Raw genomic sequence first — 72,089 nt, forward strand, 5'->3', positions numbered from 1 at the left:
GGGCTGCTTGTAAGTTTTAAGTTGATTTTCCAGAAGCAGTCTCTGAGATGATGACGTACAAGAAAGTGAATCAGAGACATGGGAAGTAAGATGAGAAAGGAGAGACCAAGGAAGTAGATTTTATCATGTATAAGATACACTCACTTTGGAGGGTGGCTTTGACTCAATCCCATGGGGAGACTGGGACACAGTGAAAGGATTATGCCAGAGTACCTGAATCAGCAGCAAGGGATCTGGAGCATTTCTACTCCTACACTCATCATTAGCTAAGCCCTGGGGATGATCTACATTCTCAGATACTTCTGGGTCTTTGTGCTTTGTGTTTGGCTGGGCAGTAAAGGCTCTAGCAGTCTGAAGGCAGCCCTCCAGTTGCTGCTGTTGGTAGCAGAAGCAAACATAAGCTGGTGGACACAAACAAGGATCTGAAGGACTATAGGAGAAACCCTGACATCATCCGCTAAGCTTTGTCTGCAGTGACATCCTGTTTCTGAGGAGATCCAAGCTGAGGCTGACCAGGAAAAATGAAGTTTCTCAACACCTATGTTAACTCTGAGAGTCATTTAACAGAGGCTTTCTTTAGAAAAAATTTTACCATTGCTTGGTTTCATTTGAATACTTTTAAAGGACAAGTGGAGAAAACTTTCCCCTAAATACATAACCTGGTATCCAGTTGACTTCTGTGGTTACTCAATAGACTCTGAGTTCTGCCAGACTTGGTTTCTCTTCTCTGCTCTACTTCTTTTGATTGGAGAAGCTTAGACAAATCACCTAATGTCCTTATTCCTCAGTTCCTTTGTAAAGTGCAGCCAGTAAAACTTACCTCTTAGATCTAAATAACACCTCTATATCCGGTTCACTATAGGAGTGTGTGTGTTTGTGTGTGTGTGTGTGTGTATTGACATGTATTCATCTACATATATTCCTTCATTCTCCATTTGAGACAGTAGAAGTTCAGGCAGAAAGATTAAGTTGCATCTCAAGTTTCTTGGAGAGAGTAGGGATTATTCCTATACTACTGACTCTTTCTCCAGCACAATTTCTAATTTATCATTTTATGTGGGAAATGAAATAAGGTCAGATAAAGTGCAGAAAAACAATAGATCAAACCCACTATCACTGCTGATGTTGTGGTGGTTTTTAATCATCCGTGTCTTCTATTTCCTAGCTATTGGGCCTTAAGAAATGACTTATGTTCTCTGTGCCTCAGTTATCTCTGCTCCAAAACATGAGGATTGTGTTATATGGATGTAAAGTCCCTTTTGGTTATAACTGTCTGTGATTCTAAGAGGCAAAGAGGGGATAAAAGCATGTAGGGATGAAAAGTCTCAGTTCAGTTCAGTCCCTCAGTCATGTCTGAATCTTTGCAGCTCCATGGATTGCAGCATGCCAGGCTTCCCTGTCTATTATCGGCTCCCAGAGCTTGCTCAAACTCATGTGCATTGAGTTGGTGATGCCATCCAAACCATCTCATCCTCTGTCGTCCCCTTCTCCTCCTGCCTTCAATCTTTTCCAGCATCAGGGTCTTTCCCAATGAATCAGTTTTTCACATCAAGTGGCCAAACTATTAGAGCTTCAGCTTCAGCATTAGTTCTTCCAAAGAACATTCAGGACTAATTTCCTTTAGGATGGACTGGTTTGATCTCCTTGCAGTCCAAGTGACTCTCAAGTGTCTTCTCTAACACCACAGTTCAAAAGCATCGATTCTTTGGTGGTCAGCTTTCTTTATAGACCAACCCTCACATTCATACATGACTACTGGAAAAACCATAGTTTTGACTAGATGGATCTTTGCTGGCAAAATAAGGTCTCTGCTTTTTAATATGCTGTACAGGTGTAAGTGTCCACTATACTTAGATTAGGTGTAAGTCTAAGTGTAGTGAAATAAGTGGAGTTCTTTTTTCCTCAAGAGGTATAAAGCTCTTTTGCCAATGGGGGAAATGATAAAACATAACGCACCTACTGCTGGAATTTGTATTATCTGATTGCTGGTTGGATTTAGACTTTGCTTTTTTTTTTTTTAAGGTTATTTCCCATTGAGGTTAATGATTAACAAAATCATAATTCTAACGAATTGTCTGTGAAGCACTGAGTACATGTATCAAAGAGATGAAAATCATCTACAAATCAAACAAAATATTTGTGCAGTGAGCCTCTCTTCCCATGATTTGGGGAGTTTACAATGCCACATACTGAATAGCTCTTTGAGATACTTCACTAAATTGCTCTGTTGGGCACCTCTTATTAAGCAATCTGCTTTGGAAAGTTCTTTTTCTTCTTTCTTTCTTTCTTTCCACTTTTTCTAGGACTGGTGAAGTCTTACAGTTTCATTAAGCTGAGGGGGTCTTGGTGCTGTCTCTTTTGAGAGATTTGTCTGCCTGGCAACTGGCCCGAATTACCTTCATTGCTGGGCCTTGATAAGTGTCTCTAAACGAAGGGAAAACAATTTGTACAACTCTTCCAGTCAATTGGAGGCTGAACTGTGGGACTGAACAAAGCTCTGCTCCATCCCACAGTGCCAATTTGCCCTTATCAAGTGCAACAGAGAAAATGTGATGGCGTGTTACTGTGAGAATAGGCAAGCACGCCCAACAAAATGAGAAAACAGCTATTGGATCAGTTTTATCAACCCAGAGCTAGCATTGCAGCAATTTTCACACAATTATGGCGTGTTAGTATTGCCTCACCATATGGCTAGTCATTGATCATTTTGCCATGATGTTAATTTAATATGTGGTGTAGATTTTTGCTTGTTTTGTTAATAAAATTTTCATTTTGGTGCTCTGTTTCTCTCATAGAATGTATGAGCATTGACAGGTTTTTAAATAAAATTTGTTGATATTTGTACAATAAAATCCACTTTTATAAATCCCACACTGTTTGAACTTTCATAAGAAAGTTATTGAGTCCTGCATATAGAAAGACTGACTGAGGCTGAGAAGTTACTAACTTGTCCCAAGGTCAAGCCAATGATAACTGGAAGGGGAGGGTTCTGTCCAAATTGTTTCAGTGAGATACTTTTTCCAGCCAAGGACACTGGCTTTCCTTTAATAGAGTTCCTTTATAGGGTTCCTGTTGTGACATATTCATGTCCTCTCCCAACCTACTGGGGAAACATATGTGATTCAATGAGTGAATGCCCCCCTGCCCATGCTGTAAGATCTAGGGGTTGTATTATATACCCTGGAAAACAGAGCCCAGCTCAGGCAGACATGAGAAAGCCACCAATGAGACATCAAGGTTCATATAAAAGGCTAAAAAGGATATCTGTGATGCTCTGGTTTTTTCAATCCTGTTTCCCACAACTTCTAAGATTCTGTACAGGTATCTCAGAGCCCACTGCAGGGACCAAGAAAAGAGTTTAAAGCTTTCTACCCACTGCCTCAGACAAAAATGTTTAAATATAGGACTTTCATGAAAACTTTCTTTTAGTAAGAAGGTACACAATGTTTGAAATAACTGGTCTAATCCAATGCACTCTGTTTCTGAAGGTGTAGGAAGCCAGCCTTAGAGAGGCCATGCATCCAGGAGGTATCTTCATCTTTCAGAAACCCAAGCTATATCCCATCATCTGTCTCCAGTTCTGTGGACCATTGCTGGCAGGGTCAATCAACAGGAAGACCCCATATCTCAATACTGTTATTTAATAATATTTAGGCTCATATTTAACCCACATCGCAGACCATATTTGGAGGCTAGGGATGTAGGGTTGCTGCAAAATTTATGAATTATGAAGAACTTAGAATTTTGGAGTAGTATGGAGGAATGTCAGAGATGGCAATGGCACCCCACTCCAGTACTCTTGCCTGGAGAATCCCAGGGATGGAGATGCCTAGTGGGCTGCCATCTATGGGGTTGCACAGAGTCAGACACGACTGAAGTGACTTAGCAGCAGCAGCAGCATGGAGAAATGTCTGAGTATCTGTTAAATCTCAAAGGTCTTTTTTCTTCACTAACATTTTATTATTAATTCACTTTAGATGATTCAGTTCAGCCCCTCAGTCAAGTCCAAATCTTTGCAACCCCATAGATTGCAGCGCACCAGGCTTTCCTGTCCATCACCAACTCCCAGAGCTTGCTCCAACTCATGTTCATTGAGTCAGTAATGCCATCTAACCATCTCATCCTCTGTTGTCTCCTTCTCCTCCTGCCTTCAATCTTTCCTAGCAGCAGGGTGTTTTCCAATGAGTCAGTTCTTTGTAACAGGTGGCCAAAGTATTGGACCTTCAGCTTCAGCATCAGTCCTTCCAATGAATATTCAGGACTGATTTCCTTTAAGATTGACTGGTTTGATCTCCTTGCAATCTAAGAGATTCTCAAAAGTCTTCTCCCACACCACAGTTCATTCTATGATTAATGTCCATGCCTTCCTTTTACTCCCACTATGTAGAGTCATATTCCAACAAGTGTCTCTGCCTCCTCGTCTGCCTACATCAAGTCTGTCTTATGCACAATCACTAAAACATATCTTTGCAACATGCCTACTTGATCATGCTACTTTCCTATTTGGAACCTGCTTCTTTGACCTGATGACATTCTAACAACTGTACTGTAGAATGGTTGGTTCTACCTCTCTTATTCCCATTGATTATTTCTCTGGCTTCATCTTCCACAGCTAGTATCCTTGTTCTACAAGTTCCAACCATAACTCTTTAATTTTTCTTCACACACTCATCACCACTTCTCACATGGACCCCTAGGTACGCTCAGTCTCTTCTATCTGGAATACCCTTGTGGTACTTCTGTACCTGGAAAGCTGAAACTTCAAGATTTACTCTAAGAATTGCTTATGGTATGTATGTATAGTTGCTCAGATATGTCTGACTCTTGTGACCCCATGGACTGTAGCCTGCCGGGCTCCTCTGTCCATGGGATTTCCCAGGTGAGAATATGGAATGAGTTGCCATTTCCGCCTCTAAGAATTGCTTATATTTGGAATCTTCTATTTTTTTTTTTGTCTATCCCCATCATTTATTAAATAAATACATTTCTATAACACACCTTTATCTAGCAATTGCCTGATTCCAGTGAAATCTACACATGTGACTACATCTCTCATTAGTGAAGCTTCCTAAGGCAGAATCTGCATTATACTTTCTGAATTCCCATAGCACCTCACACAAAAAGTGCTCAATAAACACCTCTTGAATGTAAATGTCTCTATTTCTGATTCCATGTACCACTTAATGCTCTTTGGTTGATAGAAATAAAACCACCATCTACAAATTTAAACTAAAAGGGAGATTAAGTAGACATAAGCAGGGTTAATTAATAACATCCTAGGGTGTGAAATTCAGTGGGGCTTTATTAAGGTTGGAAGGCTAGGGGAATAAAGTCTGTTCTTCCACCTCTCTGGGGCCTCAAGCTTTGTCATCACTGCTTCTTTCTGAGGATCTGATGAATTCTTCTTTCTCTCTGTGGATCACTTTTCTCTGCTTCTGAGCACGTATGGAGGAAAATAATCACTAGGGCCCTGGCTCAATGTCCCATCTGAGCTAGACCGAAAACTTGTGAGTTCTGATTTGAACAAGGAAGGATATGACTCTTTCTACTTTTCCAAGCAAGCCTCGTCAGAGGGGCAGGCAGGACTGTGAAGACTAACATAGAGATTATAATTACCCATCTGGTTGAGTCTGCTTAAAGAAAAGAGGCTGTGGGTTGCACAAGCATCTCAGAAGTACCCACCTTGAACATGATATGTATATCAAGACTAGGTAGTCTAGAGTGACGCTAGTATTTCCCATCATGTTTTTCACCAAAAGTTAGTTCCGTTGGGTGTTGAAAGTTGATATAAGAAAAACAAAAGCCTCTAGTTCCATGAGTTTAAAAAAAAAAAAAATGATCACCTAAGTACACTTATCCAGGTTTCTTTAGCTGTAAGACTCCTTACAGCTTTTACATGCAAATGTGATTTGTGGACCAGAAAAGAAACTTATTTGTCCACAGAAACATGTCCCTCCCCCGCTTTTAGCCTTAAGGTTCTGTAGAGTATACTTGGGAGAACACTGTCCAGTGCTAATTATCTCACCCTCTTGGTGGAAATACATACTAACCAATATGTTCTCCTCCACCAATTACGCTAATGGCATTTCCTGGACTGCATTTAGGAGTCTTTGAAAGGCTATAAATTCCTTTTCCTCTTTTCTCTCTTCCCAAAAGGAGTGAGCTGTAATTTCCCTAGTGACCATCCCTCAGGTAGAATTCTTCTTTTTCCCATTCAGCTTTTAGACCTAATTAAATGCCTGCTCCAGCTTCTCTAATGGCTCAGCAGTAAAGAATCCACCTGCCAATGCAGGAGACATGAGTTCGATCCCTGGGTTGGAAAGATCCCCTGGAGGAGGATATACCAACTCACTCCAATATTCTGGCCTGGGAAATCTCTTGGCCAGAGAAGTCTGGTGGGCTACAGTCCAGGGGGTCTCAAAAGAGTTTGAAATGATTTAGTGATTAAATGACAAAAATAATAATAGTTTTAACAGAGTCCACTTAGGATATAAGTACTAGTTCTTCTTGAGAAGTTGTCTCAGCCAGGAGAGATGAGCTGGGAAAACAAAAGCTGTAGCTATTTTAAGGGCACAGTAGAGTGCCTGGACTGGATGTTTCTGTGTTAATGATTGGTTCAGGTCCATTCATCTTGTGTTTATTGAGTGCTTGCTTGATTTTTGGCTCCAGGCTAAGCATTGTTGATTCCAAGATAAATAAGACCAGGACCTAGCCTGAAATAGCTGAAATTTTAATAGAAGAGACAGGCAGAGCAGCAGATAACTTCTGAATGTGATAAACACCTTGCTAGGAGAAAGTCAATGATAAAAAGCTAGCACAAAGCCTCAGACCCTTTACTCTGGAGGAGGCTGTAAGAAAATGCTCTCCAGAGGAAGTGTATTGTCTATTTAGATGATGTTCTCAATGAAGATTCAAAAAAGAAACCTTTTGGGCTTGACTGGGAAGAGAAAGGGGTCAAGGACAGAACCCTGAATTATACAAGTGAATCCAGGCCAGGGGACTGAGAATTAGGGAGAAGTGTAGACAAGAAACGGAGAAGGTAATGGCACCCCACTCCAGCACTCTTGCCTGGAAAATCCCATGGACAGAGGAGCCTGGTAGGCTGTAGTCCACAGGGTAGCTAAGAGTGGGACACGACTGAGAGACTTCACTTTCACTTTTCACTTTCCTGCATTGGAGAAGGAAATGGCAACCCCCTCCAGTGTTCTTGCCTGGATAATCCCAGGGATGGGGGAGGCTGGTGGGCTGCCGTTTATGGGGTCACATAGAGTCAGACACGACTGAAGTGACTTAGCAGCAGCAGTAGACAAGAAAGAAGAAAAAAACAAACCACCACAACAAAAAAGAATCAGAGCATCAAATGCTGAAGTAGAAAATCCAACAGGATGCCAAAGCTATTAGTTTTAAGGCAAATATTCTCAACCTTGAGCTAGAGTACATTGCAGCCCCCAAAGATAGCAATTTGGACTCTCGTCAACTTTTTACACTCACCCAGTAGAAGCCCTAAGTGGACCCATGATAAGATAGTACAGACCGTTATTGCTGAATCGATGTAAACTTGAGTTGACAAAGATAATTTAATAAAACCTGAGAATAAAGGGGAAGGGAAGACTGGAGATCAAACGGGTCTTTGGTGTTTGTAAATATTTGTATTTGGTCAAAAAATGCATAAGAATAAGGAATGAGGGCACTTGATATGGACACAGAATTCCACAAAGTTCGACCTTGTCGGCTGAATCTAACAACGACTGACCTCTAGTGAAGAGACCAGGCTGCCATTTGTGAGCTGAATGGAGAAACCAAATGCGAAACCAAAGTCTCAGCCAGTCAGCAGTGAAAATCTGAGCTCTGAAGACAGTTATGTGAAGAACAGTAGAGTGGAGCTTGCCCGGGGAGCCTCCAAGGGATGGTGGTCTCTCCTAGTGGCCACCTTGATTCCATCCCTGGGAGAGACTCTGAATAGAAGCATTAACTAAGCCACATCTAGACTCCTGACCCAGGGAAACTGTGCAATAACAAATGTGTGTTATCTGAAGCTGCTACATTTGGGGATAAGTTGTTCCACAGCAACAGATAGTGAATACATGCATTACCCATACAAGGATCTGTTTAACACATATGTTTTGAAATCAACTTACTCTTTTTACATGACTAGCTTTATTTAAATGGAAAACTTTATAAGTATAAGATAGTGATATTAATTTTCATAGAGTTTGAAAGCATCCCATTTTTATACACTTTGAGGGAAAACTAGCTAATTGAGAGAATAGAGCTTTGTGAGAGAAGCCCTGACTTGAAATCCGTGTTCACTTCTTTTCAGTTGTGTGATACCAGGAAGGATTTTTAATGCTCCATGATTTAGTCTTTTTGTGCTGTGCTTAGTCACTCAGTCGTGTCTGTCTCTTTGCGACCCCATGGTCACGCACCAGGCTCCTCTGTCCATGGGATTCTCTAGGCAAGAATACTGGAGTGGGTTGTCATAGCTTCCTCCAGGGGATTTTCCCAATCCAGGGATCCATCCCAGGTCTCCCACATTGCAGGCAGATTCTTTACCAGCTGAACCACCAGGGGAGCCCATGAATACTAGAGTGGGTAGCATATCCCTTCTCCGGTGGATCTTCCTCTTGCAGGAATCCAACCGGGGTCTCCAGCATTGCAGGTGGATTCTTTACCAAATGACTCTCAAGGAAGCCCAAATACAACATAAGATCCTGTTTCTCCAGCAAAGTCAAGTTCTTTTTTAGGCAGGGAAATGATCATATCAATCCATCAGACTAGTTAGTTCAGCTCAGTTGCTCAGTCATGTCCAACTCTTTGTGACCTCATGAACCACAGCACGCCAGGCCTCCCTGTCCACCACTAACTCCTGGAGCCCACCCAAACCCATGTCCGTTGAGTGGGTGATGCCATATAACCATCTCATTCTCTGTCATCCCCTTCACCTCCTGCCCTCAATCTTTCCCAACATCAGGGTCTTTTCCAATGAGTCAGCTCTTCCTATCAGGTGGTCAAAGTATTGGAGTTTCAGCTTCAACATCAGTCCCTCCAATGAACACCCAGGACTGATCTCCTTTAGGATGGACTGGTTGCATCTCCTTGTAGTCCAAGGGACTCAAGAGTCTTCTCTGACACCACAGTTCAAAAGCATCAATTTTTTCGGTGCTCAGCTTTCTTTATAATCCAAATCTCACATCCATACATGACCACTGGAAAAACAATAGCCTTTACTAGACGGACCTTTTTTGGCAAAGTAATGTCTTTGCTTTTTAATATGCTGTCTAGGTTGGTCATAACTTTCCTTCCAAGGAGTAAGCATCTTTTAATTTCATGGCTGCAATCATCATCTGCAGTGATTTTGGAGCCCAGAAAAATAAAGTCAGCCACTGTTTCCACTGTTTCTGTTTCCCCATCTATTCGCCATGAAGTGATGGGAACAGATTCCATGATCCTAGTTTTCTGAATGTTGAGCTTTAAGCCAACTATTTCACTCTTCTCTTTCACTTTCATCTTATTGCCAAATTCAGACTAAAATTGAAGAAAGTGGAAAAAACCACTAGACCATTCAAGTATGACCTAAATCAAATCCCTTATGACTATACAGTGGAAGTGAGAAATAGATTTAAGGGACTAGATCTGATAGACAGAGTGCCTGATGAACTATGGATGGAGGTTTATGACATTGTACAGGAGACAGGAATCAAGACCATCCCCAAGAAAAAGAAATGAAAAAAAAAAGCAAAATGGCTGTCTGACGAGGCCTTAGAAACAGCTGTGAAAACAAGGGAAGTGAAAAGCAAAGGGGAAAAGGAAAGATATACCCATTTGAATGCAGAGTTCCAAAGAATAGCAAGGAGAGATAAGAAAGCCTTCCTCAGCGATCAATGCAAAGAAATAGAGGGAAACAGAATGGGAAAGACTAGAGATCTCTTCAAGAAAATAAGAGATACCAATGGAACATTTCATGCAAAGATGGGCTCAAGAAAGGACAGAAATGGTAGAAGCAAAAGATATTAAGAAGAGGTAGCAAGAATACAGAGAAGAACTGTACAAAAATGATCTTCATGACCAAGATAATCACGATGGTGTGATCACTCACCTAGAGCCAGACATCCTGGAATGTGAAGTCAAGTGGGCCTTAGAAAGCATCACTACAAACAAAGCTAGTGGAGGTGATGGAATTCCAGTTGAGCTATTTCAAATCCTGAAAGATGATGCTGTGAAAGTGCTGCATGCAATATGCCAGCAAATTTGGAAAACTCAGCAGTGGCCACAGGACTGCAAAAGGTCAGTTTTCATTCCAATCCCAAAGAAAGGCAATGCCAAAGAATGCTCAAACTACTGCACAATTGTACTCATCTCACACTCTAGTAAAGTAATGCTCAAAATTCTCCAAGCCAGGCTTTAGCAATACATGAACCGTGAAATTCCAGATGTTAAAGTTGGTTTTAGAAAAGGAAGAGGAATCAGAGATCAAATTGCCAACATCCGCTGGATCATGGAAAAAGCAAAAGAGTTCCAGAAAAACATCTATTTCTGCTTTATTGACTATGCCAAAGCTTTTGACTGTGTGGATCACAATAAATTGTGGAAAATTCTGAAAGAGATGGGAATACCAGACCACCTGACCTGCCTCTTGAGAAACCTATATGCAGGTTAGCATGCAACAGTTAGAACTGGACATGGAACAACAGACTGGTTCCAAATAGGAAAAGGAGTACGTCAAGGCCGTATATTGTCACCCTGCTTATTTAACTTCTATGCAGAGTACATCATGAGAAACGCTGGACTGGAAGAAGCACAAGCTGGAATCAAGATTGCTGGGAGAAATATCAATAACCTCAGATATGCAGATGACATCACCCTTATGGCAGAAAGTGAAGAAGAACTAAAAAGCCTCTTGATGAAAGTGAAAGAGGAGAGTGAAAAAGTTGGCTTAAAGCTCAACATTCAGAAAACTAAGATCAGACTAGTTAGGGGGTTGCCATTTCCTTCTCCAGGTGGTCTTCCCAACACAGGAATAGAACCCATGTCTACCTGCTGAACCTTAGAGGAAGCCCACTCTTTATCTGTACAACAGGAAGTTTGTCTCTATCTTCTAATTCTAATTTTAGGATTAAAAATTCAATATAAGTGAAAGTACCAAGTGATGATGATGATGATAATTGCCACTTTTTATCCCTTATGATGTATGAAGCTCTGTGTTAAAAGATTTATACCCTGGAAGCCTTATTATACCTTTTTTCTTTTTATTCTTTTTTTAGGCTGTGGTAAGAGGCATGCGGGATATTAGTTCCCTGACTAGGGATTAAACCTGTATCCCCTGCATTGGGGCCTTGGAGTCTTAACCACCACCTCTTTTTTTTTTTTTTTTTCCATTTGAGAAACTCCTCTGGAGAGTTTGGGTAACGTGAGGTCACTCCACTAGTATAATGGCTTCTCAGGTGGCACAGTGGTAAAGAATCGCCTGCCAAAGCAGGAGACACAAGAGACGTGGATTCAATCCCTGGGTCAGGAAGATCCCCTAGAAAAGGAAATGGTAAGTATTCTTGCCTGGGAAATCCCATGGACAGAGGAGCCTGATGGGCTACAGTGCATGGGATCACAAAGACTGGGATATGACTGAGTGACTGAGTGTGAGAGCGCACGCGCGCGCGCACACACACACACACACACATACACACACACAGCTAGTGTAATGGTGGAATAGAATTCACACACAAATCATTTTCATTACAAAGCTCCTGCTCGTCGCCATAATACATTACAGACTACACACAGTTAAAACTATTCAGCCAGTGGTGGTTCCCTCCTCTTGTTTAGGTATGACACTTTTCCATTTTCTGCCTCCTACTTTAAAGTCACATTGAACACTTGCTTTTCTCAACCAAGTTCAACTCCATCTCACGGATCATCCACGGTTTTCTAATGGAGCAGTGGTCAGGACCCCATTTTGCTAGGTTCACAGTAGCTCGTCAAACATCACCCAGGGTCAATTGGAGCTGCCTGAACTAATGACAAAATCCATGCCTTCAATTTCTTAATTAACGAAATACAATGAAGTCTGTAAATTGATCAAAGCAGGGTCTCATATAGAATTAATTAGGAAATTGTAGGGGAAGACTTGGTAATTAATTCAGACTTTATAAATCTTACTGGGAATTTTATGGCAGCCCTAAATAAAACACAGTGGTATTAAACAATTAATTTAGAATGTGATAGTCACTTCAGCTTGCTTTCTTTTTTTTTTTTTTTTTAATTTGGGCTCATGCAGCATCCCAGCTTCAGATGCTGTGTTAAGAGAATTTCCTCTGATGTCTGGGGTTACACTGTGTTTTGAAAGATGCCAAGTGGCAGTGCCATAGGTGGGTAGATGGAGTCCTTTTATAAACATCATGATCACCCCTGCCCAGCAGTTGGCTCCAAACATTCCTGTTGCCACAGTCATTTCATGTAAACAGCACCATTTTTTCTCATCTTACAGAAAGTAAATAATAGCATTCTTAGAAGGTGTTGCGATGTTTCTGACCTGTTACAAAACAGTTTGAAGAACCACAAAGCTTAATGTAACTCCAAGAAATGTCCCCCAGATTTTCCACCCTATGCTCAATCTACATGAAAGTTCTGAGGCCACCACTCTATTGAAACCCAGGCTTCACTGGTGGCCTGCATTCACAAAGCATCATACCCACTTGATCCAGGGCACTGCGCCTGGCACTTGTGAAAGAACAATGCGTGGGGCGCTGGTCTTTGCTGTCAAGGAGCACACAGGCGAGTGGAGGCTATAGGTGGAAAAGTGGACAAATTCGGAAAAGTGAGTTTGACGATAGGACCAGCAGCTTTGAGTGGCGCAGTACTAGTGTATCAGTGTGACAATTTCTATTCAGCAAACTGTACACTAAGGCACTTAAACCTGAGCTGAGCTATGATGAAAGAGAGACTGTCGCCCTGTCACCAGGCAAACTTGAGAGAGTGGCATGAACCCCGAGGACTCAGGGACAAGGCCACATCCAGCACATTAAAGATACTTTGGTCTCCCGTGGCTGGAACACTTTATCTTTCTGGGTCCTAACACGCTGGAGGTGATAATTGCTCCATAATAGCACTTCTGTTGTCTTGGCTCAGACAGATTTTTTTCTGATAGCGAATTAAAAATGCAATTAGTAAAAAAAAAAAAAAGAAATGTAATTAACTATTTTACATTGTGTTCATATATGCGAATTAGAGAGGAGACTTGAGATAATTGTGTAGAAAACGGAGGTTAATAAGTACCAGTTTGGGCTGTAATTATCTGCACATTCCTGGAGAAAGGTGGTTTAGAGTCTGCCTTTATGGAGTAAGAGGAAGGAAGAACTGTGTGTCAGCTGCTGGGCTATTTTTAAAATTTAATATGGGTACATTTTTTCTTTTTTTCTTTTTAATATGAGTGACTGAATTTGATCTTTACTTTTTGCCACGAGGCACATGGACTTCTAGTTCTCTGACCAGGGCCTGAACCTCTGCACCTTGAATTGGAACCACCAAATCTTAACCACAAGGGAAGTCCCTGCTGGGCTAGTTTTAACTAACTGCTCTGACCATGACATTGAGAAGGTCATGTTATCCCCAGTTTACAGACGGGAAATCAAGACCCAGACAGTGAAGTCAGATGTTAAAATTTGCACAGCCAGTGCCTGACCAGCCTGCATCATGCTCGGCTTGCTCTGACTCCTAAGTTTATGTCCCTTCCTTCTTTCCTCAACTTTTAAACTTATTATTTGAGTTTTTCATGATTTCAAGGTATAGTCGCAGCTGGATTCAAATGCTAACATCTGAAAATGTATTAATAATTTTCAAGGTATAGTCGCAGCTGGATTGAAATGCTAACATCTGAAAATGTGTTAATAATTTTCAAGGTATAGTCGCAGCTGGATTCAAATGCTAACATCTGAAAATGTATTAATCATTTTTTGCTTGTTTCAGGTAGTTTGCGTGCATGTGCTAAGTTGTTTCAGTTTTGTCTGACTGTGCGACCCTGTGGACTGTAGCTTGCCAGGCTCCTCTGTCCATGGGATTCTCCAGGCAAGAATACTGGAGTGGGTTGCCTAACAATGAACTTTGACAATATGTCTGCCAATTAATGAAATCATAATTTGCTCAACTTATAATATTTGATTTCCAGAATCTTAGTTTTTTAGGGAAAAAACAAAAAATTCAAAATGAAATAAAGCCAGCTTATATGTACCCTTCAAACTCTAGAAACTTTCAAAATTTACCATAAGGAAATCTGGTAAATTATGTTATACTACTCCTTTGAAGTGCTAAGTAGCAAATAAAAATATTGTGTTCAAAGACTGTAAACTATAAACAGAAAAAGAATGAAATAATTTGCTTTGTATGAATTATAAAACTTTTATATAATTGGCAAATATCTTAATAGAAAGTTATACTATTATTCAGAGAAGGCAATGGCACCCCACTCCAGTACTCTTGCCTGGAAAATCCCATGGACGGAGGAGTCTGGTAGGCTGCAGTCCATGGGGTTGCTGAGGGTCAGACACGACTGAGTGACTTCACTTTCACTTTTCACTTTCATGCATTGGAGAAGGAAATGGCAACCCACTCCAGTGTTCTTGCCTAGAGAATCCCAGGGACGGGGAAGCCTGGTGGGCTGCCGTCTATGGGGTTGCACAGAGTGGGACACGACTGAAGTGACTTAGCAGCATACTATTATTACTTCTAATTGAGAAGAAAAGATACAAAGATTCTATGTCAGTTTTACATTTATTTGAGATAAGGTCCTGTTGCTTTAAGAACAAGGTACAATAAATATCTGTAAATAATATTATCAGGGCATGATTAATTAGCCCTCTGATTTATGCAAGCAAGATGAATAAATTCCAGGATATTTGTAGTAAGAGTAACAAAGCAGGTGTGAGAATGAGTCCCAAAGCTAGGGACCACTCCCAGACACCTCTTATTTTCAGCCACAGTTTCTGTATTTACTTTGTCACTATTTCTTTGCCCTTTTAGGTTTATCCTTTTTTTGCACGAACTTGTGCTATGCCCCACCTGCTGTGATTCACCATGTTATAATTATGCAGTGCACATACTGTTTCTATGAACCAGAAGTTTAGCAAGTTTTAAAAAATATCAGAGCATCCCAGGTGAAAGATATAAATGTAACATTTTAAAAAGAGAAGTAACTTACCAGGGTTATTGTCAGAAGTAACTTACCCAAGCATGAGCACACTTGTTACTTGTGGTGATTTAGGACCCAAGCAGAACTATTTTAAGCAACTCGGCCTCCTGGGAGGTTGCTTGGTCCAAGGCAGAATAGTGACCTGAGAGGAAGGACCCTTGACATCCTGCCACAATTTTGCATCTTCCTCGCTAGGAAAACTTTGGTGACTTAACCCCCTGACAATCCACTGTCTCCTCTTTTGAGATGAGAGATGATTTCTGATCTGCCTTCCAGCTCTGCTCTTTCCTCCAGACCTGACCCCTGCTTCTTAACTGAGTCCCTTTTATCCATTCATTTGCTCAGCAGATATTATTGGAGCACCTGTTTATGAGCCCCAAGGCTCAGAGAGACTTGGAATCCAGTGCAGTTCTGTTGGTTAACGGCTAGGTCAGGTCAGATAATTCATTTCTATACATATCTACTTTATGGGGGCAGAATTCCCAGGTGACGCTAGTGGTAAAGGACCCGCCTGCCTACACAGGAGACATGAGAGACATGTATTCAATCCATGGGTCAGGAAGGTCTAGAGAAGGAAACGTCAACCCACTCCAGTATTCTTGCCTGGAGAATCGCATAGACAGAGGAGCCTGATGGAAACCTACAGTCCACAGGGTCGCGAAGACTCAGACACGACTGAAGCAAAGCGTTCTTCTTCCCCCTTTACTAAAAATCTTATATGTTGACTTTCCCCCACTACCTCTTGGGAGCGGTCTCTCAGAGCTCTCTGTGGTTCTGTCTCCTGGGCTGTAGTCCTCATTTTAGCTTTCCTGGTAGCTCAGATGGTAAGGAGTCCGCCTGCAGTGCAGGAGATGCAGGTTTGATCCCTGGGTCAGGAAGATCCTCCGGAGGAGGCATGACAACCTACTCCAGTATTCTTGCCTGGAGAATTCCGTGAAGAGAGGAGTCTGATGGGCTATAGTCTATGGGGTTGCAAAGAGTCAGACAGGACTGAGAAACTAACACTTTCACTATCATCACTTTCTAGTTTATTCACTTAGAAAACATTTCTATCATATCTACTAGGTATCAGGCACTATTCTAAGTATTTTATAAACAACATATTCTCTTCATTTTACAGATAAGCAAACTGAGAAAAGGAGGGTTCAATAACTTGGTGCTATGGGCTGAATTTTGTCTCTCCCAAATTCATGTGCTGAAGCCCTCACCCCCAGAAAAGTGAAAGAGTTAGTTGCTGAGTCAGACACACCAATTCTTTGCAAGCTTTATGGACTGTAGCCTGCCAGGCTCCTCTGTTCATGGAATTCTCCAGGCAAGAATATTCATGCCCTTCTCCAGGGGATCTGCCCAACCCAGGAATTGAACCCACGTTGCCTTCATTGCAGGCAGAATCTTTACCATCTAGGCCACCATGTGACTGTAATTAGAGAGACAGGACAGTCTCGAGGAAACTGAAGCTTTCCACACCTTGATCTTGGACATCAGGATCTAGAAGTGTGAGATCATAAATTTCTGTTATTTAAGCTGCCCAGTCTGTGTTCTTTTGTTGTAGCTGTGCTAGAAGGCTAAGATACCCACCCCAAATCACATAGGTATTAAGCGATGGATCTTACATTCATTTAACCACAGTTTTCTGCTTTCTCTCAAAGATACAAATACACCCTCCCCTATTATCCAAATATAGGGTTCCCTGATGATTTAGTTGGTAAATAATCTATCTGCAATGCAGGAGACCTGGGTTTGATTCCTGGGTCAGGAAGATCCCCTGGAGAAGGAAATCACTACCCATTCCAGTATTTTTGCCTGGAAAATCCCATGGACACAGGAGCTTGGTGGGCTGCAGCCCATAGGGTCACGAGAGTCAGACATGACTTAGTGACCTAATACACCACCATATTACCCAAATATGGGAGATTGTGTGAGTGCCTATGTTGCTTCAGTCGTGTCTGACTCTGCAACTCTATGGACGGTAGCCAACCATGTCTGTCTGTCCATTGGATTCTCTAGGCAAGAATACTGGAGTGGGTTGCCATGGCATCCTCTGGGAATCTTCCTGATGCAGAGATCGAACCTGCATTTCTTATGGTTTCCTTCATTGGCAGGTGGGCTCTTTACCTGGGAAAAAAGAAAGCTCTTTCCCAGAGCTCTTTACCCAGGGCTCACCACCTGGGAAGCCCATCAGTTCAGTTCAGTTCAGTCATTCAGTAGTGTCTGACTCTTTGCAACCTCATTAACTGCAGCATGCCAGGCTTCCCTGTCCATCACCAACTCTTGGGAGCTTACTCAAACTCATATCCATAGAGTCAGTGATGTCATCCAACCATCTCATCCTCTGTCATCCCCTTCTCCTCTTACCTTCAATCTTTTCCAGCATCAGGGTCTTTTCAAATGAGTCAGTTCTTCACATTAGGTGGCCAAAGTATTGGAGTTTCAACTTCAGCATCAGTCTTTCCAATGTATATTTAGGATTGATTTCTTTTAGGAGTGACTGGTTGGATCTCCTTGCAATCCAAGGGACTCTCAAAAGTCTTCTCTCACACCGCAGTTCAAAAGCATAAAGTCTTCAGCACTCAGCTTTCTTTATAGTCCAACTCTCATATCCATGCATAACTACCGGAAAAACCATAGCTTTGACTAGACAGATCTTTGTCAGCAAAGTAATGTCTCTGCTTTTTAAAATGCTGTCTAGATTGTTTTCTTCCAAGAAGCAAGCGTCTTTGAATTTCATGGCTGCAGTCACCATCTGCAGTGATTTTGGAGCCCACCAAAATAAAGTCTCTCACTGTTTCCATTGTTTCCCCATCTATTTGCCATGAAGTGATGGGACTGGATGCCGTGATCTTAGTTTTCTGAATGTTGAGTTTTAAGCCAACTTTTTTTACTCTCCTCTTTCGCTTTCATCAAGAGGCTTTTCAGTTCTTCATTTTCTGCCATAAGGGTGGTGTCTCCCGTGGGAGAGTAGAACGAGCCTACTTCTCAGAGTAGAATACATCCAGAAACTAATTAATTATCTAACTAATTAATCCCTATGGGCTTCCTTGATAGCTCAGTTGGTAAAGAATTTGCCTGCAATGCAGGAGACCCTGGTTACACATTAGCTGTTTGAACTTAGGTATTAGGCACACAGTCTCTGATCTTCAGCATTCTCATCTGTAAAGCTGAAATAATAGTACTTAACTCATTGAAATCTTAGGTGCATTAGAAGACAGTATCTGGGTAAAGTGCTTACTAAGGTATGTGGAACATACAGAAGATTCAAATGCCACTCTGTTTCTTTTCCACGAGATAATTGATATGAATAGGGAAGTGAAATTTGTAAGAGAAGATCTGCAAAAGGTATTGATGATAATACTCGCCTTATATTGGATGCCTTCTGCTGCCAGGTGCTTTGCATGTGCTATTTTCAATCCTGTGAAGATGACCAGTATGGCTTTTGTAACTCTCCCCATTTTAGAGTTCAAAAAATTGAAGCTCAGAGAGGTTCAACGACTCACTAACATCACAGAAAATCTGTGACAAAGGGAAGGATTGTCCATGGCAATTCTTAGGCCAAAGCCTGAATTCTTTCTTTTTTTTTTTTTTTTAATTTTGTATTGGGGTATAGCTGATTAGCAATATTGGGATAGTTTCAGGTGAACAGCCAAGGGTCTCAGCCATACATATACATGTATCCATTCTCTCCCAAACTCCCCTCTCATCCACTAAGCCAGAATTCTTACTGGAATTACATTTCCTGTTAGACTCCTTCCTGACTGTTTCCCAGTCAACCCCCCTAGCCCCATTTGGCCTGGAGCTATATTTATGTTGTGGGTCACTCCCATTCTAACCATCATTATGACTAGCACCTGGACAAAGAAAATCAGTTTTTAAATGACAGCATAAATAAGCACATTAATGATGTGAGTGTTCTTGCCTTTGATTCCGTGTGTTTTCTCAGGTGCATGAAGGGTTGACCATGGATCCCTGCTGGACCATCTGGAGTGGATGTGGCCCCCACATCAGAAATTACAGGACCCACCAGCTACAATCCGGCAGGTGCCTCACCCAGCCAACAGGGGACCCCTCTGCAGCTTCAGACAAATCTGAAACTTCACCACTTTATAATGTTGCTGGGAGCCTCCCTGCCTGTTATATCCTCCAGGGGACAATAAAATAGGAAACCTCCTGCCTTCCTGGCCCCAACAGCCCAACTCTTACTTTTTAACATTCAGGCCCTCTGGCCTCCAACCAGATCGATACAGCATGATCTCTCACAGAAAATCACTTCAAAATGATGTGCCTTTGGCAAAGCAAGCCACTGATCAGACCCTCTGCAGATCAATGACAGCACCCTCAGGACAGAGGCACGTGCTCTTTCCTTATTACAATTTAAGGATTGTGCTTAACCTTACAACCAGGGTACCCTTGAAGGCTTAAGTAGGTGACTTTTGATCCAGGTCTTGAAAAGTAAGGTAGCAGTTAAAAGGGTGGGAATGCCAGCAAGAGAGACTGCCATATGCAAAAACATGCAGGTGAGAGCCTAAGTAGTAAAAGCAAAATTAATAGTTTATTGAGCATCTACTTTATGCCAGGAACTGTGCAGGGAGATTTATATTCTCACAAAAACACTGCTGCTGCTGCTGCTGCTGCTAAGTCACTTCAGTTGTGTTCGATTCTGTGCGACCCCATAGACAGCAGCCCACCAGGCTCCCCCGTCCCTGGGATTCTCCAGGCAAGAACACTGGAGTGGGTTGCCACTAGAAGGAAACTATTTTTATCTTCATTTTATAGAAGAAAAAAAATCTAGGACTCTGGGAGTTCACATAACTTTCCAGAGGTGACACAGTTGTTCACCGATGGAGAATTTGAATGTTGAGCTGGCCGACCAGAAAGCTCACTCTTTCTAGAAAGACAAACACAGTGTAAAGGGGAGGCCCATTTAGCCTCCAGGCTCTGTTTTCAACACTTGTTTATGGGAAAGGAATTCTATTTGCTTGTTTATATTTCAAGCGATGGTTTTAGAACTTGATGAGTGAGGCAGAAATTACAGGAAGGGATTTAGAGAGGTTTTATTTCCTGAGGAGTTGTGGCCCCTCTGTTTCTTTGTTTGTGGTACTGGGAAAGTGACAGTGTTGGTTTCAGGCCCCCTGAAATTTAGGCCACGTGAGAAACGGGAGAAAGACGCGGGAAAGCAAGCTCTGCAGTTTTGTTTGTCATCTTCCTCCTAGCAGCTAACAGACATTTCTAGGTCCTGGAGGAAATGGATCCACTGTTGCTTTCCCTCCTGGACGTGTCCCTGAATCCTGAGGTGGCACCTCACTTGAATCATGGGCCTGACAGCACTGTTTGCACAGGTTTTTGTGAGTTACTTTTCTGATGCCTAGGAACCCTTTCCATTTCCTCCCGCAGTCTCCCAGAACTGCTGTTCCGTGAATAAAGGCTTATAATTGAATCAGAGCATATTACACTTGAAGTAATTATTCACAATCATTGTTCACAGTCAGGAGAACGGAGACATAAGCTTGTTGAATTGATTAATTTGTTTATAAAAGTTGGGTATACACACACACACATACACACACAATACACTCACACACACACTCACAGACACACACATACAGCCACACACTCTCAAACTCAGACACATACACACTCACACACTCTCACATATACTCACACACACTCACACACATATACACTCTCTCACACACATACACACTCACACACACTCTTACGCACACACACAGAATATCATAGGCTTTGGTGTCACCCATTATTTATTTCTGGGCTTGAACTCTGATTCTGCCACAAACTAGTTTCATTGCCTTGCAGAATTTTTTCAACTTGAACCTCAATATTGTCATCTCAAATAAAAAGTGGGCTCAAATAAGTAACTCACCAGGGTGTGGTGGGAAATATGAAGTGAAAGCATCACTTTAGAGACAGCTGCTAGAAGTCCTGGAAACTTCCAGTACAGTTCAGGCTTGGTCTGGCTACCAGCCTGAAGTGAAGTGAAGTCGTTCAGTCTTGTCTGACTCTTTGCGACTCCATGGACTATAGCCCACCAGACTCCTCCATCTAGGGAATTTTCCAGGCAAGAGTACTGGAGTGGGTTGCCATTTCCTTCTCCAGGGGATCTTCCTGACCCAGAGATGGAACCTGGGTCTCCCACATGCAGACAGACGTTTTACCGTCTGAGCCCACCAGGAAGCCAGTTATATTCAAATCCCTGCTCTGCCCCTCAGTACCTGGGTGACGTTAGTCAAGTTACTTAACCTCTCTGTGCCTCGGCTTTCTCATCTGTAAAGTGGGGATTATAATAATCACATCTGCTTCGTGTGATTGTAATGAAAATGAAGATGTAGTTATTAAAATCCCCCTCCCCTTCCCTTTCTCTCAAGACAAATGAACTGGACTTGCCACATCAAAACACTCAGCAGGTATTGACTGCCACTAGGAAAGGAAGGAGCTTCTGGACTATTTTAGACGTGACTCTGATCAATTGGGCTCTTTGATCACTGAACATGGGACTTAACCATAAAATGACACAGCCATACTGGAGGCTGGTCTATCCCAGGAGAAGTTACATCATTTTTCTGCCTGATACTCTGTTTGTGGGACTGGGAGACAAGACGAAACAGCTGTGCTCTCCCTGAGACACCAACCCCTGAAGGAGTCCCAGGGAACGGCCAGCAGCGGGGAGACGTTGTGTTATTTTGTTTGTGACTGTCATTGCTGTGTCTCTTTCAGTGTTCACAGAGGAACCCTTGCGGATCTTAGGAGATGAGCCCAGTGGAGGTGGTGATGCAGGCCAGGCGGGAACAGCGCCTGCAAGCTGCCTCCTCCAGTTTGCTATGAGGACCAGATGGGAGGAGACACCATGGGGTCCTAAGTGCTGATAGACTTTCCAAGGCATTCTTTCTCTTCTTGGGGGACTTCTTTATTATGTATCCACGTGGTCGCATGTTGATGCATTCGACAGACATTTGTTGGTAACTGCGACCTGCCAGGTACTGGACTGCCATAGCAGTAGACAGGCAAAAAGCATCACCCTCAGGGAAATTAGAACAACACAGAGACAATCACAGAGCAGTGTAGGAAGGCCATTGTAACTCCAGAGGGAGGGCTGGGGGAGCAGAGATGAGGAGTGTACAATCAGCTTGGAAAAGGCTTCCTGGAGAAGGTAGAAGGGGATGGGGTTAGGTACAACTACCCACTCAAGACACCAGATGCCACAGCACCATAGATGGAAGGCTTGGATATTACCTCCTCACATAATCAGTTCAGTTCAGTTCTGTCGCTCAGTCCTGTCTGACTCTGCAACCCCATGAACTGCAGCACGCCAGGCTTCACTGTCCATCACCAACTCCCAGAGCTTGCTCAAACTCATGTCCATTGAGTCAGTGATGTCATCCAACCATCTCGTCCTCTGTCATCCTCTTCTCCTTCTGCCCTCAATCTTTCCCAGCATCATGTCTTTTCCAATGAGTCAGTTTTTCATATCAGGTGCCCATACTATTAGAACTTCAGCTTTAGCATCAGTCCTACCAATGAATACCCAGGACTGATCTCCTTTAGGATGGACTGGTTGGATCTCTTTGCAGTCCAAGGGACTCTCAAGAGTCTTCTCCACCACCACAGTTCAAAAGCATCAGTTCTTCGGTGCTCAGCTTTCTTTATAGTCCAACTCTCACATCCATACATGACCACTGGAAAAACTATAGCTTTGACTAGATGGACCTTTGCTGGCAAACTGATGTCTCTGCTTTTTAATATGCTATCTAGGTTGGTCATATATTTTCTTCCAAGGAGCAAGCTTCTTTTAATTTCATGGCTGTGGTCACCATCTGCAGTGATTTTGGAGCCCCAAATAATAAAGTCTCTCACTGTTTCCATTGTTTTCCGACCTATTTGTCATGAAGTGATGGGACTTGATGCCATGATATTAGTTTCCTGAATGTTGAATTTTAAGCCAACTTTTTCACTCTCACATAATGGATGGAGAAAATAGTGGAAGCCAGGAAGCAGACACTGTAGCAGTGTTGAAGGCACTTATCTAAAAATCGGAGCCTGAATTGCTTCCAAGTAACCTCAAATGTCAGCGACACCTCAAAGTGTGTTGTTTTGTCATGATATAAATTTGTTTCTTGCGTAGTGAGTGGTGACTATGCCAAAGTGATACACTTATGAGCATGAAAGTGAAAGTGTTAGTCACCCAGTCGTGTCTAATTCTGAGACCCCAGGGACTGTAGCCTGCCAGGCTCCTTGGTCCATGAAATTTTCCAGGCAAGAATACTGGAGTAGGTTGCCATTCCCTTCTCCAGGGGCTCTTCCTGACCCAGGGATTGAACACAGGTCTCCTGTACTGCAGGCAGGTTCTCTACGGTCTGAACCATCAGGAAATAGTGGAAGGATAATCATGAGGGAACAGTGGGCAAACAACACGGCCTGTCCTGGCAGAGGGAGACAAGACATGTGCCATCTGCTTAATGGTTAGCAGCGGGAGGTAGGCAACTTGGCAAACAAGTCCAAAAACACATTTTCCATTAACTCTGTGTGTGACCTTGCAGGGTTGGACTCTAAATCTCAGGAGAATGTGATTCTTAGAAGCATGTGCATGATTGTCATCAAATATCCTGGGTTTCAGGTTGCCAGATTTAGTGAAGAAAAATACAAAGTACTCAAAAATACACAAAGGACATTTTAAACTCAACAATAAGAAAAGAAACAATCTGATTTAAAAAAAAAAATGGGAGAAAGACTTGAACAAACATCTTTCCAAAGAAGACATACAAATGGCAAATAAGCATATGAAAAGATGTCCCATATCATAGGTCATCAGGAAAATGCAAATTTAAACAATGATGTGATACCATTGTACACCTGTTAGAATGGCCAGAAACCGGGACACTGACAACATCTGATGCTGGTGAGGGTGTGTAACAACAGTATCTTTCATTCACTGCTGATGCGGATGCAGTCTGGTCCAGCTACTTTGAAAGATAGTTTGACGATTTCTTACAAAACTGAACATGCCCCTACCATCTGAGCCAGCAACCACACTCCTTAGTATTTACCTAACAGTTCTGAAAGCATCTATTCACACAAAAACCTGCACATGGATGTGAATAGCAGTTTCATTCATCTCCACCAAAACTTAGAAGCAACCAAGATGTCCTTCAGCAGGTGAATGGATAAATAACTGTGGTCCATCCAGACAACAGACTATTATTTGTCGTAAAAAGAAATGAGCTCTCAAGTCGTGAAAGACATAGAAGGAACTTAAATGCATATTACTAAATGAAATAAACTGATCTGAAAAGACCACAAACAGTGTAATTCCAAATATACGACATTCTGGGAAAGGCAAAATTGTGAAGACAGTAAAACATAGATGGGTGTGAGGGGTTGAGTGGGGAAAGATGAATATGCAGAGCACAGAGGATTTTTAGGGCCTCGGAAATACTCTGGAGGGTTCCGTGATGATGGACACATGGCATTATATTGATACATTTGTCCAAACCCATAAAATGTACAACAAAAAATGAACTGGAAGTAAACTATGGACTTTGGGGGATTGCGATATGTCAGTGTAGGTTCATTAATTGTAACAAATGTACCACCATGGTGGAGGATGTTGATAATGGGGGGTGGGGGCTGCATATTTGTGATGGCAGGGAGTGTATGGAAAGCTCTGGCCTGTATGCTCAGTCACTCAGTCATGTCCAACTGTTTGCGACCCATGGACTGTAGTCCTTCAGCTGCCTTGTCCTTGGGATTCTCCAGGCAAGAATACTGGAGTGGGTTGCCAAGCCCTCCTTCAGGGATCTTCCGAACCCAGAGACTGAACCCATGTCTCCTGCTCATCCTACATTGCAGGAGGAGTCTTTGCCACAGAGCCACCTAGGAAAGCTCTGTACATTCCCTCAATTTTCCTGTTAGTCTAAAACTGATCTGAAAAATGAAAACCTGAATATTAAAAAAAAAAAGCAGAGTGCTCAGTAAATTTGAATTCCATGTAAACAAAAATTGTTTTAGTATAAGTATGTATGTGAGCACGCTATGTCGCTTCAGTCACATCCAACTTTTTGTGACCTTATGGACTGCAGCCTGCCAGGCTCCTCTGTCCATGGGATTCTCCAGGCAAGAATACTGGAGTGGTTTACCATTCCCTCCTCCAATAAGTATGTATACTTATATTTAAAATAATCATTGTTTCTTTGAAGTTTGCATCTTAACTGAATATTCTATATTTTATCTGGCAATTCTACCTGGGCTCAAACCCTAGTTTCTCCATTCTTTCATTATATGACCCTAAAGAGATACATCCATTTCTTCAACTGTGATCTTGAAGTGGTCATGAACTCATAGATGTAAACATCTTAGTAAATTCCCTGATACAAACAAGGAAAGCCAGGCACTACTATTCTTCATATTATCCATTGAACACATATTTTCAAGGGCCTGCTTATGTGCCTCATCTCTCAAATGGGGATGTAAGTGTTGTTTCCTTGAGGACTCTTTCTTTGTAGGGATTAAATGAGGCATTGTATCCAATGCGTCTGGTGCAAAGTTTCCTCAGGTGATACTGGCTGTTAGCTCTATCAGAACGTGAGTCCAACTAAACACTTCCTATTTCTGAAGAGCCCAGCTTTGTCTCTTTATTCTCTGTCACCCCAAGATGGGGGTAAGATACTCACCTTTAGAACAAAATGAAAGCAGTGCCAAGACTCGGTAATAAGATAAAGAATATCTTTATATGTTATTTTAATATATTTGATGAAACGTACTGAGTGACTGATCTGATCTGATAAAAGTAAAAATTAATGCAAAAATATCCATTCTGAACAAATGTAGTATTTTTTTTTTCAAATACATACAAGCATTCAAATACAGACTTTATATTTGTAGAACCTAGATACATTTGATTAATCCTATTCTTGGTCCTGCTTATCACTTTAATGAAGTGACTGTATTTTCTTCCTAAAAAATGATCTAGAAAAGAGACGGTTCTTCTATGACTGGGTGGAAATAAAGTGAATAAAAAGTTTGAAAGACCGATGGCTCTTTGTTAGAATATAACAGGCCACAGAATGTCTTCTTTTTTTGGAGAGAAGTTCACAGGCACAAATGTTTGATGATCTTTACAATAGTTTATGAGAAACGTTATACTTGCCATAATGCTATTACCAAACATGGCATATTTCTAAAAGTCTTCAGATCAGATCAGATCAGTTGCTCAGTCGTGTCCGACTCTTTGTGACCCCATGAATCGCAGCACGCCAGGCCTCCCTGTCCATCACCAACTCCCAGAGTTCACTCAGACTCACGTCCATAGAGTCAGTGATGCCGTCCAGCCATCTCATCCTCTGTCGTCCTCTTTTCCTCCTGCCCTCGATCCCTCCCAGCATCAGAGTCTTTTCCAATGAGTCAGCTCTTCACATGAGGTGGCCAAAGTACTGGAGTTTCAGCTTTAGCATCATTCCTTCCAAAGAAATCCCAGGGCTGATCTCCTTCAGAATGGACTGGTCTAAAAGTCTTAGAGTTTGTCAATAGTTTCAAACATTAGCCATCCTTCTATTTTTGTACTTCTCCCTGTATTTTTAATTTGGGGGAGATAAAAGGAGGGTGTATAGTTTCCCCCATAATTATGAGCTTCTAAGAGTCATCGTGTGACCAACATCTAGGCTGGTATTGAGAAGCAGTCAAGGAATGTGAGATGACTCATACAGTTTCATAGAAGGAATAGCCCAGAGTTAATGGTGGATTGTAAACTTAAAACTTTCAGTCCTATATTCTTCTATACTGTCTTTAATATTCTACAGCAGCCTAATGAACTTGAAAAGTGTGGTTGTGTATGTTGCTACTTTGGTTTTTTCTTTAATGTTTCCGGAAGGCCTATTAGGAGTGAGTCACTCTTCTTTACACTCACAGGCCTCATATAACATAACTTAATGAAGTTCTTCCAATCCTATATAATTGATACTATTAATCCCAATTTGCCTAGGAGGATGCAGGTTCAAGGAAATCATGTGATCACCCAAGGTCACAAAGCTGCTGTGTAGCAGAGGTTGGCACTGAATCCCATGTGGCCAGCTGCCAAAATCTAACATGACATTACGCTCTAGCACCCTGAGTCGGGGGATGAATGAGATTGTCTTAAAATAAATCAACAGTATGGGAGGTGTTTATCTGTATCAGGCTCACCCTTCATGACCCAACTCATGCCTACGATTCTAGACAACACTCAGTATTTGTGAGTTCTTCTAGAGAACCATCTGCTTAGAATGGCCTTTGCTTTCTCCACAGTCAAAATTCACTGACAGCTTGTAAATACGGACTTAGAATTTTCATCTAAAACTCCTTTTTCTTATTTATATCATCAATAAAATCTCTAGTATCTCAGAGACCAATCCCTTGTCACATGCTTGAACCTAGTTTTCATCTATTCTAATCCCAAATCATAAACTCAAGCCATAGTAAGAGATTTCATGTATCTAGGGGACTCCTCATCTAATGCTTTCAATTTATAAAGGCAGATGCTGAGATCCAGACAAATTAAGTAATTCTAACAAGGCCACACAACTAGCTTATCCATTCACAGATATTATTTGTTGAGTATTTATTATATGCCAAGCACCATGGGAGGAAGATAGGTAGAAATAAAATAAATGAGTGTATATACAGGTCATTTCTGAGAGTGACAACATGATGGGGGTGGGGGGGTGGCGGAGAACACGAGGCAGATGTGAAAGAGAATGGGGATGGTGGAGTGATATGGGGGGGGTCACAGACACCATATTGAAGAAAATAATAGTGGCATGAAGACCTGATTGAGAGAAACAGATGTAAAGTTCTGCTGCAGGGGAGCTTCCTAACCCAGATATTGAACCCAGGTGCCTCACACTGCAGGAGGATTCATTACCATCTGAGCCACATGGGAGGGGCGAAACACTTTGCAGAGGAAACACAAAGTTCTGTGATGCAAATGCTGCTTCAGTGCATATGGGATGGAGGGAAGACACTGAGGCTGGGGTGCAGGGAGGTGAGAGTTTGACAACAATGTAAGGGGAAAGCACTTGAGTGTTTTAGATACAGAAACCACAACTTTATACATAAAGTCTAATTTCTATATATATATTCATGCATGCTAAGTCGCTTCAGTCTTGTCCGACTCTGTGCAACACGTGGACAGCAGCCCACCAGGCTCCTCTGTCCATGGAATTCTCTAGGCAAGAGTACTGGAGTGGGTTGCCACTTCCATATATATATATATATATTCATTTCCAACTCTAGATTTTGTTGCCATCTCACAGGTCTCTATTAATGCAAATTCCATAGCCCAAACCCCAAGCAAAAAGAATGACAAATTACAAAAAACCAAAGATGAAAATAATAATTCACATGAGACTATATAATGAATTTTGTATACTTACAAATATATGCCAACTCTTTGTTAGCAAGGAAATGGAATAAATCTCTTCAGGCCAATAAACAGTTAGTTTTCCCTTAAGAAATAAAGGTAGAATATATATATATATATATATAATGTATTAGGGATGTTGAATACTTGCCATGGAAGGCCAGCACAATAAGCAACTACTAAATGTCATTTTTCAGTGTTCCCTTATTTACAGAAAAATTACAAAATTATGTAAAAATTAAACACATTTAGCATATCAGAAATATACTTCTATTACCCATGGATCAAAAAGTCTTCAAAATAAAAACATAAAAATTGTACTGAGTAAAAGATAAAATTACCCATTAAACTTAAGAATGATTGCCTAAAGAGTAAGTATAAATTATCAAAATATTTACTTGCAAAAATAAGCAGAACTCCACACTACAGAGAATAATTTTTAAAATATGCCATTGATAAGGACAATATATGTTTAAGGTTTGTAACATGTCTTCCATATTGTAACTTTGAGAGTATTCTACGTGGATTAATTTGCACCAGGCTTATCCATTGCTATTGTTGTTCAGTTGTTAAATCATTTCCAACTCTTCTGTGACCCCATGGATTGTATCCTGATAGGCTCCTCTGTCCATGGGATTTTCCAGGCAAGAATACTGGAGTGGGTTGCCATTTCCTTCTCCATAATTTACGTTTTATAATAGTCCTCTGGCAGCTGTGTGAAAAATGAACTGGAAAGGAAAATAAAATAGACATTGATTGGGAAAGCATTCCATTATTCTTTTTAACAACTTTGTTGAGGTACATTTTATGTATAAAAAAATCACACATATTTAAAGAACACAATTTAATTTGGACATATGCATTCACCAGCAAGAACATCACCAGTGTATTAAGGTGATAGATGGATCCATCACCTCCAAAATTTCCATGTGTTTGCGTGTGTGTTAAATATAAGCATGCCAGGCTCCTCTGTCCTTCACTACTTCCAGGAGTTTTTTTCAAATTCATATCCATTGAGCCAGTGTTGCTATTTAACCATTTCAACCTCTACTTCCCCCTTCTCCTTTTGTCTTCAGTATTTCCCAGCATCAGGGTCTTTTTTAATGAGTTGGCTCTTCATATCAGGTGGCCAAAGAATTGGAGCTTCAGCTTCAGTATCAGTTCTTCCAGTGAATACTCAGGGTTGATTTTCTTTAGGATTTCTGGTTTGATCTCCCTATGGTCCAAGGGACTCTCAAGAGTCTTCTCCAGCACCACAATTCAAAAACATCAATTCCTTGGTGGCCATCCTTCTTTAAGGTCCAACTCTCATATCTATACATGACTACTGGAAAAACCATTGCTTTGACAATATGTACCTTTGTAGGCAAAGAGCATCTCTGCTCTTTAATACACTGTCTAGGTTTGTCATAAATTTCCTTCCAAAGGGCGAGTATCTTTTGATTTCATGGCTGTAGTCACTGTCCACTGTGATTTTGGAACCCAAGAAAATAAAATTTGTCACTGCTTTCATTTCCTCCCCAGTAGGCACTGGATTAACCAAGACTTTTCTGGTTGCAAGTAACAGAAGCAAAACTAGGAATTTCATTGGCTCATGAAATAGAAAAAGCCAGGTGGTTGCCCTAGCTTCACATCCAGCTGGCACGTCCATTCAGAGGCAGACATTATTCTTTCTCTCTAGATCAATCTTCCTAAACATCAGTTTCTCTTTCAGGCAGCTGTTTTTAAAGAATATAATGGATTCTGAGTCTTCAGGTTTGCCTTCTCAGTGAGTCCAGCAGAAAGAGATTTGCTGTGTCTCAATAATACTAGCAAACTTGGGAAAGTCTCTGATTTGTATGACTTCTGTCATAGGCCCATTGTTAATATAATCAACATGGCCCAGGGCTAGGTGGATAGAGCATACTCGCTGGCCAAGCTTGAAACACAAGCCCACATTTGAGATCACAAATTCACATCTGGACCACAAGCTCATACCTGAAACACAAGTTCCCACTGAACATAACACCACTCCTGGACCACAAGTCTACGCCTTAATCCTAAGTCTGCCTCTGGATCATAAGCCCACACCTGGAATCAGAAGCCTACACCTGAGCTAGAAGCTTACTCCTGAATCACAAGACCATTCCTGGACCACAAACACATGCCTAGAGCTGAGATGTGGGGAAGCGTTGGATAGACGTCATAATGCTGGACTGACGGTGTGTGGTGAGGAATGAGAGACTGGCCAGATGACAATTAGGTGCTTCTTTTGGAAGAAGGAGGAAGGGATTATGGAGAAAAGCACAAAAGATAGATTGAGACATTGTTGCCTTATGTTGGAGTCATGTTATTCAAACCTACATGAACCTTTTCTAAGTCTTAGTTATTCAAAGACTGGTCAGAAGACCAGTGGTGTCAGCATCACCTGTGAGCTTGTTGTAAATGAAGAGTCATGGGTCTCACCAGTTTGCATTACTAGCACAGAGTTCTCTGAGAGCTGTGTGTCTATTAAAGTTCAAGAGGCAATGACCAGAACTTCTTCCATTATGATTTTTATCAATAAGCAAGTACTTCTTAGATAGGAGAAAGAAGCTCAGTTTGAGAATGAGAACTTGCTGCTGGAATCTAGGCTCTGCTACTGAGCTCAAGAGCTCCAGAGTGGCTTATCTTTGATTTCTACCCTCTGTTTCTATTTTCTCATCAGGAAAGTGAGGGGTTTGGACTAGCAAACCTCTGAGATTTCTACCAGCTTCCAACCTTTCAAAAATTCTGGATTTGCTAAGTCTCAAAAGAAAAAGGTTGGCTTAAAACTCAACATTCAGAAACCTAAGATCATGACATCCGGTTCCATCACTTCATGGCAAATATTTGGGAAAACATTGGCTGACTTTATTTTGGGGGGCTCCAAAATCACTGCAGATGGTGATTGCAGCCATGAAATTAAAAGACACTTACTCCTTGGAAGGAAAGTTATGACCAATCTAGACAGCATATTAAAAAGCAGAGACATTACTTTGTCAACAAAGGTCCATCTAGTCAGGGCTATGGTTTTTCCAGTAGTCATGGACGTGAGAGTTGGACTATAAAGAAAGCTGAATGCCAAAGAATTGATGCTTTTGAACTGTGGTGTTGGAGAAGACTCTTGAGAGTCCCTTGGACTGCAAGGAGATCCAGCCAGTCCATCCTAAAGGAGATCAGTCCTGGGTGTTCATTGGAAGGACTCATGTTGAATCTGAAACTCCAATATTTTGGCCACCTTATGTGAAGAGTTGACTCATTTGAAAAGACCTTGATGCTGGGAAAGATTGACGGCAGGAGGAGAAGGGGACAACAGAGGATGAGATGGCTGGATGGCATCACTGACTCAATGGACATGGGTTTGGGTGGACTCTGGGAGTCCACACCAGGGAGGCCTGGCGTGCTATGGTTCATGGGGTCACAGAGAGTTGGACATTACTGAACAACTGAACTGAAAAAGAGCAGTTAATCTGGACATTCTACCAACTATACTAAGGGTTTTCTGCAACTGTCAAGAGAAGAAAGATGGATTCAGAAGAAATCTTTGGAATACAAAGTTTAGATTCTCCAGTGTAAAGTATATGCCTGGAATGCAAGGGAAGTGGGTTTGAGATGCTGATTCCATCCCTGAGTTGCAAAGATCCCATGGAGAAAGAAATGACAACCCACTCCAGTATTGTTACCAGGGAAATCCCCTGGACGGAGGAGCCTGGCAGGCTACAGTCCATGGGTTCGCAGAGTCAGACACGACTGAACGAGTAAACCACCATCACCATGGTGTAGAAACCAGGCAAATATCGACACTGGTGATTTTAAACTATGGATCCAAACAACCCTGCAATTCTGAGAAGAGGGACATACAAAAGTTTGAAAATTCTGGATGAGACACTATGGTTCTAAGGAAAAGTTCTACAGAAACTCAGAGAAGAGGAAGCAGTTTGCCTCTGCTACAAGGATCCAGGCATCCATCCTGGAGGAGATAATGTATAAATCATGCCTTGAAAACTATATAGGACTGAGAAACCTAGAGAAAGCATTTAAAAGTTCAAGCCTACCTCTTTTCACTCCATTAATTGCTTTTCAGAATATAAAATAAATTAAGTAACAACAGCTCCAATTAAATAATAGCAGCTACCACTTCCTGTGGTAATTAGGGAGATAGATCACATGTAATTAATCCAAAGCCCCCAGAAGCGACTTTTCCCCTTTGGAAATCAGCTCTCAGCCACTCTCTTTCCAATGAAAAGAACACTGGCGATTTCTGGTTGCCTTTTATTATTCAGTGTGTTATTAATACCCCCAATACCTCTGTGTAAAACGTTAATTGCCTGCCTGCCAGCTCCCACTTGAATCTGAACACTTGGTCTGTTGAAACCAAATCCATCATTGTGCTTTGCTGGGTAACTGACCTCACCCATGGAGCTGTAACAGAATCCTAACAGAATCCTTGATGAATCTGATGCACATTCTTCATCCCAAACGCAATATTTGTCAATACAACCATTGCCCTCAAGAAGAAATACACATTTTAAAGGAGAAAGCAGACAAAAGCATGGCTCCATCCCTCCCGTTTGCTGAGTGCTACTTGTTTGTCAGCTAGCATCCTGGGGAGCAAATTAAGGAGATAATGACTTGCGAAAACTTGAAATGGCAGTTTGGAAGGGGAATGCTACTAATAGCTGGGCACTGCCTTTGTAAGAGGAACTGAGGGGGAGACAAGAGAGGGAGGAAGCCTGTGTGCCTGGCCAGATATAAAGCACTGAGCTCTGTTACAAGGGGCTGGTGAGAGTTCAGGAAAAATTTTCCAGGTTTAGCGAAGCCCTATAGCAACCTTTATAGACATATGACCCTCCAACCTTGAACTCCAAGCCACCCCTCTTGCTCTAACTCCCCATCCTCTGAGCGTCTGTTGGTCTTTCCAGTTCACTCGTTTCACTTAGGTGCCTGGCAGCAAAGAGGTGGTGTATGATTACCAAGCAAATTACAGTTCAGGTTACTTAAGCTTTTTTTTTTTTTAACAAAAGACAAAAGTATAGGCAGGGTTCGGGAAAACCACCAAAGGACTTGGCCAGACTTACATTACAGGCCTGAGAGAGTAAGAGGAGAACTGAGGGGCTCCATGCAGTGATGCAGGGAGTGGCTGGGGATGGGACCACCGGCAGGAGCTGAGGCCTTCGGAAGAGGGACCGAGTCTGCCCCTGCGGGATGTGTTGGCAAGGAGCCGGGCCATGCATACCCTGCTTTCACTCTCCCGCTGTCTGATTCTGGAGCATTCTATTGGATAAAAACAACTGGAAGACAGAGGACAAGACAGTCAGAGAGGCCTGTTGAGTCACTGTCAGCCAGAAGGCAGAGTCTGATGGAAATAAAGGAGGCTCATTGGGACGGTTAGGTGGATCCATTCAACACAGCTCGCTAGTGGGTATTTCACAATCAGTCCTGAATATTCATTGAAAGGACTGACGCTGAAGCTGAAGATCCAGTACTTTGGCCACATGATGAGAAGAACTGACTCTTTAGATAATATCCTGATGATGGGAAATTGAAGGCAGGAGGAGAAGGGGACAACAGAGGATGAGATGATTGGATGGCATCACCGACTCCATGCACATGAGGCTGAGCAAGCTGCAGGAGTTGGTGATGGACAGGGAAGCCCGGTGTGCCAAACCATGGGGTTCCAAAGAGTCAGACATGACTGAGCAACTGAACTGAACTGAAGCCCCAGAATGAACTCTAGATTTCTCTCTCTGCATGTGTGCATGCTAAGTCACTTCAGTCATGTCTGACTCTTTTTGACTCTATGGACTATGGCCCACCAAGCTCCTCTGTCCATGGGATTCTCCAGGCAAGATCACTAGAAAGGGTTGCCATACCCTCCTCCAGGGGATCTGCTCAACCCAGAGATCGAATGCGCATCTTTTATTTCTCCTTCATTGGCAGGCAGCTTCTTCACCACTATCACCACTTGGGCAGCCCAGGTTTCTCTCTACCCTCCCCCAAACCTTCACTATTCCAATATTCCTCATCATAGGAAAGACACCACCAGTTACTCAGTAAACCCAAACCTCAAGCCTAGGAGCTTCTCTTGAATTCTCCTGATTCCCTAAGCCCCAGCATGCATTCTCTCAGCAAATCCTATAGATTAACTTTTCAAACACATCCTTTATATCTTGTCCCCATCTCTACAGCTTCCATTCTAGACCAGGACATTTTTATGTCTCTAGTGGATAATTCCAATGGTTTTCTAATTGTTCCCTTGCTTTTGCTGCTTCTCCACTAAAATGCATTACTGACTCTTAGGGTAAAACCCAGACTCCTTGTCCATGATTACAAAGATCTGTATCGTGGTCCCCGCCTGTCTTTTTACCATTGTTTCTCATCACTCAGATTGAAGGCGGAAGGAGAAGGGGACAACAGAGGATGAGATGGTTGGATGGCATCACTCATTCAATGGATATGAGTTTGAGCAAACTCTGGGGGTTAGTGATGGACAGGGAAGCTTGGTGTACTGCAGTCCATGGGGTCACAAGGAGTTGGACATGACTGAGCTACTGAACTGAACTGACCACGTATGAGATCTGACAAACTATGGAGAGATTTCTATGTTTTCTTGCCTCAGACTTTTCATCTATTAATTGAGATCACAATATTAAAGGTTTCACAGGTTTTTGAGACAATTAAATTGAAGAATGCAAGTAATATGCCCAGAAAATTGCAGGGCAAGGAGGTTATACCCTCTCAATATTAGCTGTATTTTATTTGAGACAAAAATTAAGTGTTATTTGTGTAGGAAACAATTTACAAAGAGAAACTAAGAATGCTCTATATATTTTAATTTATTTGGCAATAAACTCCATTTAGGATTTGTCTGTTTTATTCACCGTTATAGAATTGGAGTATCTGATACTCACTTGTTGTGATAATAGATGTGATAATAAATGCTCATTTGTTGCAAATGGGTGAATGAGTGGGTAGTAAAACAGAGTGATAAAGTGAAAGAAAGTCAAAGTGAAGTCACTCAGTCATGTCCGATTCTTTGTGACCCCATGGACTGTAGCTTACCAGGCTCCTATATCCATGGGATTCTCCAGGCAAGAATACTCGAGTGGGTTGCCATTTCCTTCTCCAGGGGAGCTTCCTGACCCAGGGATTGAACCTGGGTCTCCTGCATTGGAAGCAGAAGCTTTACCCTCTGAGCCACCAGGGAAGCTCAACGGAGTGATAAACAGTGTAACAAACAGAATGGAAAGGAGCTTTGTGATACAAACCAAACTAATGTGTTCACTCAAGAGAAATTTATTGAGTGCTAGCTGCATGCTGATGACTGTTCTAGGTCCTGGGGAGACAGCCATGGAGAAAACAAATAAGGCTTTGTGAACTTACATTGAAAAAAAGCAATTTGGAAAGAAGGGATAAAACTGGTTTTACCTCTGTGTCACCAGAGGCATCTCCAAGGTGGTATTTAAATATAGTAATACCCTAACATACCAACAAGTTCCTTTCTGAAGCACATTCCTAAGTCCAATTTGTTCATAAGTTTAGCACAGTTAGCCTAGGTACCCAACTAACACAATCGGCTATATAATACTGTACTGCAATACTATGCCAAAGCCTTTGACTGTGTGGATCACAATAAACTATGGAAAATTCTGAAAGAGATGGGAATACCAGACCACCTGACCTGCCTCTTGAAAAACCTATATGCAGGTCAGGAAGCAACAGTTAGAACTGGACACGGAACAACAGACTGGTTCCAAATAGGAAAAGGAGTACATCAAGGCCGTATATTGTCACCCTGCTTATTTAACTTCTGTGCAGAGTACATCATGAGAAACGCTGGGCTGGAAGAAGCACAAGCTGGAATCAAGATTGCCGGGAGAAATATCAATAACCTCAAATATGCAGATGACACCACCCTTATGGCAGAAAGTGAAGAGGAACTAAAAAGCCTCTTGATGAAAGTGAAAGAGGAGAGTGAAAAAGTTGGCTTAAAGCTCAACATTCAGAAAATGAAGATCATGACATCTGGTCCCATCACTTCATGGGAAATAGATGGGGAAACAGTGTCAGACTTTATTTTGGGGGGCTCCAAAACCACTACAGATGGTGACTGCAGCCATGAAATTTAAAGACGCTTACTCCTTGGAAGGAAAGTTATGACCAACCTAGATAGCATATTAAAAAGGAGAGATATTACTTTGCCAACAAAAGTCCATCTAGTGAAGGCTATGGTTTTTCCAGTGGTCATGTATGGATGTGAGAGTTGGACTGTGAAGAAACCTGAGCGCCAAAGAATTGATGCTTTTGAACTGTGGTGTTGGAGAAGACTCTTGAGAGTCCCTTGGACTGCAAGGAGATCCAACCAGTCCATCCTAAAGGAGATCAGTCCTGGGTGTTCTTTGGAAGGAATGATGCTAAAGCTGAAACTCCTGTGAAGAGTTGACTCATTGGAAAAGACTCTGATGCTGGGAGGGATTGGGGGCAGGAGGAGAAGGGGACGACAGAGGATGAGATGGCTGGATGGCATCACCGACTTGATGGACGTGAGTTTGACTGAACTCCAGGAGTTGGTGATGGACAGGAAGGCTTGGCGTGCTGCAGTTCATGGGGTCACAAAGAGTCAGACACAACTGAGCGACTGAACTGAACTGAATGATAATACATTTCACACAAATAATACATAAAAATCAAATAAACATAAAAAATAAAAGAGATTTTAAGTCTTACAGTACAATCCCTTGAAAAGCACGGAAGTGCAGTACAGCAGCTGGCACATGGAGGGTGGCATCGATTGAACCAGCAAGAAGGAGGGTGAGGAGGTGGGAGATGATAGAGCTGAACAATCATCAGAAATAGGAGATGGAGGGCAGGTGACAATTTCACTCACGCCTGAGGTGGATGGCACAGGCTCTGGTTCCTTGTTGGAACAAGCTGCAGGTTCCCATCTTTGAAAGTTCGCAACTTGAGGGTTCCTGTGTCGGGAACTTACTGTACCTGTAGGAAGTGAGGAACCCAACTTTACAGGTATCTGGAGAGCACTGTTCCTGCCAGAGAGGAAGAACATGCAAAGTCCTGAGATCCAAGCACGCAGACAGGAGTCTGCTACTTGGGGTATTGGAGCAAGGGCTGAAGCCGAACCTTTAATACACTGGCCACCTGATGTGAAGAGCCGACTCTTTGGAAAACACCCTGATGCTGAAAAAGACTGAGGTCAAGAGGAAAAAGGGGCAACAGGGCATGAGATGATTGGATGGCATTACTGACTCGATGGACATGAGTTTGAGCAAGCTCTGCAAGTTGGTGATAAACAGGGAAGCCTGGTATTCTGCAGCCCATGGGATCACAAAGAGTTGGACAACACTAAGTTACTGAACAATAACCACCACAATACAGTATAGGAAATAGAGCAGAGAGGTCAATGTGGACAGAGCATGTAGAACCACCAGGACCATAGTAAGGACTTTGGCTCCTATTGCAGGCAAGCAGGAAATCCTTGGATGGGTGACTAGTGGGGGTATAAAATCTGGCTGCCTTTAGCAGGCACACCCTGGGTTCTCTTCTGAGAATCAATGGAAGGGATAGAAGGGTGGAAGCAGAGACACTGATTAGAAAGGTTTGGACCAGGATAAGAGCAAGGACAGTGGCAAAAAGTGGTCATGTTTAGAATTGTCTGGCAGATGGGATGTGATTTTAAGAGAAAGAGATAAGGTCAAATTCCAGGGTAAAAAGTCACGTTTAATTTGCAGCTTTTTTTTTTTAATTGAAGTAGAGTTAATTTACAATGCTGTGTTAGTTTCAAGTGTACAACAGTGATTCAATTATATATGTTATATATATATATATATATATATACACACATGTATATTTTTCAGATTCCTTTCCATTATAGGTTATTGCAAGATATTGAATATAGTTCCTTGTTCTAAACAGTGAGTATATTTATTTTCTATACATGCAAGCTGTCACTCAGTCATGTCCAACTCTTTGCAAGCCCCATGATTGTAGCCCTCCAGGCTCCTCTGCCAATGGGATTTTCCAGGCAAGAATACTGGAGTAGATTGCTGTTCCCTTTTCCAGTGGATCTTCATGACCCAGAGGTTGAACCCATGTCTCCTGCATCTCCTGCATTGCAGGCGAATTCTTTACCACTGAGCCACCTGGAAGCCCATTTTATATACAGTAGTATATATATGTTAATCCAAAACTCATAAATTATTTCTCCTTACCACTCCTGATATTCCCTTTGGTAACCATAAGTTTATTTTCTGTCTGTTAGTCTATGTCTGTTTTGTAAATAAATTCATTTATATCATTTTTTAGATTCCAAATATAAGTGGTATCACATGATATTTATCTTTCTCTGTCTGACTTCCTTCACTTAATATGATAATCTCTAGGTCCCTACATAAGCTCTCATTTGGTGATGTAGACATATTTACTTTTCCTTTCAAAGATGTTAGCTTTTGATTTTACTTGCTATAAAACTGTTGTAAACTAAATTCCTCAATTGAGAATCAGAATGAATATAACATGACTCCAAGTGATCTGAGTCTAGCATGTCTGGACAGGATGGCAGTTATTTCTCAAACATTTTATTCCTTGCAACATCTTTCCCATGAAATTTTAATGAATGTTATGAAAAATAGTCAAATAAGTTTGCTAGAGAAAAGATAAATAATATATTTGCAACCAGATTGATCAGAACCTCTAATATATTCCAGTGTGCTATGAGTCTTCAAGGTCACAGTATCACAAGAATGTTCCACACGGAACTGTGACTTCCTCCAGGTCCATATGCTGAAGTCCTAAGCTCCAATTTCTTTAAGTGTGACTATATTTGGAAACAGGTTTGGAAAAAAGGTGATTAAGTTAAAACAAGGTCTTACGGGTGAGTCCTAATCCAATTTTGCTGGTGTGCCTATAAAAAGAGTAGATTAGGACCTAGACACACACAGAATAAAGACCATTTGAGGACGGGGTAGGAACCACCCACTGATAAACCGAGGAGACAGGCCACAGAAGGAAACAACCTGCCCATGCCAGCTCGCAGACGTCTGGTTTCCAGGACTGAGAGCACGCATCCTTCTTGTTGAAGCAGCTCAGTCTGCAGTATTCAGCTATGCAGCTATAGGAAACTACTAATAATACACAGAATACTTGGCCTTTCATGGGCTTCATAGGTGGTGCTAGTGATAAAGAACCCACCTGCCAATGCAGGAGAGCATGAGATGAGGGTTCAATCCCTGGGTTGGGAAGATTCCCTGGAGGAGGGCATGGCAACCCACTCCAGTGTTCTTGCCTGGAGAATCCCAGGGACAGAGGAGCGTGGCAGGCTACAGCCCATAGGGTTACAAAGAGTCAGATATGACTGAACGACTAACACACACCTAGTCTATGCCCAGGAGTGGGATTGTCAATCATATGGTAGCTCTAGTTTTAGTTTTATAAGGAACTTCCACACTGTTTTCCATAGTGCCTGCACTGATACACACTATTATATAAAATAGATGATTAATAAGAACTTAATGTACAGCAGGGTTTCCCAGGTGGCTCAGTCGTAAAAGAATTTGCCTGCCAATGCAGGAGACTCAAGTTTGATCCCTGGGTTGGGAAGATCCCCTGAAGAGGGAAGGACAAACCACTCCAGTATATTCCTGGGGCATCCCATGGACAGAGGAGCCTGTCAGGTTATGGTCCATGGGGTCTCAAAGAATAGGACATGACTGAGTGACTGAGCATGCACGTATTATTATATAGCACAGAGCACTCCATTCAATACTCCATAATGACATATATGGGAATAGAATCTAAAATAGAGTGGATATGTGTATACGTACAACTGATTTACTTTGCTGTATGGCAGAAACTAACACAACATTGTAAATCAACTATACTACAATAAAAATTAATTTAAAAAAAAAAGAAGTTATCAGTCATTTCTACCACCCAACTCAGCTGATTCACTACCTGTGAAGGGTTTCCCATAATTTACCAAGATAAGAAATTAAATACTCTTCCTAAAGATATTTCTTTTCTTTTTTTTTTTTTTAAGTGGCATTGGCTGCAGAGATAATTAATTTCTTCCCTGTAGACTTGTCCTCAACTCCTGATGAGGTGCTATGAAAAGAAATCTCATGTCCCATACCAGCACTTTCAGATGGCATCATTAACTACCAGACTAATCACAGAATGGATCACAAGATAAAAAGGAATACAGAACCAGCAGGGGACTTCTATGAAAGAATGGACATTAAAAATTGCATGTACTGAATTCTTGTAAAGGAAACCCAAATGTGGAGACCTAGAAGTGGAAAGATAGCTCGACTAATTTTAAAATGATGCTAATTTTGAGAATCCTTTCCTCTGAGCATACATTATTTAGTCATATGTTTAGTTCAGTTCAGTCACTCAGTCTTGTCTGACTCTTTGGGACCCCATGAATTGCAGCACACCAGGCCTCCCTGTCCATCACCAACTCCCGGAGTTCACCCAAACTCATGTCCATCGAGTCAGTGATGCCATCCAGCCATCTCATCCTCTGTCATCCCCTTCTCCTCCTGCCCCCATTCCCTCCAAGCATCAGGGTCTTTTCCAATGAGTCAACTCTTCGCATGAGGTGGCCAAAGTATTGGAGTTTCAGCCTCAGCATCAGTCCTTCCAATGAACACCCAGGACTGGTTTCCTTTAGGATGGACTGGTTGGATCTCCTTGCAGTCCAAGGGACTCTCAAGAGTCTTCTCCAATACCACAGTTCAAAAGCATCAATTCTTGGACACTCAGCTTTCTTCACAGTCCAACTCTCGCATCCATACATGACCACTGGAAAAACCATAGCCTTCACTAGACGGACCTTTGTTGGCAAAGTAATATCTCTGCTGTTTAATATGCTATCTAGGTTGGTCATAACTTTCCTTCCAAGGAGTAAGTGTGTTTTAATTTCATGGCTGCAATCACCACCTGCAGTAATTTTGGAGCCCCCCAAAATAAAGTCTGACACTGTTTCCCCATCTATTTCCCATGAAGTGATGGGACCAGATGCCATGATCTTCGTTTTCTGAATGTTGAGCTTCAAGCCAACTTTTTCACTCTCCTCTTTCACTTTCATCAAGAGGCTTTTTAGTTCCTCTTCACTTTCTGCCATAAGGGTGGTGTCATCTGCATATCTGAGGTTATTGATATTTGTCCCGGCAATCTTGATTCCAGCTTGTGCTTCTTCCAGCCCAGCGTTTCTCATGATGTACTCTGCATAGAAGTTAAATAAGCAGGGTGACAATATACAGCCTTGATGTACTCCTTTTCCTATTTGGAACCAGTCTGTTGTTCCATGTCCAGATAGGATACTGAAAGAGGAACTCCCCAGGTCAGTAGGTGCCCAATATGCTACAGGAGATCAATGGAGAAATAACTCCAGAGAGAATGAAGGGATGGAGCCAAAGCAAAAACAATACCCATGTGGATGGGACTGGTGATAGAAGCAAGGTCCAATGCTGTAAAGAGCAATATTGCATAGGAACCTGGAATGTTAGGTCCATGAATCAAGGCAAATTGGACATGGTCAAATAGGAGATGGCAAGAGTGAACATCAACATTCTAGAAATTAGCGAACTAAAATGGACTGGAATGGGTGAATTTAACTCAGATGACCATTATATCTACTACAGTGGGCAGGAATCCCTTAGAAGAAACGGAGTAGCCATCATGGTCAACAAAAGAGTCCAAAATGCAGTACTTGGATGCAATCTCAAAAATGACAGAATGATCTTTATTCATTTCCAAGGCTAACCATTCGATATTACGGTGATCCAAGCCTATGCCCCAACCAGTAATGCTGAAGAAGCTGAAGTTGAATGGTTCTGTGAAGACCTACAAGACCTTTTAGAACTAACACTCAAAGAAGATGTCCTTTTCATTATAGTCATATGTAGATGGTAAGAAATTGTGTTTTGATGCCTCATACCGTGCACTCTTGTGTATACAAGTATTACATCTCTTTCCCATCCCTAGTCTCCTGTCCTTATGAAAGGTTTTACAACCAGCATCAATCTTCTGCCCTTCTGAGCCAAATGTAGGACTTACCTTTGTTATGCTCTGCAGTGGTCTATGTTCCCTATAGTGTTCTAAACATTCATTCCATACTTCTTGTAATAACTCAGGTGTCTTTGAAACTCCAGGGAGAGCTCAGAAATAAACTCTGCTCTGTCTTCTGTAATAGAGGAAAGACAGTATCTTCCATGAAGCATCCTTATGAAAGTTGGAGGGAGTGTGTGAAAAACCATAATAGTATCAATAAATGCTACCTATTTTTTTCCTGCTAGACAAATATCAAGACTTATTTTAATCTCATTCTAACCCCTGCTTCTCAGCTTATAGATGTGTGAATAGAACCTTAAAAAGTATCTCATTTTAGTACTCCATATAAAGGGGAAATGGATAGCAGATAGATCAGGGTTTTATAATACCACTTACTACCCTTGTACGAATTTTCCCTTTCTGATGAGCCTTGGAGAAATTCTCAGGTTTTTTGTTGTTGTTGTTCTTTTTTGTAGGATAGTTGTGAAAATTAAATAATAGAACTCACCTGGTAAAGAATCTGTCTGCAATGCAGGAGACCCCTGTTCGATTCCTGGTTCAGTAAGATCCCCTGGAGAAGGGATAGGATATCCACTCCAGTATTCAGGCCTAGAGAATTCCATGGACAGAGGAGCCTGGCAGGCTACAGTCCAGAGACTGTAGGGGTCTCAAAGAGTCAGACATGCCTGAGCAATTTCCCTTTCATTACCTCCTGCCACTTATTCTTTGCTTTCCTTGTGGCTCAGCTGGTAAAGAATCCACCTGCAGTGCGAGAGACCAGGGTTTGACCCTTGGGTTGGGAAAATTCTGGAGAAGGGAAAGGCTACCCACGCATGTTCTGGCCTGGAGAATTCCATGGACTATATCAGTTCAGTTCAGTCGCTCAGTCGTGTCCGACTCTTTGTGACCCCATGAACTGCAGCATGCCAGGCCTCCCTGTCCATCACCAACTCCCTGAGTTCACTCAGACTCACACCCATCGAATTGGTGATGCCATCCAGCCACCTCATCCTCTGTAGATGGACTACATAGGGGGTTGCAAATAGTCAGACATGACTGAGCGACTTTCACTTTCACTTTTCACAAACATATATGGCTATGTGGTACCTGGCATATTGTAGATACTTAATAATTATTAGATTAGAAAAATAGAAGTCTAGAAGGTAAAATAAATAAAATATTGATATTAGAAGTATGAATGTTGTGTATTCTAGAACTTGGTGGCTTGTAAGAGAGGAAAGAGAGATGAATGTGTGAGTGTGAAAGAATTTACTCTAATGGTCTGAGCCAGTCATTCAAAAGCACAGGTGATAAAAGACCCCTTGAAGTGAGTCTGAGGTTGGGGAGTGGGCAGTCTCGAGGGACTGAGCCCTCAATCTGTGTGATCTGATGTCCTGATGCTAACTCCAGGTAGATGGCCTCAGAAGTGAGGTAAATAGCAGTTAAAGTCCAGATAAGACCTGGAGGGCTGGAGAACTGCTTGGTGCTGTGTTCGAAGGGAAATGCTGAGTAGTGCAATAATAGCAAAAGAGATACACAGGCATCTTTCTTTTCCACACAATGTTCAGTGTTTAATCCAGGCAAGAATATTGGAGTGGTTTGCCATTCCCTTCTCAAGGGGATATTCCCGACCCAGGAATTTAACTCAGGTCTCCTGATTGTAGGCAGGTTCTTTACCATCTGACCCACCAGGGAAGCCCACATATGTGGAGATCCTTTTGGTTCATGGGTGATTCCCTTCAGTAGCTATTTTGAAGCTATCAAAGGCAAGCTTTCTCAAATTTTCAGAGGCTCGTATTAGCATCATACAAAGATTGACAAAAATAAAGCTAGAAAATCCTACAGAGATGTCTTCTTTTGGAACAAATTGTGAGATTTTAGTGGCTCTAAGAAGCATTACAATTTCCATCAACTTATATGGTATATGGATACACTGAGAGGGTTTTGATGAAGAGGCTGCAAAGACATCTCTTTGTGAAGAAAGAAGATTGATGATGAAGCCTATGCCTTGGGAAAGATCTTTAATCTTAATGAAACTGGTCTCTTTTAGATGCAGATACCCTTGAGTACTGACATTTTGGAGGAGAGAATAGGAGCCCCAGGGTATGAAACGTCGGGGATCCAAGAACACCACCCTGGGTGCAAATGCCAGTAGAAATTTACCTGGGCCTCTCTTCTAGATAGGATTGCTATTGTTTTAGCTGATGCTCTATGTTTTAGAGCATCCTTAGAATTTGAATGGTTTACCAATCCTCATTTTCTCACAAATCTGTTAGGCTTTTTTGGAAATACATTTAACATTATAGCAGAAATGTGTATACTTAGAACAGTGGAGAGAGATGCCAAAAGAAACTGTTAAAATGCGTGAACTCATTGCCTTTGCAGTGCAGCAGTTGAGGGAATTATGAGAGCAGGGGCATCCTTTTTTTCTTTATAAGCCTACTGTATCTAACACTGATAAAATTTTTAATAATTGTCAATGAAAAGATTTAAGCAAATTGATATGTCTAAAGCACTATAACAGATTAGTTTTATGTTAAACAAGTTATAAAGTTTCCCTGGTGTCTCAGACAGTAAAGAATCTGACTGCAATGTGGGATACACAGGTTTGATCCCTGGGTTGATAAAAATCCCCTGGAGAAGGAAATGGCAACCCACTCCAGTATTCTTGCCTGGAAAATCCCATGGACAGAGGAGCCAGTATATCACATTAGATAAAGTCACATTCTCTTATTATATATCACTCAGAAATACCAGGTACATTATAAGAAGCAGCCTTTGAACATGTAGTTGCTTACTTAAGAAAGCAAACCAGGGGCTAAAAGTAGATGAGGAATTAAAAATCAAGGTGGCAGGTGAGAGCTCCTGAGGGAGGTGAAGAGGTGCTCAGTGGTCTCAGTAAGTGGAGACATTGAGATCAGACCCACACATAAAGCCCAGACACTCAACTGGCTCTATCCACAATTATCTATATCTATATCATCTGTATCTATATATCATTGGGCTTCCCTGTTGGCTCAGCAGTAAAGAAACCACCTGTAAAGCAGGAGACAAGGGAGACTTGGGTTTGATCCATGGACCACAAAGATCCCCTGGAGGAGGAAACAGCAACTCACTCCAGTATTCTTGCCTGGAAAATCCCATTGTCAGAGGAGTCTGGCGGGCTACAGTCCATAGGCTCGCAAAGAGTCAAACATGACTGAGTGCACACACACATATCTATGTCTATATCTATTTCTATTCTTCTCAACACAGGGTATTTACAAAGCTTGTCTGTCTGAAAGAAAACTAGGGCATGAGAAAGAAATCTCCTGAAATGTTATTACTACAGCTCTCATTCAACTTTGAGGGTTACACTCATACTATCCCCATAAGCTGGTAAATTAAACTATTAATAAAATGTGGTCCTGGGCTGGTGACATCCTTGGGTGCTTGGATGAAGCAAACACAAGCACATCCTTAACTGGACCACTCAAGAGATCCACTTAAAAACCCAGCTGAATATGAGCTCACAGACCACAACAAAAAACCCACAATGAAACAATCCAATATTTAGTCATTCAACATCTATTTCTCAAGACCGGCTGTGTGCCAGGCATTGATCTAGGCACTGGGGATACAGCAAGAAAAAAAAATTCTCCCAAAGAAATCCTCATTCAAGTGAAGCAAACAGATAAAGCGAAAACCCACCAAAGCCCCCAGCACAATTCAGTTTCCCAAAATTCAAAAAGTAGAACAATTGAGTAGCCTCTAGAATGCAAACATTGCTAAGTTAATATGGCTAAAATTAGGAGAACACCAGGGTCGTGTAATAAAATAACTAAACAGAAACCGAAATGAAAAATACAGTCACTAAGGAAAAACAAAACAAAACAAAGACAAAACAACAACAAAAAAACCTCAACCCTCGGCTTGAACAGCTGATTTCATACAGCTGAAGAATTAGTGAATTGACAGATAAGTATGAAAAAGCTTACTGAGAGTGCAGTAAAGACAAAAATATGTGAAAACTAAGAAAGTTTGACATTCAGAAAAGATAAGGAAAAGGTTCAACTACAGTAGAAATAATGAGAAAGAGACAATGTAAAAGAATTGATGGGGTGTTGATTGTTTTTCAGAATTTATGAAGGTCCATGTTAGGAATAAGCTCTGACATTTCTTCTCTGAGCTGGTAAGTCTACAGCATTCTGTGCATTCGAATACCATTACAATTTTTATTTTCTATCATAATTTTCTGTTTATAATCACTTTTCTTCCTCCCTCCCTCCCTCCCTTCTTCCTCCCTTCCTTCACATGTTCCTTGAATACCTGCCACTCCTGGGCACTATGGGGAAAGCAGTGCTGAGCTCTGAAGGATTTTTTCTTCCAGTAGAGAAGGGCAGCCATGTATATTAGTAAGTTCTGGAGAGGGAAGCTGATGAAAGGATTGGTTATTGGAGTCACGCACTTCAGTTCAGTTCATTGCTCAGTCATGTCTGACTGAAACCCCATGGACTGCAGCACGCCAGGCCTCCCTGTCCATCACCAACTCCCAGGAACTTGCTCAAACTCATGTCCATTGAGTCAGTGATGCCATTGAACAGTCTCATCCTTTGCTGTCCCCTTCTCCTCCTGCATGATCTGGAGTCATGCAGATCTAAGTTCAAATCCTGATGTTTGTAAGGACACTGTGTTTTGGGGCTAGTGGACTTCCATTTCCTCATCATGAAGCTAGGATAATAAAGTCTTATCAGTGTTCATGAGGGTTCAGGTGGGAGGCAGAAACCGCACTAGTGAATTGAACAGAGAAAAGTTAATATAAAATTATTGCTATTCTTTTTTAGAATCAAGGTGCTGTTACTTAATTGCTCTGTTAAGCCATACATGTACTTACAAAGGGCTTCGAGGTGCTCAGTGGTAAAGAATTTGCCTGCCGATGCAGGAAGAGTACATGGCAACCAGTACTCTCCAGTATCCTTGCCTGGAAAATCCCCATGGTCAGAGGAGCCTGGTAGGCTACAGTCCACAGTGTCGAAAAACAGTCGGACATGACTGAGCATACATGCAATACTTACAAAAGTGAGCAAGATTAAACCATTTGTTAATTGCACATTTCTTCCCTTAGAGATAAATTTTAACTAATTTAAAATAAAACAGATTAAATGACACTGGTGTATTTTTCCCAACAAAATTTATGTATATTCAAATTTTAATCACTTCACTTACAGAGACTAGTGACCAAATAGTTACAAAATGATATTCTGAGATAGTCCTTATAATAATTTTCAAATAAACTTGATTTTTCACAACTATTTGAAATATACAGAGAAATCGTAAACAGAGAACCAAGTGTTCCAATATACCCTGCACATCACGTAATTCCCCTGCAATCAACATCTTACCTAGGAGAACACGTTTGTTACAATTAAGAGAAGAGTACTGATACATCATTATTATTGACTAAGCACCACCTTTTATTCAGGTTTCCTTACTTTTTAACCTAATATCTTTTTCTGTTCCAGGATCCTCTTCAGGACATGACATTACATTTAGCTATCATGTCTCCTTAGACTCCTCTGCTCTGCGACAATTTCTCAGATTTTTCTTGTTTTTGTTGACTTTCACAGTTTTGACACACACTGGTCAGGTACTTTGTGGAATGTCTGCCAGTTGTAATTGATCTGGTATTGTTATCATGATTATACTGGTGTTATTCATTTGAGAAAGAAGTTCACAGAGGTAGACTGTCATTGTCATTATATGAATTCTATATATTTACTAAAAAATAAAAAATATATTTTAGTTATTTTACTCTATTTCTTATTTTCCTAAATTTCTTAGTTTTATTGAGTGATTTATCTATAATTATTTATTAATTGATATAATTAATTTATCCAGTTCAGTTCAGGTCAGCTCAGTTGCTCACTCATGCCCGACTCTTTGCAATCCCATGGACTGCAGCATGCTAGGCTTCCCTGTCCATCACCAACTCCCAGAGATTCCCAGAGCTTACTCACACTCATGTCCATCGAGTCGGTGATGCCATTCAACCATCTTATTCTCTGTTGTCTCCTTCTCTTCTTGCCTTTGGTCTTTCCCAGCATCAGGTCTTTTCTAAGGAGTCAGTTCTTCCCATCAAGTGGCCAAAGTATTGGAGCTTCAGCCTCAGTCTTTCCAATTCAGGACTGATTTCCTTTAGGATTGACTGGCTGGATCCCCTTGCAGTTCAAGGGACTATCAAGAGTTTTCCACAACACAAGAGTTCAAAAGCATCAATTCTTAGGTGCTCAGCTTTCTTTATGGTCCAACTGTCACATCCATACATGACTACTGGAAAAACCATAGCTTTAACTGAATTCAGTTATCATTGTTTTAAATTATTTTATCCATTTATACTGAAATAGGGCATGAATTTAACTCTAAATGCAACTTTAATTACATCTTAAACAATGATATACTTTATTGTCTTTTTTCACATTCATAATGCTAATGTAAAAAATTATTGACTAGCTATAAAGCAAGTGAAATGCAAAAAGGAAAACACTGAATTATCAAGGTGGAGGAACAGAATGAAGAGATTGGAATTATGTAATGTGACATGTTGAAGTTACGTTAAGCTTGCAGGAGGGCTGTTGTAGAATGAAAGTGCCTTGGTTCCTGTGGAAGGGGTGGGGCTTTTCCAGTGGCTCAGTGGTAAAGAATCTGCCTGCAATGCAGGAGACACGGGTTTGATCCCTGATTCAGGAAGATCCCCTGGAGAAAGAAATGGCAACGCACTCCAGTATTCTTGCCAGGAAAATCCCATAGACAGAGGGGCCTGGGAGACTGTGGTTCATAAGGTCGCAAAGAATCAGACACATGCATGGAAGGGGCACTATCTGCAGCCAGCATCTTTGGAGCTCAGGGGAGGGTCTGCATATCTACTACCCAGGCTTATTTCCTTGTGTGTGTGTAGGTGGAGGAATGTGGGGAGGAGGCAAGGGAGAGGCTTTTGCTAGTGTCAGAAAACTACAAACTGGAACACAACGAGCCAGCTGCTGCTATAACAGAGTACTGGAGCAAACGAATGCTATCAAAGCAAAGAACGTGTGTGAGGCTGACACTGACCGGAACAGGAAACCCCGTGGAGGAGTTCATCTCTCCCTTATCACCTCCCATTAGTAAAATGGGAACGTGGCTTGCAGAGTCCCAGCCCCATTGTCCAGACCATCAACCAATTTGAAGTTGAAAGACACCAGCTTAATCATTGACCCAATTAGGTCCTTGGGCTAATCCAGCATCCAAAGGCAAAACCAACACAATATTGTAAAGCAATTAGCCTCCAATTAAAATAAATAAATTTAAATTTAAATTAAAAAAAAAAAAACAAAGACACATATATACACATGTGTATTGGAGGCAAAAGGAGAAGGGAGCTGCAGAGGATGAGATGATTACATAACATCACTAACTCCATGGATATGAGTTTGAGCAAACTCTGGGAGACAGTGACATACAGGGAGCCTGGTGTGCTGCAATCTATGGGGGTCGAAAAGAGTTGGACATGAGTGACTGAACAGGAACAACAAATAATGTATAAGACAACAGAAACAGCATTGCAATTCTGCTAACCAGATGGTATTCTTTTTCATACAAAGACCTTCCCCCTTGCTACCCTAAATGAGGAAACAGGAAGTCCTCCCATATCTAGGGAGTGGTCACAGCTGTTCCTTTTGGACTATGTTATTTATGTCACAAATTTAGTCATGTTCTCACCTAAATATTTTGTTACCTGAAGAGTCAGTTGTGTTAGGCTCTAATAAGGTCGGTTAACAAATAAAATAATAAATCTAACCTCCAGTAAAATATATATAAAGTATAAGGTAAAAAAGGAGAGTGAAGAAAAATTAGGTTAATATCTATATGCATTTGTGTGTATATACACACTTAAACTTGTATACACAGTGTCATGTACACACATGAGGAAAGAATAAATACACTTAACTTCTAAAACCCTTGATTCTTTAACTGGTCACAGAGTCATAGTTAATATTTATAACTAACTTTTTTTTTCCCGATTACAAATTCTGAGTTTCCCTTGACTTTAGCCAAGCAGAATTTTTTAATCTTGTAGAGTGACTGAAACCTTCAATCCTGAAGGATCTCAATCTTCAGTATCCTGCCCTTTTTTATTTATTATTATTATTTTTTGCTTTCTACAGTTTTCCAGTAACTTTTACTACTGGACATGGAAGTATGAAGGGGAGCCGCCAAGAATGCCCCCTGGTTCTAGACATAGCCTCTCTAACCCTTGCAAATTGAGATCAGTCATTCTAGGGCACAGGTTAATTCCTGGCTTTTCCTAACCTACCTCAGTGGAACACAGTAAGGACCAGTGTATGGATAACCTTGTGCACCAAGCCTCAGGTAGGTACTTAGGTCTCTGAACCTTAAGTTCCTTCCTTTAAGTTTTCCTTCAGACAATATTCATTTCCTTTACTGATTTTTGGGGAGGACCTTTTGGAAGAGATTTCCAATACTATCCCTTTCTTGCCTGAGTTCTGAACTGTTTGAGAAATACTAATTTTAAAAATGGAGATGAGTTGATCACTTCTATTAACTATCAAAGCCAACTTAAAGTATGTAATTCTAAGGAGGAGTCAGTCTCACCTGTGATTGAGTGCCAGGAAAGGGTGGCAGTTTTAGCTCCATCAGTCTCTGAAGCACAGGGGAGTGAGTCCCTGGACCAAGTAGGACTTGGAGCTTAAGGAGCAGAATGGATCAAGTACTTCCAGGGGCAGCTGGTTCCCAAGAGAAAAGCAGATGTTAGAGCCAGACATGGCCTCCAGTTCTTCCCAAATTCACCAGATGGGCATTCTATCCACTACCCCTTCCCCTCTCACCCTGGAGAACTGGGAAAGGAAAGGCTGGAGGCAATGGTAGTATTTACTTAGGAGGAAAAAACACTCTACAGGGATACTAATGCGGGGGCCAACTTTCCACCCTCTGGTAGTTATTAACAAATTTGTTGGGATGAAGCTTCCCAGGTGGCTCAGATGGTAAAGAATCTGCCTGCAGTGCAGGAGACCCAGGTTTGATCCCTGGGTCAGAAAAATCCCCTGGAGGGGGGCATGGCTGCCCACTCCACTATTCTTGCCTGGAGAATTCTATGGACAGAGGGTCCTGGTGGGCTACTGTCCATGGAGCTGCAAAGGGTTGGACACAGCTCAGGGACTAACACAACACAACAGGGTTAGGATGGGCCAGACCTGTTCACCCTCCTGAGGTTGGAAGAGTTAATGCAGAGCATCTAACTCATCAGTAGGACATAGCTAGTCTGCCTTATTGAAGAGATAAATGTGAACCCTACAGAAGGGTAAAAATGCCAAGTCTGGGGTACTCCAGAGGCTGGAATTCTACCAAATGGGAGTTGTAGTGCCTTTCATCGCTGGTTTATCCAAGGTCAGACGAATTGTCTGTTCAAGACTGTTTTTCTGAAAACTTCATACATTATGCACACAGCATTCTGTTGGAATAGAATTCAGCTCTGGAGAGGGTTAAGACAAAACATAGAGTCAATTACATTTGTAGTCATTTGATAGGAAAAATATTCAGAGACTCCTTTATGTGTCAATACCCAGAAAGAATTTGGATACTTCAAATGGTAGGAAGAAAACAAACAAATTATCTTGATGCTCTTTCTTCAAATCTTTAAATCCCTGTATTTTTGCCAGGTGTGACAGTGCTTTTTATTTCAGCAATGAATACACAATGGTACCACTTCTGAGACATCCTAGACCAAAGGCAGTTATCTCCCCAGCTATCCACTTCTGCACGCCGTCTCTCCTTCTCAAATTTCCCCTCCCTTCCACTCAAATGGGGCCCATCGTGTCTTCCCAGGGCACCGAGATTGGAGAAACCGGCTCCTTTTCACACAGACTGAGGGCCTGTTTTCAGTGACAATTGTGCTGTGTCCCCTGAAGGAGGCCATCTGCTCACCTTGTCGATGCGAGTCTCATTACCTGTTGAGATTTCTAAGCTGGATCTGTTATTGGATTATATTCTGCACCTTTTGATTTTTCAGCTCAGGTCCTGTTGGTGCCAGGATCTCCTTCTGGGGCTGGGAGATGGTTTCACAGGCTCTCCAGGGCCCTCAGGAGATATTTAATCAGGGTCCTGGTTGCCTGGCCGTTGTTCCTCTTCTGCCTCATCAACAGTCAACTCACCCCTCAGCAGCTCCACATGGTGGATGAGCTGCAAATTACAGAATGTTGACACCGTTTCCCAATTATCCACTGTTTTCCAAGTAATGTAGAGGGTGAAATAATGAAAGGGCCAGAGTGAGCTCAGGTTACCAAAAACTCTGCTAAATAGGCTCATTATCTGCAACCCAAATTAACTTGGCCATAGACCATATGTTGCCAGGTTAGTGAGCAACATAAACGGCTTCACCTAACTGGCCTGGACTCAGTACCCTCATTGAAATAAGAAATGCAAGATAACTGCTAATCCTCCAATGCCTTTATTTAGCCTTGCAAATCCCACGATGGCCTTTTCTTCCCCAAACTGAGGAAATGTGTTGTGACATAAGTAAATCACTGCTCATTATCTCCAGAGCAAACCCACATAAGGCCAGTTTGTCAGGAAAGAGGATTAACTGGGAAAAGACCAAGAAGAGGACCCTAGGGGAGTGGCAGTCTAGGGGGAGGGGATTTAGAGGTACAAGCAATGAGGTATAAAATATGCTATAAGGATATAATGTATAACATTGGGAATATAGCCAACATTTTATAGCTGTGATGGTGTATAACCTTGAAAGATTGTGAATCACTATATGATTCACACCTATGAATTCACACCTATGTTCACCTATGTGAACACCTATGTCATACATAATATTGTATGGCAACTATGTGCCTGTGTGGTCAGTCACGTCCGATTCTTTGCGACATCATGGACTGTAGCCTTCCAGGCTCCTCCATCCATGGGGTTTTTCAGGCAAAAGTACTGGAGTGAATTGCCATTTTCTCTTCCAAGGGATCTTCCTGACCCAAGGATCGAACCCTTGTCTCTTCAGTTTCCTGTTTGGCAAGCTGTTTCTTTACCACTGAACCATCAGAGACGCTTCAAATAAAGAAAAACACGAGGGGATTAGCGTGTATTAGAAACCTGTTATAAGTCAGTCATTTTAGGTATGTTTTTAGTTTCTCTTTGAATCTCCACAGTCACTTATAGAAGCAAAAGCTAAAAATTGTAATTATAGATGAGAGGGACTGGGAGAAGTTAACCAAGAAGCTCAAAGTTACCTAGCCTGGAAATTTGCAAAGTAGATTTCAGGTCCTCTCACCATCTACACACCTACACACAAATAGTAACTACGAGATGAGATATATGTTAGTTATATGTTAGTTAGCTTGACTATATGTTAGCTTGACTGTAGTAATATTTTAACCAGATACAATTTTTATTTTAAAAAATAATGTAAAAACATTACCCAGCCAAAGAGTTAGAAATCGAGCTCAGGCTGACCTGAAGTTCATTGTTCTTCCACTCTAACACACATATGTACACAGACACACACACACACATACACAAGCATAGTAGTTTTTAAGAATGATAATTCACTTTCTTTTTTATTTAATTTTTTATTTTATGTTGGAGTAGAGTTTTGGAGAAGGCAATGGCACCCCACTCCAGTACTCTTGCCTGGAGAATCCCATGGATGGAGGAGCCTGGTGGGCTGCAGTCCATGGGGTCACTGAGGGTCAGACACAACCGAGCGACTTCACTTTCATTTTTCACTGTCATGCATTGGAGAAGGAAACGGCAACCCACTCCAGTGTTCTTGCCTGGAGAATCCCAGGGATGGGGGAGCCTGGTGGGCTGCCGGCTATGGGGTCGCACAGAGTCAGACACGACTGAAGTGACTTAGCAGCAGTTGATTTACAATGTTATGTTAGTTTCAGGTGTACAGCAAGGTGACTCAGGTATACATATGTTTAACACATATTAAGGTTCTAAGATGTGCCAAGCACTCTACAAGCCTTGGGGATATAGCTTTCTCCAAGTCTCTGCTTTCATGGAGCCTCCAATCCAGTAGGGAAAACCAATAATGATAATCATGGCAATAATCATGGAAATTAAGTGAAAGTCTTCTAGTTTTTGGCTTGATATGACTTGTAAGTTTTAAATCCTCTCCTTATAACAATGGCAAAAAATAAATAAATAAGGCTAGACTCTTGAGAGTCCCTTGGACATCAAGGAGATCACACCAATCAATTTTAAAGGAAATCAACCTTGAATATTCATTGGAAGGACTTGCTAAAGCTGAAACTCCAATACCTTGGCCACCTGATACAAAGAGCTGACTCATTGGAAAAGACCCTGATGCTGGACACTGAGGGCAGGAGCAGAAGAGGGTGACAGAGGATGAGATGGTTGGATGGCATCATTGACTCAATGAGTTTGAGCAAACTTCAGGAGATAGTGAAGGACAGAGAAGTCTGACATGCTGCAGTTCATGGGGTCACAAAGAGTTGGAGATGACTGAGCAACTGAACAACAACAAGTGAAAGTCTACGCCTCTGCTTAGATCCTTCAGATAATCAAGATAAAAGGACAAGCTGCCACACCAGAAACTGGAGCGATAAGCACATACAGCATCTCAGCTTTCCAGAGCAGAAGCTGCTACTATACCTTTGTAGGAACATGTGCTTAGTCACTCAGTCATGTCTGACTCTTTGCAACCCCATGCACTGTAGCCCGCCATGTAGCCCTTCTCTATCTATGGGGATTCTCCAGGCAAGAATGCTGGAGTGGCTTGCCATGTCCTCCTCCAGGTGATCTTCTCAACCCAGGGATCAAACCTAGGTCTCCCATGTTGCAGGCGGGTTCTTTACCATCTGAGTCACCAGGGAAGCCCTGGTAGGAACATGGTAGACTGTAATTGAGTAATTGCTAGACATTGAGTACACATCAGCTCAAGCCACAACATTCTTGGAGTTCTGAGATTTTTATCTCCAGGAGAAGGGACCCACCCAGCTCCAGGCCCCTCTAGCTTTCCTTTCTTGCCTATGGAGAGAGGGGTTCCGAGAAGCACTTTTGAAGATGATAGCCCAGAGACAATAGGTTCTTGGAAGTACTGAGTTAATTGTAGGACCACAGATCTTCCTCATCTTACAATGGGATTGTGTGTGTTGCATATTCAGTTACTTTGGTCAGGTCTGACTCTTTGCAATCCCACAGACTGTGGTTTGCCAGGCTCCTCTGTCCATGGAATTTTCCTGGCAACAATACTGGAGTGGGTTGCCATTCCATCTGTCAGGGGATCTTCCTGACCCAGGAATCTAACCCATATCTCCTGTGTCTCCTGCATTGCAGGAGAATTCCTTACTGCTGAGCCACTGGAGAAGCCACAATGGGATTACCTCCCAATAAACTCATCATAAGTTGAAAAATGCTTTTAACACATCTTACCTAGCTTACCCTAACCTGCCTAAGTCAGAACACTTAGCTTACAGTTGGGAAAACTATCTAACACAATGTTGAATATCTCATGTAATCTATTGACTACTCTATTGAAAGTGGAAAGCAGAATGGTTAGTAAGCTTATCAGTGTTTGCTTTCAAGATCACAAGGCCAACTTGGAGCTGTAACAACCTGCTGCACTGCCCAACAACACAAGAGAGGATCATTAACCAGACTGACATTCAAAATTTGAAATATAGATTTCTACTGAATATGTCTCACTTTTACATTATCAAGCCACATATGCAAATACTATTTGAGTCAGACCAATGTGTAGATTTGTTTTTTTGCTAGATCTGAGGATGCAAAGAGGGTTGGGGAAAGGAGGGAGGGGCTATGTTTCAACAGATTTTGATTGGAATACTGGTGTGCCAAAGTCCATTCTTAGCATTCAACCAGCCTTGGGGAGATGTTCTTTAATCAGCCCCCCTTTATAACTGCTCTCTTGGCTCCATCCCCAGACCTGTTGTGCACAATCTGGACTTGACATTTAAGATTTGGTCCAGACTGGGTGGGATATGGATGAAGCCATTCTACAGATGGGATGGGATGCCTGGATCATATCCAATTTCTACTGATGAGCATAGCTCTCCTTCTTAAGACTTGTGCAAACAGTTTGCCCACTGTAAAGGAGCAAACTAGATGATATCTTCTATATATAAATATTAGATGATATCTTCTATAAATGACATTGATGATGATTATTAAACTACTTTAACAGTGTAAATAAAATGATAGCAACAGTCACATAGGGTCTACTAATGCTCAAAATACATTATGTTCTAAAAGTTTACATACAACAACCCTATATAAAAGATGCTCTTATTATTTCCATTTTACATAAGAGGAAACTGAGGTACAGATGGATTAGATGAATCACTCTAGGTCACATAGCTTGTAAGTGGTGAAAGTAAAAGTCACTCAGTGGTGTCTGATTCTTTGTGACCCTGTGGACTATACAGTCCATGGAATTCTCTAGGCCAGAATACTGGAGTGGGTAGCCTTTCCCTTCTCCAGGGGATCTTCCCAACCCAGGGATCCAACCCAGGTTTCCCCCATTGCAGGTGGATTCTTTACCAGCTGAGCCACAAGAGAAGCTCAAGAATACTGGAGTGGGTAGCCTATCATTCTCCCGCAGATTTTCCCAACCCAGGAATTGAACTGGGGATTCCTGTATTGCAGGCGGATTCTTTACCAAATGAGCTATCAGGGAAGCCCTTGTAAGTGGTAGTACTAGATATTTGCATTGATTTGTCTGGACCAAGAGTTCTTAGTTTTACCATTGGGCTAAGCTGCTTGTTTGAATTTTTGTGTCTAAGTGTTCTCCCACCTTACTGTACTTGTCACTTTTTTGGATGTGTTAATTTCATTTATCTAGGCATTATCTCAAACACAATTGATTCATGTCTCTTGGGTGCATGGCACAGGTCAAGTCTCAGTGTGCCCAGGTTGGTAGTGATGATGAGACGTCCACGTTTACTCAAATGGTTTCCATACTCCTTAGAGGTGTGAAACGATTCAATCTAAGTGGATAAAACTTTATTTTACATGTATATGTAAATTTATGTGATGGTTAACTTTATGTATTCACTTACCTAACCCTTGATGTTCAGATATTCTGTCAAAAATATTCTAGACATGTCTTGAAGGCATTTTTAAGTTGACAGTAATATTTATAAGGGGTAAGAATCAGGATGGCAGAATAGGAAGATCCTGAACTCACCTCTTCTACAGACACACTAAAACTTCAACTACATATAGAACAATTTTCTTTGATGACAGCTGCTTCCCCTACTCCCTACAGTTTTCTGCCTGGATATTCTCCTTAATAAATCACTTCCAAAAAAATCTTCATGTCAGGATTGACTTATGGAGCCTCTTACTTCAAACAGATGCTTTCGAGTGAGCCAAACTGAACAGCTAACTCAAACAGAGAAGCTGGTAGACAACATTCTAGGCAGAGCAATCAACAGAATTGAGGGTCCAGAAGTGGGAAGGTACCTGGGAGGAAAGGAAGAACAGACCCTTGTGGCCAGGTGTGCAGGTGGAGATGGTGTAGACAAACTTATAGATAGAAAGACATCCATCCTACTGAACAAGACAGACCTGGCGGTGAGTGAATCAAAGCTCTTGAATTTCTCTTGCCTTTTCCTTTTGAGATAAGAGTATTGGAAGATGGATTGGAACTGGGGAGGAAGGTCAGCTGAGTTTCCTCCAGTTGTCTCTGCGGTCCAGCACTGCAGAGCAAGTCTGGGTCTGTTATCATGGAGCTGTTTCTTAAGTACCTGCTTGATGCCCGCAGAATGCTGTGTTGTGTATCCAGGGCTGAAAGTATTGTCCAGGAGCTCTTGTCCTGGTGGAGAGTAAGTCACAATGCTGCTACTGCTGCTGCTAAGTCGCTTCAGTCATGTCCGACTCTGTGCAACTCCATGGACTGCAGCCTACCAGGCTTCTCCGTCCATGGGATTCTCCAGGCAAGAACACTGGAGTGGGTTGCCATTTCCTTCTCCAATGCATGAAAGTGGAAAGTGAAAGTGAAGTCGCTCAGTCATGTCCGACTCTTAGCGACCCCATGGACTGCAGCCTACCAGGCTCCTGCATCCATGGGATTTTCCGGGCAACAGTACTGGAGTGGGGTGCCATTGCCTTCTCCAAAAGTCACAAAAGAGGATGGTAAAAAATCCGTTGGCTGCAGGGTTTAAAGGAGGGGTGGCTAACTACCTGAGATCTTGGAAAAAACTTCTCTCTTCTCTGAGGGGATGGCATGAGTACCAAATCTCCAGTGGGTATTTTGGATGCAGAGAAAAGGGTTTGGGGAGAAGCAGGGGAGAAGGCCTCCTAGATCAGCAAGCAAAACCAGGCATGTCTGTTCAGGGAAGAATAAATGAGTCCAGAGTGGCCCCAATCACTCTGCATGTGGGAACATGGTGTCCAAAGAGGCATCAAGTGGTACATATGTCCATGCTAATGGGGTTTGAACTTCAATCATTAGACTATAGGGAGTCAGTGGATCTTAATAGCAGAAATATTAGGATCGGTTCTTCATCTTAAGCAAGTGGTTGACAAAAAATGGTGACAAAGAAGATAATTGTCAGCCTTACTCCCACCAGCACAGTGTGAACTTCCTTCTTTCATTCTACCCACTGGGCTGGAAAGCCATGGTAGGAACTTTTTTCTGATCAAATAAATTCTGCATTTTCACACTTTCATTTCTAGGCAGCCATGACAACTATGTTCCTTGAAAGTATTCATGTACAGTTTGTTTTTACATCTTTTAATTTACTCAATTTCCCCATGAGACGGACACATATACTCATATGGTGTCTTTCTTTTCTGCTGTTACTTTGCTATTTCTTTGGGTAAACTGTCTTGCAGAACTAATAATTAGCATACAATTAAATACAAAAGCAATCAACCCGGGAAGATGCTTCCTATAACTTGCTGCAATCTCACCCAGGAACTGCATCCTTTTTACTATTTGATAACTCAAGCCTGGGTAGCAAAACATTCAATTACGAGCAGTCTCAATATTGATGGAGTACCTCGATGCAATGCAAAATCAAGCAAATTAGGGTGTCTTGTTTCACAGTCTGCAGAGATGGAGCCTCAGCAGGTGGCAAAATGCACACATTGACCTGAGATCCACTGGAGTCACTGACGACTGCAAACCTGGCTAAGCAACCTTGGAAATGGGAGAGTGGAGCTTTTTGTCACAGCTCCCTTTGCTTTTCTGTTAAAACATTGCCTTAAGAGAAACATGCTATATTTCCAAACCAGGTTAGTGTAACAGATGTAGGTCCAAGGGCAACACTAATCATTTGGCAAAAGACACAGCCAGGAGCCATTTGTTGAAGTTTGTTCTGTGCCAAGAACTGTATGAACAGTGTTGTGAAGTCTCACAATAATCCTGCCAGTGGGTCTATGCTCCTTATTACTGGCTTGAAAAATTAAGACTTGGGAAGTGTGTGTGTGTGTGTGTGTGTCCCACTCTTTGCGACCCCATGGATCCCACTCTTTGTGACCCCATGGACCGTAGCTCACCAGGTTCCTTTTATCCATCGAATTTTCCAGCAAGAATACTGCAGCAGGTTGCCATTTCCTCCTCCAGGGGATCTCTCAGACTCAGGAATCAAACCTGTGTCTCCTGCAGTAGCAGGTGGATGCTTTACCACTAGCGCCACCTGGTAAGTTTAGTAGAAACTTACTGCGGTGGATATGTCAGGAAGGAAATGGGTATTTTAGATTTTTCAGGGAAGGACATGCTAAGCGGGAAGAGACATATTCATTATTACAGCATGATATGTTAGTTTGCAAACTAAAAACATGATTCAACACGAATAGAAGACAGCAAATCTGGACCCAATCTGCACATCCTGCAGGATTAGCTGAAGATAAATTTTGTGTTTGTTGCCTTAGAGTTGACTGAGGGACAGAAGGTACCTCTGCATGAATTCTGTCTCAGAACAGACATAAACAGAATCTTCTGAGGTCCCCAAGGTGTTCCAATTTACCAAACTGGTGCCTGGCTTAGAAGAGACTCAGAAACACTGCCCTACCTGATGTACCCTTGCATAAGGACACAATGACTGGAATACATTTACCAAACATAAGTGAAACATAAAGCCATTTACTCTGTGTTCATGCGTGCCAAGTCTGTTCAGTCACATCTGACTCTTTGCGACCCCTGTGATCTATAGCTCACAGGTGCCTCTGTTCATGGGATTTTCCAAACAAGAATGCTGAAGTGGGTTGCCATGCCCTCCTCTAGGGAATCTTCCTGACCCAGGAATTGAAACCTGCATCTTTTATGTCTCCTGCATTGGCAGGCAGGTTCTTTACCAATAGTGCCACCTGGGAAGCCCCATTTACTCTTTATTGAGCAACTATTATGAGTCCTTGAGGTGGAGTCCCTTCCTCAGTTACCTTCGATTGGGGAAGAGATGAAAAGCCATTAAACTCTAACGACAGGAAATAAGTACTATGGGGAAAAATATGAAGCAGGGAAGGAGATAAAAATGACTGTGGGGATGAAGATGCGGATTCCACAGGATAGATGGGCTGGGCTGGGCTGACATAAGATGGACATGGTGGACACTTGAAGAAGTGATACTGGAGCCAAGACCTAAGTGAAGTGACAGAGATGTTCTGCAGAGAAAGGCTGTGAGAGATGGCGCTGGCATGGTCCATGGATGGCAAGGACAGAGTGGTTGCTGGTCACTAAGGGGCTCAGCAGGAGCCAGGCCACGCAAGGTCCTTCAGAGCCTGGGAAGGACTCTGAATAATAAACCTACAGAGAAGTAAGTAACAGTCACAGCAAAAATTTGCATGCCGGACAATATTCTAAGCAATTGTCATGGAAAGCCTCACTGCATCCTCCGAACAGCCCTGCTTCATGGATGAGCATCAGAATTGGCTCAAGATCTTTCAGCTGGTGAATAAAGGAACTGGATTTGAGAGGAGACAGTGTGTGGGGGTGTTCCCAAGTCTGTCCTCGTAATCACTGCATTACCATGCCATCATAAACAAGTTTTACAATAAAAAGACAGGATCCCAGGAAAATGAATAGCTACAGAATTGCTTTACTTTGTAGGGCTTAAAGCTTTATGGGTTGGCTGTGTGTGGACCTTGTCCATCTGTATGCCTTTCCGGCTGCTGAGAGATTAATTTACTAATTACTACGCTGGCACAAATCAATAATGGCATTTTACAGAAGTGAAATATTTAAGGTTTGGGCTGTTGAGTCATATTACTTCAACAAGCCCTTAGTGGAGGGGGTAGGGATCAACTGTGACTCAGTACAGCTTCCCAGCAAGACCTGGTACTGATCCCAGTGAGATCCAAGCACTGTTGTTAAAAATATTGACACGGTGGTATAGGCGTGGATAATCTTGCCAACTGCTTCCACTACAGGCCAAAACGGAACAAGTATGGCAAATGCAGTAGATGAAACAGCAGACTCAGAAACATTGTCTTAAGAGGACTTGGTTTTTAACCCTGCTTCCATCACTGTGGGTTCTAAGTTGCTTCAGGCATGTCTGACTTTTTGTGACCCTACGAACTCTAGCCCACCAGCCTCCTATGTCCATGGGGATTCTCCAGGCAAGAATACTGGAGTGGGTTGCCATGACCTTCTCCAGGAAATCTTCCTGACCCAAGGATCGAACCTGAGTCTCCTATGTCTCCTGCATCAGCAGGTGGGTTCTTTACCACTGGGAAGCCCACCTCTATTGCTGTGTGTGGGGGGGTTGGGGGGTTAATCACTCAGTCATTTCCAACTCTTTGCGACCCCCGTGAACTGTAGCCCACCAGTCTCCTCTGTCCAACTTACTCTGATTTCTGTGGAGGTATGTCTTCTTCACGCATTTCAGTTTTCTCGAGTACCAGATAGAGATAATACCTACCTCAAAGGATTTGGGGGAGCAATAAAGGACACTAAAAGACATGATCATTATTCCTGTGACTGATCCAGGGGACTGAAAGGTGACATTCTTACCATTCCAGGGATGGGAATGGGGGTGAGACTGACCCCTGATAGGGGCCTGATTCTGAGGACTTGGAACTGAGAAGTTATCAGGTATTGTAGGATGGGCAGGAGGCCAATTATAGGATAAATTATAAGTTCACACATCAAAAATCCTAAGTATAAGCATCAAATCAAAGTGGCTCAGACCCATAAATCAACTCTGGCGTCAGGAATGGGGATGAGAGCCTTTTAAGAAGAACCAAGACTACAGAGTAAGAGCAGGGCCAAAACTTAGCCCAAACCTCAGGACTATGTGCAAAACTCCTAGTCTGTTAGGTGGCTGTGGGGCATGCATAGCACAGGTAACTGGGCTGTCTTAGAGTTTCTGAGGGTCTGAGAGCCAGGCTCTGCTGTCCATTTACTCATTTGTTTTCTACATTTCTCATTTTCTTTTCTTTCACTTACTCAGCAAAATTTGTTGATCATCTAAAATGTTTAAAGTGAAAGTATCTCAGTCCTGTCTGACTCTGCGTGACCCCATGGACTATAGGCTGACAGACTCCTCTGTCCAGGGGATCCTCCAGGCAAGAATACTGGAGTGGGTTGCCGTTTCCTTCTCCAGGGGATCTTCCTGACCCAGAGGTCAAATGCGCGTCTCCTGCATTGCAGGCAGATTCTTTATCATCTTCCAAATGGTAAATATGCTCAATTCAAATTGTACACTTGTGAACTGATAACAGTATTTGTAGTATCTCTCTGTATGAAGACATTTTTGCAGATGAAATATGTAAAATCAGCATAACAGGTGAACATTAACAATTGCCTTCACACCCCAATTAAGTGAAATGTTATCTATCCTCTCAAAATGATTCTTATCATTAGACCTGTATTACAAAAAGATGTACTCAAGTGTTCATATATATTTGAATTTCATTGTAAAAAATTAGTAGGAAAAATTTTTTTAAAAATGCGCCAGTGCTGTTCTAGCTACTGGGATGAGACAAAGGGCAAAACAAGCCTAGTCTTCACTCTCATCAACCATCAGTTCAGTTCAGTTCAGTTGCTCAGTCGTATCCGACTCTTTGTGACCCCATGGACTGCAGCACACCAGGCCTCCCTGTCCATCACCAACGCCCAGAGCTTGCTCCAACTCATGTCCATAGAGTTGGTGATGCCATCCAACCGTCTCATCCTCTGTCATCCCCTTCTCCTTCTGCCTTCAATCTTTCCCAGCATCAGGGTCTTTTCAAATGAGTCAGTTCTCTGCTTTTTAATACACTGTCTAGGTTGGTCATAGCTTTTCTTCCAAGGAGCAAGCATCTTTTACTTTCATGATTGCAGTCACCTGCAGTGATTTTGGAGCTCAAGAAAATGAAGTTTTTCACTGTTTCCCCATCTATTTGCCATGAAGTGATAGGACCAGATACCAGGGTCTTAGTTTTTTGATTGTTGAGTTTTAAGAGGCTCTTCAGTTCCTCTTCACTTTCTGCCATAAGGGTGATGCCCTCTGCATATCTGAGGTTATTTATATTTCTCCTGGCAATCTAGATTTCAGCTTGTGCTTCATCCAGCCCGGCATTTTGCATGATGTACTCTGCACATAAGTTAAATAAGCAGGGTGACAATATACAGCCTTGACGGACTCCTTTCCCAATTTGGAACCAGTCTATTGTTCAATGTCCAATTCTAACTGTTGCCTCTTGACCTGCATACAGGTTTGTCAAAAGGCAGGTCAGGTGGTCTGGTATTCCCATCGCTTTAAGAATTTTCCACAGTTTGTTGTGAACCACACAGTCAAATGCTTTGGTAGTCAACCGTATGTGATCTCAAAGGCAAAGATGTTAAGTACATCAGTAAAGAAATTTTTAAAAGCTAGTGTTGTAATAAGTAACATGAAAATAAATTGGGAAAATCCCTTAATCACCCTCTGGGAGTTACTTTAGATGGTGTCAAAGAGAAGGCCTTTTTTCCTCCCAGATTTTATTTTGAAAATTCCAAAATTGCAGAGATTGAAAGATTGGAACCTGTGTATACCACTCATATGGATTCACAAACTAGTCATACTTACATTTTCGTCATACTCACCTTGGTTTTTTTGCTGAGTCAATCAAAATTAAATTGCAGGCATGGTGATACTTTATTCCTAAATATTTTAACATTTAGTTTAGAAGAACAAAGTGCTTATTTTGTATATGTCAATGCTATTATCACAACCAAGAAATTTAAAATTTAACAATATTAGGTAGTAATAGACTTTAGACTTTGTGGGCATTTATGGTTTATGTGTCAAAATTTTTCAGTTGAGAATATTATTAGGTTCCCATATAACTAAAGGAAAAACAAATTATCAAAATTTTATCTTGTTGAACTCCAAAATGTAGTAATAATTGAGTACATGTTTTTGGTATTAAAGGTCTAATGATGAGAATAATGGAGCTTAAAGTAACACTTTACTTAGTTTGGCATTCAAAGTTTTGTGTTCCCTTTCACCAAATTAATTTTAAATATTCATCTTTTAATGCTAATAAGTAATAAGATTTTAACTATTTCACATTTTAAGCATTTTCTTTTTTGCGGTTAGATACTGCCAAATAGTGGCACAATCTACCAGTATATGATTGAGCATAGTCACCATTTGAAAAGTACTTATAGGATTTTATTAACTTTTTTCTACATTTGTCCTTTAAAGTATCACCCAATTACATATTAATCAGTTTCAATTGAAGGTTAGGTAGATGCTTCTCAATTGCACATTTAATTAGGATTTTAAATGCATAAATTTCCTTCATATTTGCACTGAATGCTGAGAAATATTCCTGCAATTATAACTAGAGCTCAGGAAATCTCTGCTGCAAATTTGTGTGGGAATAGCTGGTAAAGAATCTATCTGCAATGACAGAGGCCATGGTTCGATTCCTGGGTCAGGAAGATCTGCTGGAGAAGGGATAATCTACTGTCTCCAGTATTCTTGGGCTTCCCTAGTGGCTCAGCTGGTAAAGAATCCACCTGAAGTGCGGAAGACCTGGGTTTGATGCCTGGATTGGGATCCCTTGGAGAAAGGTATAGGCTACCCACTCCAGTATTCTTGGGGTTCCCTGGTGGCTCAGTTGATAAATAATCTACCTGCAATGTGGGATGCCTGGGTTCGATCTCTGGGTTGGAAAGATCCCCTGGAAAAGGGAAAGGCTACCCACTCCAGTATTCTGCCTTGGAGAATTCCATGGACTGTATATCCATGGGGTGACAAAAAGTCAGACACGACTGAGCAACTTTCAGATATCTTGTTTTAATTTCTGACAGCATTTGAAATTATAAAGCAGGTCGACATTACCTATTTTTTAAAAATCTTTATTTTATATTGGAGTATAATTTACACTGTCATGTTAGTTTCAGGTATACAGCAAAGTGATTCAATTATTACTTGTGATGCAAACTTTAGTTGTCACTGAAATGAACTGACCACAGTCTAGGTTTTGCAAATCACTGTTTCACCTAGTAATTTCAAGTTGAATTCATTTCCCAACATTTTCAAGGCTACTGCAAAATTTAATTTCCAAATCCATTCAATGTTATATAATTATAGTTAAGGATAGATTTAGATCTTGTTCAAGAGCTGAAACAATTATAGTGAAACTTAAAGCCAGTGAACTACTGCAAATTCAGGATGTTGCAGATTTCTTATTAGTGTTAGTGTTATTCGCTCAGTCGTGCCCAACTCTTTGTGACCCCATGGACTACAGTCCACCAGGCTCCTCTGTCCATGAGATTTTTCCAGGCAAGGATACTGGAGTGGGTCGCCATTTCCTTCTCCAGGGGATCTTCCCAACCCAGGGATCGAACCCGGGTCTCCTGCTCTGCAGGCAGATTCTTTACCGACTGAGCTACAAGGGAAGATTTCTTATTATTGGCCAGCAAATATGCACTCAAATTTTTACTTTTTTTTAAACTTCGTTTTCATTGCTTTTGTGAAGAAGTTTTGTTGCAATGAGATACTCAATTTCAAATGGTCTAATTTTTTCTGATGGTTGCCTTTCTGTGAATTAAGAATACGGTGAGTGCTCAGCCAGATTATGATGAAGATCATATTATTATTTAGCACAGCTATCATGTCATTAAATTATAAATGCAGTATTTTGACATCTAATATGATAATAAAATAATTTGCACTCCACTATGCAACAAGAAGTGCAGCATTTGAAGTCCAGTTTTCTCTTCTTTTCTTGTTTTGACAAGATGGATATGCATGGTGAATTAATGAAAGAGTACTGTATATATGGAACTCAAAACTCTGTTGAGGTATAACGGTGTCACTGCAACTAACTGTGTATTGAGCAGGAGTGTGAAGCAATGAGATGACCACAGTCTCCATCACAACTACTTATTCTGTCTTGTATAAATGTAATTACAGGTGATAAGCAAACATGACTGAGTTGCAATACACAGCTATGTATATACATAGATTTGCATGAAGAGAGACTGCAATAATCCAGATCAAAGATGAAGGTGGTTTGGACTAGAAGGATAATTGTGTTGAAACTAGAAGGATAAATATGTGTTGCATGTGTATATGCATGCATGAATGGTGAGGAGACTCACTGTATCCTTCCCTGATCCCTTTCTGACACATGTCTCATGACTACATAGGGGTTACCTCTGCCATGACTCTTTCATCTCACACTAACTCATGCAGCAGAATGACCCACTGCAGCCCTGAATGCAAAATCCATTTCTGTTATTTTCTAATAACACTAACCACACCTTATAGAAACAGTTTATTTATTTGCCTATGTCCACCAACGGACTTGTTCTTTTCAGTCAGAGACCACCTACTCATTTCTAACTCAGGAAGGGATGTATTTAATTTCTGGTTAAAGGATTCTTTCATAGAGCTCATAAGGGCAAAGGATGCTTCAGTCTGTGAGTGAAGTGTCACAGACTTAGCAAAACGTGGCTAAAAAGTGATTCTTTGGAACCTAATTTCTTAGACTGGGTTCATCCCCTGACTTGTACTGGAAACTTGATGGTGATGAAGGAGGAGCATTCCCTTGCTGGGTCTCAGTTTTCTTGTATGTAATACAAGACATGATTGTTAACATGTATGGAGTGATTCTTCTGAACCAGACGCTATTATGTTGGAAGAAGATATCTTAAATCTTCACAACAACCTTTTGAAGTAGATACAGCTTTTCTTCATATTCCAAATGATGAAATGGAAGCAAAACAAGATTCAATACCTGGCCCATTATGTCCCACAGCCAGTTAGGGTTGGCAGTCAAGGTAAACACAGGCAGTCTAGGACCAGAGCTGCTGTTCCCAAGGATGATGCTGTTTGAGAATTGCAGTAACAATTTCCGAAGTTCTCCTTCTAATTTGGCATTTGATGATATACAGATGCTAGTGATGGGAAGGCAGCTTGTGGGGAGATGGAGTTTATTAAACTGAGGCCTTAATACACTTAATAAACAGTATCAACCTGTTTATATGCATACCTATGTGCTTTCCTGATGACTCAATGGTAAAGAATCCACCTGCCAATTCAGGAGACTCAGGTTTGATCTCTGGGTCACGAAGATCCCTTGGAGAAGGAAATGACAACCTACTGTAGGATTCTTGCCTGGGAAATCCCATGGGCAGAGGAGCCTGGTGGGCCACAATCCATGGGGTGGTAAAAGTCAGACTAGACTTAGCAACTAAACACCACCACACACACACACACATATATTTATGGATCATTGTTCATGTGGATAATCGTGTATAATCATATTGGGTCTAGATATAGGTTTGTTCACATACTATAACATTGCTGATGTTGAGATATTAGGGATGCATTGAAATCATACAAATATAACCCAAATGTCTACTTTAAATTAAAAATGTACAATTTAATTTCAGGTACTAGACTCCAGCAACCTGGAATTAAGTTAGGGAGGACATAATAAAATGCTAATATGAGTGTAACATACCCATCAAAGACAGAAATTTTCATAATGATGGATACAATGAGTAGATTGAATAGTAACATAAAAGAAGAAACTCACCCACATACACACACACAAGCTAAAACTAAAGTCAACTGGATATTTGTGTTAGCAAGCTGTGGCTGAGGCATCTGTCAGACACTTCAAGCTGGTCCCAAAGATAACGGATAACATGGTGGTAGGGTTCTCATGATTTCTCATCCTGGCTGTCAGCCTACAACTTGATAAAATGGAATAATTCCAGGTTTATTAGAATCGAGGTGCCTTTAGGTCTCCCATGAGAGACAGGTAAAAAGCTCAGCGTGGCAAGCTGCTTTTAAAGGCTGCCCATTGCTAATTGCAGATGCTGAGGAATCAGAAGGGGGAAATACTGACGGGAGCCTGGGAGCCGGAGCGATGAAGCTGACCATTTCCTACCTCGCAGCCAGCAGATTTCTAAAAGGCACATTATCCCCACCTGTCACATAAAGCCATTCTCAAACTCAGAGGTATGATTTACTCTGCAGGGGCTGCGTCCTGGGGCCTTTTATGCACAAAGTAAAATGGCTTGAGCCTAAAGGAGCACCCTTTTCTTCAGAAGTGCTGGTTTTATGAGGGAATGGAAAAACTTGTATACGCACACCCTCAGAGTCAAGGAAACAAAATGTATCTGTTGTCTAAGTCCATGAGTGATGAACTATAATGGAAAAGAAGATGAAAATGAATGTATATATGCATGGGTGCATGAATCACATTGCTGTAAAGCAGAAACTAACATGACGTTGTAAATCAACTATGCTACAATAAAATACTTTTTTAAAAAGGAAGCAGAACTATAGAGGGAAGAGAAAAAAGACAGCACATTGGAAGCAGCTACTCTGTTTAGGTGCTTCCTTTACTTCGGTGGGATCTCCCCGAAACCTCATAGGTGGAGTCGCAGGCAGAGCTGCATCATTGTCTTCTAAACTAGCACCCAAGGTTTAGAGAATATAAATAGTTGACCAAGTTGACACCTTAGAAGCAGAATCAACTCCAGTATATCTGACCTCAAAACCCATACTTGTTTTGTAACATATGCTGCTTTCCACTGAGATGTGGCAACTCTTAGCTCACTTTCTCTTCTAACATAGGTCTCCATTGTCTGTATGCAAACGTTAATTATCACTTCACTTGGATTTATAAGCCAGCTTCCATTTCCAAGGCCTTAGGGATTACTGTTTCATTCAGAACACATTGCCTGGTAGTTAAGGATCTCCGAATGTGCAAGAAAAGTAATCAAAGGGTGGTATTCCGTTAGAAGACAGAGAAGTAATTCAGAAAATGACATCAAATGCGTGGGTGGGTGTATTTCACAGGATTTCTTAGTCTCATCCACATTTGCTCCCCTTTGCATGGAATGGATGTCTGAAAAGGGTCCCTTGGATGAGCAGCTGAAATAGATGACCTCAGAGTTCCCCAGAGATTGTGCACAAAGAAATCAGGACTGTTCTGGAAACACATGAAGCTTATTTCCTGGCAGAGAAAATTCCTTGCCAGCCTCTTCACTAAAGCTGACCATACCTCTCCGATTTGTGGACTTGTGCATACGCCAGACCTCAGTCTAAGTGATTATCTTGAATGATGTTGATTAAGTAGGGACCTTTATTTTCATGGCAGTGACAGGATAATCTTTATATTAGTCAGTGGTCAAGGAACTGACTACCTGGCTCTTGTCCATCCCTCCTCTGAGGGAGCAGGTTTGGGGCTGGCTACGGACAGGAAAGTCTCTTGGGCAAGTTCCTTGATCCTAACACACAGCAGGGTTTTAGATGAAGCATCTTTGACTCACACTGAGGGCTACTCATTTGGCCTGGAAGCCACCACTCCTCATTAAGAGACCCTGGTAGGCAAGACTCCAGTGGTAAGGGAGTCTGAAGGTCTGTCCTCTCCCACTGTGCTGACACATAGGGCACTTGGTTTCCATTTAGTTGATGCTTCATTGATTATCATCTTTGGTCTCTAGGAGGGCAGAGGCTGGCTCCATTGGTGCTTCACCATTTCCCTGTTCCTAACCAGGAAGGCACCTATAATATCATAGGCACTCAGAAATACATACTGAGTGAAAGCATGCAAGCATGAATATACCTTCAATAGGTGGGCTTCTGTCCAGTCTTTTAAAAATCAGAATGGAGGCCAAGAAATATATCAAACACCCATCATGTTCTGAATATGAGTTTAAGTACTTAACATACATTATTTCATGGAGATTAGCATGATCATTTTCATACAAAGACAAAGCATCACTATGTATTGGAGTAATTTTTCCAAGGTCACAGAGCTGGGAAATGACAGAGCTGGGACTCTGTGTACCTGATACTGACAGTCAAAAGTTGCTTCTGTTTAGTTTTGTTTTCTCACTGCATCTTTTCACTCCTTAAAATTTTTGGAGTCCTCAAGGTAGAAAAATATGAGCCTAGAAAATGTAGAAAAAGGAATAGGTGACTGACCCAGTTTGGATGAATATGAGGACTTAGGAATGTGTTTACTGGTGTAATAGAATGGAAAACATTTAGAAATGCAGAGGCTAGGTGTTGCAGCTAGTAAAGGTTTGTGATTGCTAGAAATCCAGATAAGACAATTTAAGGTTGTGTTTAAGGCTGCCAAGGCTATCAATTCAAGGAAAAAACAGGTCACTTCTCAACCCTGTTGGGAGTAGACATGATTTTTCCATCTATGTCATGAATTTATTTCATAGTCTCAGGCAATCTTTCCTGTGCAGTGGGGAGAGAAGGAGACATTCATTCCGACTAAGTGTGAGACTACTACATTCTAGAGATGCAGAGACACCACCAAGCAAAGACTTTCATAGGACACTAATGTTGAGGCAACAAACATAATCAAGAGTTTAGCATTTGTGGGTACACTATTCACATGTGGCAAGGCACCCTTGGGAATGTGCACTGCTAGACTGGATGAAAATTAGATAGGAAAAAAATGAGGGGCAAGGTCAGATTTCAGACCAAGTTAAGCAGATGAATATTTAAAAAAACAAAAAAAGCTAACATCTTAAATGTCCATCAGTGGATGATTAGATAAATAGAATGTGATATGTATACATGATGTTACTCAGGCATGAAAAAGAATGAAACTTTGCCATTTGTGACAACATAGATGGACCTTGTGAACAGTATGCTAAATGAAATAAGTCAGGTGGAATGTAATAAATACCATATGATCTCACTTATATGTGGAATCTGAAAGGAAGGAAGGAAGGAAGGAAGACCGAATTCATGGATATGGAGAGCAGATTGGTGATAGCATCAGATGAGGATGAGGTGCAGAGTGGGCTACAGGGTCACGAGGAGGAGAAGCACACATTTTCAGTTATAAAATGAAGTCCTAGGGAACGTACAGCAGAGTGACTATAGTTAATAGTACTGCCTTGTATACATGCTGAAGCTGAAACACCAATACTTTGGCCACCTGATGTGAACTGGCTTTTTATGAAAGACTCTGATGCTGCAAAAGACTGAAAGCAGGAGGAGAAGGGGACAG

At 41.6% G+C, this 72,089-nt stretch overlaps 2 long non-coding RNA genes and 1 other non-coding gene across 4 annotated transcripts; all 3 read right to left on the bottom strand.

The window, feature by feature from the left end:
* Window positions 1–35,714: 35,714 nt before the first annotated feature.
* On the bottom strand, window positions 35,715–35,787 carry TRNAW-CCA. Its single transcript has one exon. It is a non-coding gene; the product is annotated as a tRNA-Trp (tRNA).
* A 6,875-nt stretch (window positions 35,788–42,662) lies between these two features.
* Window positions 42,663–48,701, bottom strand: LOC123466009. 2 transcript variants are annotated; one of them, XR_006641296.1, is made up of 3 exons: window positions 48,647–48,699; window positions 46,959–47,064; window positions 42,663–42,783 (listed from the first exon to the last, which is right to left on the bottom strand). It is a non-coding gene; the product is annotated as an uncharacterized LOC123466009 (long non-coding RNA). The 2 variants fall into 2 exon arrangements; XR_006641297.1 differs by lacking the exons at window positions 42,663–42,783; window positions 46,959–47,064 and adding an exon at window positions 47,804–48,407 and having other exon boundaries at window positions 48,647–48,701.
* A 198-nt stretch (window positions 48,702–48,899) lies between these two features.
* On the bottom strand, window positions 48,900–52,770 carry LOC123334544. Its single transcript, XR_006552563.2, has 4 exons — window positions 52,608–52,770; window positions 52,029–52,155; window positions 51,279–51,409; window positions 48,900–48,959 (listed from the first exon to the last, which is right to left on the bottom strand). It is a non-coding gene; the product is annotated as an uncharacterized LOC123334544 (long non-coding RNA).
* Between the last annotated feature and the right edge of the window lie 19,319 nt (window positions 52,771–72,089).

Source organism: Bubalus bubalis, chromosome 7, assembly GCF_019923935.1.
Source record: "Bubalus bubalis isolate 160015118507 breed Murrah chromosome 7, NDDB_SH_1, whole genome shotgun sequence".
NCBI lineage: Eukaryota > Metazoa > Chordata > Mammalia > Artiodactyla > Bovidae > Bubalus > Bubalus bubalis.